We start from the raw sequence: 71079 nt of genomic DNA, 5'->3' as shown, positions 1-71079 counted from the left end.
TTGAGGGTTCGACTAAGTTTGTATGGTATTTTACGACTTATTGGTATATTTGGTTGAGGTCCCGGGGGCCTCGGGTGAGTTTCAGAGGGTTAACGGATCGAATTCGGACTTAGAAAAAAATCTGAAGGTTTCTGCCATCTGATGTAATCGCACCTGTGGAATTTCCATCGCAGGTACGAGCTCGTAAAAGTGAGCCTTCCATCGCAGATGCGTCCGGGCATGGTTGGGGCTTCGATCTCAGAAGCGGTAGGTAGCCGCAGAAGCGGCCCCGCACCTGCGGGCGTTTGATCGCAGAAGCGCAAGGGTACTTGGTGAGGCAGCTTCACAGAAGCAGACAGCTCCTCGCAGAAGCGTGTCCGCAGATGCGCACAAAATCCCGCAGAAGCGGAAACCCCTAGGCAGTACAAAAACAGAAGGGTTCCGAGCTTTTGCCCTTTTTGGGCATTTCATGCTCGGGCTGGGCGATTTTGAGTGAGGTTTTCACGAAAAATCTTGAGGTAAGTCACTTGTGATCATTTCTACTTCATAATATTGAATTATCATCGAATAATCCGACTAGATTACATGTTTTTGAAGTGTAAATCGGGGGTTTGAAAATAAGATTTGAAGATTTGGAGGTCAAGTTGAGGTCAGATTTTGATAAAATTGGTATGGTTAGACTCGTGGTTGAATGGGCTTCAGGATTTTGTAACTTCTGTCAGGTTCCGAGACGTGGGCCCCACAGGTAATTTTTGAGCTAAATTTCGGATTTTGATGGAAAATTAATATTTTCTTATGGAATTAATTCCAATAAATTTTATTGATTGAAAAGAATTATTTGTGGCTAGATTCGAGGCGTTTGGAGGCCAATTCACGAGGCAAAGATATTGCAGAATAAAGAATTACACGGTTTTAGGTAAGTAAAAGTTCTAAATTTGGTCCTGAGGGTATGAAACCCCGGAATATGTATTATTTGATTGGTTTTGAGGTGACGCACATGCTAGGTGACGGGTGTATAGGCGTGCACCGTAGGAATTATAACTTGGTCAATTCCATGGAATTGTGTAATTGAAAAATCTGTTGATATACATATATTTTTCCCGTATTAGAGAAATTAATTTATGAATCATGTTTAAATCATATATTTACACTGTTGGGACCCACAAAGATCGTGTACTTGTGAAATTATTTGCTAAATTATTATTTTGCACTCAGTCACAGTTTTATTTGCACATTTTTACCCCAGTCTCTCTTGTTCATTATTGATGCATCATATCATTGTTGTTGGGCTACTCATCATGATTTCTGAGAGCCCGAGAGACTGGAGAGGTTGATGACTAAATGAGGCCGAGGGCCTGATTGTGAGGATATTTATGGATCGGGCTGCACGCCGTAGCATGTTTCAATTGATTTATGCCATGATTGGCTTGATATAGCGCTTGGGCTGAAGGAGCCCCTCCGGAGTCTGTACATACCCCCAGTGAGAGCAGGTACCTACTGAGTGCGAGTGTCGGGCTGCACGCCTCAGTATGTTTCAATTGATTTATGCCATGATTGACTTGATATAGCGCTTGGGCTGAATGGGCCCCTCCTGAGCACAGGTACCTACTGAGTGCGAGTGCCGAGTGCCGAGTGATGAGTGACTGTGAGGAATGAGTGAATGTGAGGAAAGAGTGACTATGAGAAAAGAGTGACTGTGAGGTTGGAGTGAATGGGAGGATTGAGTGACTGTTACTCTGAGAGGATGCATTGATTTCATTATTTGCTGCATTTCACCTGTCATATATCACTATTTTGGAAATTTCGGAAAAAAATTATTTTCTGTTTCGGTCAAACTTGATATGAAATTTCAATGAAATCTTAAATGTTGAACTTGAAAGCATGCCTACCCTTTTATATGGGAAAGTACTGTATTTGGACTTAGCTGAGAAGCTCGTCACTACTTTCAGTTCTTTATTTATTATTGTTACTTAATGAGTTGGTTGTACTCATACTATACCCTGTACTTCGTGTGCAGATCCAGGTGATCCCGGATACAGTGGGTGTTGATTCTTTCACACAATCGATTTTCCGGAGATTCAGAGGTAGCTGCCATGTTTCGCAGACCTTGTCTCTCCTTCCCTATCCTTTTGTTTATTGTATTTGGTCTCATATTATTATAGACCACATTTTTCAGACTTGTGATATATAGATGCTCATGTACTCAGTGACACCGAGTTTTGGGAGTGTATTTATTTCCAATGTTGTGTGATTTACCCTTAAACTTAATTATTATATTTTCAGTATTTAAAATAAATTGTGGGTTATTGGTGTTATCGGCTTGCCTAGTATCGAGATAGATGCCATCACAACGAGTGAGATTTCGGGTCGTGACAATAGGGGAAAAAGCACTATACCTAGGAATCAACAACACGAAAACTTTGTTCTAAGTGAGCCCGATTCTAAGTGAGCCCTTTCCTTAGCAGGCTTGGGACCAAAAGAATGGTTAGGACAACAAACATCCATCTCGTTTGTCCTTTGGATACCCGTATAACCATCGTAAGGCTATTATACTTTTAGGAGGAATATTGATACCAACAATAAAAATTTTGGTCATGATAGTTTAGTTGAAGCAACGGAACATACACCAAGAACATCCTCTACAAGGAGGGTACAACAACATTACATCATACAATACAACATTTATCATTGCAAATGCTATATAACTAACTTAACTAATTGAATTATTCATGTTTGCATGTTCAATATCTAACAATTTTGAACTCACCTATTACGTTAATGTAATTACACTCGTTTTTCTATTTAAATGCATATTGGATCTATCATGACACCAATTGCTATTACACACAGTTTATTCTTATTAAATATATTTTTTTTTGTTAATAGACAAGCTTACATGTGCAACGCGCGTATCCTAAAGCTAGTATATTTAAAAATAATTAAACTTTAAAAGAATTTATTTCACCCTTGATGATATATTTTTTATAGCCATAAAACATCATGCAGTGTTTAACAAATTTCATAAATCTTTAAATGTTTCTTAAGCTTTTGCCCAATTAACAGTAATATATTATATATAGGGTGTGTTTGGTAGGAAGGAAAATATTTTTCATGAAAAATATTTTTCGAAATTAAGTGATAAAATCACTCATTTTCCCTTGTATGGTTGGTGAGTGAAAAAGAAAATTTCGAATTTTTTTTCTAGTGTTTGGTTAGAGAGTATAAAATATTTTTAGGAAAATAATTTTTTATGCTACTGTTCTTAACCCACATTCCCCAAAATCCTTATATTTTCTGTACTCCTCCTCCCCTCCCCCCTCTCCCCTCCCCTCCCGGACTCTATTTTCTTCAAGAATTTAAATTATTCTTTTAAAATTCACATAAACTCAAAAGAACTAATGTGTTACTTTACTTTTTCACACAAGAACAATGTTGAAATTTGAGCTCGATAAAAAAAAACTTTATTTTGTTGAAAAAGAAAGTATCCTTTTGCAACATGAAAAGAAATTACCCATTTTGTTGAATGAAAGAAAATATTTTTTCTACATCATGAAAGAAAATACCCAATTTGTTAAAATGAAAGAAAATACTTTTTCTAAATCATGAAAAGAAACTACTCATTTTGTTGAAAAAAATACTTTTTTCTATTTTAGGAAAAGAAAATACTTTTTTTTAGCAAATATACTACTAGGCTATGTGCCTAGTAGTCACTATATATAAATAAAATCCCAAAAGGGGTCCAAGTCTTACAAATTGAACAAATATAAGCTGAAAAGAGCATACTAATGCTACCTATTACAAATGTAAACTTAACTATATATATAGGCTAACTATTACAGACTCCAAAAATCTCCGCGTGATAAATTTGCATGCCAGTTGCAAAACTTCAAAGTAGCACCTACAAAACTTTCACCATGCGCCGATTTTTGCAATCCAAGGAACAAGGCATGAAAGAATACAACACTGCTACACCACAACAAAGAGGAGTTCATAACATCTGTAAAGTAGGAGCAGTCGCATGATACACGGCTCATCAAATAGAAGCATGAAAAGAAAATACTTAGTTTGTTAAAATGAAAGAAAATATTTTTTCTATATCATGAAAAGAAAGTACGCATTTTGTTAAAATAAAAAAAAAATACTTTTTATATATCATAAAAAAATACTCATTTTGTTAAAATGAAAGAAAATATTTTTTCTAAATCATGAAAAAAAAGTACTCGTTTTATTGAAATAAAACAAAATACTTTTACTACATCATGAAAAATATATACTCATCTTGTTGAAATAAAAAAAAAAGTACCCTATCTGCAACATGAAAAGAAAGTATTCTTAACTATAGTTCTATTTAGGGTGGGTGGTGAGTGAGGTTGGGTGGGTGGGTGGGTAGAGTAGTTTGGGGGTGGGTTGGTTGGATGGGGAATAGGGTAGAGAAGATTGAAAAAGAAATTTGGAAGGGAAAATATTTTTCTTCAATTAGAGAAAAATGAGTTCATAAGAAAAATATTTTTCAAAATATTTAAGTCAATCAAATATAAAAAAATTGAAAAATATTTTCCGTACCAAACACAACCATAATCCCACTTAATAATGATAGATATGATTTTACATAACCATCGAATATAATTTAATAAAATAATTTGATTTAGCTAAAAAAAAAACAACTCGAACGTAAATGCTTCATTTGCAATAAATTTTTACTACTACTTCTTTATTTGATTCGTTTTTATTTTCCCTTTTTGTTTTTGTTTCTTTTGTCCAAAGAAGGTAAAAGACAAGGTTTTCACATTGCAGATCAAGGTTTTCATATCTCATTAATCTTCTTCCAAGTTCAATCCCACCAGCCTCCCGATTTCCAAGACTCTTACCTATCATCTTTCTGATTATAGAGAGGTGATTTAGCTTGAATTTACGCCCAACTTGCTATTTTCTCCGAGGTCGGAGACAAGCGCTTTGGATCTGGAGATCAGGAAATGTTCTAAAATCTCCCTCAATTACGCTCTTGGGCTCTTGATTTTAGGTAACGCACGCCCCCCTTTCCTGCGTTTGTTTTAAGGTTTTAAACTTTTCTTCAATTCCTTTTCACCTTTACAACGCAGCAAAAAACTACCCAATTACCAACCCGAGTTAGAAATGTGTACTTAGAGTAGCATTTTAGTCACCTTGCTGTCTGCTTTTAAAAGATACCAAAATGTTATTGCTTAAAAGAAAAATTGCTATGTGTGATGCAGTCTCCTATTCTAATTCCTTCTGTTTTTGCTTGATGAACTGATGAATAATAGTCTAATGCTCTGCCTGATATCCATTGCAATACAAAAGATTAATTCATGAGTTCAAATTTTCAATATTTAGAATCCTAAAATGTAATTTCTGACCTGAATATAGTCAAAATTGGTACATCTTCAGTTAGTTTGGTTGATCTAAGTATTCGGAACTTTTGGTAACTGTTCTTCATGTTGGGATTTGATAGAGTTTGTTTGTTCATGATCCACTTTCTTGTTGTTTTTGCTGCTTAATATTAATTTCTGTATGATATCAAGTTCTATGTCCTCTTTTGTCTTTTAAGTTATGAAACAAAACAATGTAGTACTGGAAGTTAATGTTACCTATCAAAGCACAAGTGTTGAACTTGGAAGCTTTTCTAGCTAGGATACTGTCGATCAAGACGATAATATATGATTCAAGTTCAATGAAATTTTAGCAATGTGGCTTCACTCGCAACTTGGAAATTTGATTGCTGTGTGGTCAGAGGAGCTTATATGCTATGCATAGTTTCATGATATAACATAGATTAGATTTTTCCACAAATCATAGAGCATTGCAATGATAGATGTTGCAGAAGGCAGGTACTGGGACATCTAGAGATTGGAATAGTAAATGATTTCTTATGTGTTCACCAGTAAAATTTTGTGGTTAATATGGGTTATATATAAGCCAAAGTTGAGGTATTTAAGCAAGATTGGGTTGCTATAGTGGTAAGCACCCTCCACTTCCAACCAAGAGGTTGTGAGTTCGAGTCACCCCAAGAGCAAGGTGGGGAGTTCTTGGAGGGAGGCAACCGAGGGTCTATCGGAAACAGCCTCTCTATCCCAGGGTAGGGGTAAGGTCTGCGTACACACTACCCTCCTCAGACCCCACTAGTGGGATTATACTGGGTTGTTGTTGTTGTTGAGGTATTTAAGCAGGCAGGTTATAGGAGAAAGGCTGGTTGAATTTTGCTGTATAGAAGTAGCTGGTTAGAATCGTTAGAGTTGAAGATTCAGTGGCAACTGCAACAGGATATCGTTAAAAAGGCAGAGAAGAAGGGGAGAGGAGACTCTAGAACCTTGATTCTTCAGCATCACACATCACGGAGTTCGAAATGTTTCTTTTCCTGATAAGTGAAGGAGTTAAACAAATGCCGTAACTGTCTGACTGAAAGGGGAAATATAAATACGGTTGTAAGTTGTAATATAACTACAGGCTACATCATATTTGAGCGCGAATAGAGATTTAATTTCCTGACTGACAGTTGTAAGTTTTACATTGAAGTGTCTTTTTGACTATTATTTGCTTTTCTTTCAGGGTCTAAATATTTCTGACTAGATTTCCCTATTAAGTTCCTTGAGTAGAGACTGTCAGAAAAAAAGAGCAAAAATGACCCCCCCCCCTCCCCCCCAAGTGCAGAAAGTTTAATGTAGAGATTCCGATTTTTGTTAATAGCAAAAGCATAGCTCGTGAAATGTTAGTGGCTGTGTTTCTATGATTTTGTTTATTTTGTAGGGTTTACTTATTTAGTGAATCTAGTATCAATTTGATGTTGGAGTATGCATTTCTCATTTGATCTGGTTTATAATGACAAAGGTGCTCTTGGTCATCCATTAATTGTTATTTCGTTTCATCACTTGATCAAAAGACGAAGAGGAGGCACCACAAACCTTTTATTGCATCAAATCTTTTGACATTCTGCGAGTGGAGTTAACAGATGCTTCTTTACTTTGTAGACTTGGCGGAAGGCAACACTGATTAAGAGAGGAAAAATTTAAATATGGTAAGTTTGTTTACGATTATTATCAATACTGCTTGAATTTACAAGTACGATACTCATTTATTTTTTCTGCTGGGATTTTCAGTCGGCACTCTTCAATTTCCACTCCTTTCTGACGGTAGTGCTGCTAGGGATTTGTACATGCACTTATGTGAAGATGCATTTTCCTGCACTTCTTGAACAGAGAACTGGGTAAGTCTTCTCCATGAGTATATAAATATAATAACTTATAAGAAAGTATAAGTAGCTCTCTATAGCTGGGGGATAGGAATTTGGCCTTAGTGTCATGTCAATGTTACCTATGCTGAGCCTTAATAGTTCCTATATCAGTTTCTTCTTTATTTCCTCTTGTGGTAAAGGGTAAAAAAATGCTTCTTTTATTCCTTTATTATGTGGATGCCTGGTTTGAGAATGTCTTTTGCTGGTGCATTTTCTGAATGCACTCCGTATTTCTATTATTCTGTCATGGTCGGCATTTCATGTATGGTCTCACTTATAAGGCAGCAGGTAAGCCTTCTCTTTTACTGGGTACCATGTAAGCCTGCAACATGGTAAATTTTGTCGTTGGATGGGTTCCATTTGCTGCTAAAGACACATATTAGCCCTCTACACACCCTCCCTGTGGTCGGAACCTTCTCCCTTCTTTCTTGCTCCTTCTTCATTGCCCCCATCCATCATTTTTTTTGGGGGGGGGGGGTTGGTAGGGGCTTCACAGACGGGTTAGAGGAAATAGCTCATAAGAAGGAGGGTTCAGGAGAGAGGCACATTCCTTCTTATCAGAACTCTCCTGCAACATATCCCTCTTCATATTCTGTCTTTCATAAGGTTTAACCCCACAAATTGAAGGTTTTAGAATGGTCATGTACCTGAGGGGCTCAAGAATGATGATCTGTGTCACACCTACACATACACACATAACAAACATAAAAGAAGAAAAGAAAAGAGCCAAAATTAGGCATTTACAATCTGTTTCGTGCAATTATCCTCCTCCTGAGCTATGTATATCCACAATGACGAGCCATGTGACCCACCTTATGTACTACGCGACTATGAGGATTTAAGGGTTCCCGATGTAGTTCTATTGCTCTGGGGAAGTTGGTGGTTAAACCTGCATGTGTGGATGTTCTTTCACTCGAAAATATCTTTGTTAGGACAAAATATGGGAAACTCTGATCCAAAATGATCTCATTGAGGTTGAACATGATGCTAGTTGGGGGAGAAAAAGATTACATGGGCACTTTTAATTGGATCTACTCGTTTTACTTGGCTTTTAATGGACTTAATCATGTAATTTTAGCTGAGGACATCTCAGGCTTCGACTGCCTATCTAAAAAAAATTCAGGTTTCGAAGCTAACAAAAGTTCTGTAATATGTTCTCCATGTATCTCCCCCTTAATGTTGTAGCTTATTGCTTTATACTATATTTCTTTTACATCCTTACTAGATGGTAAACGTGGCAGGTTTCGAGGTTTCTTTTGGAAGGCTGCTAGAATAGGTAAGTTATCTCCTACCTCGCTGATGTACTTCTTTGAAGAATTTTCTGGACTAGTTTCCTCTTCTTTTTTTTAACAGAATTCCAAACTGTTTTGCTGGTTGTTAAAAATAATGCACGCATCTCTCTTAAACGATTACTGGCATGCATCCTATGAAATCGAACCATACAATAGGATGTTGATGAATTACTGAACCACTGCCGATATGAGGACACACAATTTAAATAGGGGCATCATACTTTTAATAAATACGAATAACACAATCCTGGTTAAGCATTATTGTTATATCATAAGTGCATCATCTTGAAAGGAAGTTATTCTTGTAGCTCTCTCTTGCTTGACCAATCCATAATATTTTGTAACATATGATCCTTTTTTCCCCCTCTTACCCCATTTTTAATGTAACTAGAAGCTTCATCTGCTTGTGTGATTGCATGTCACTTGTATTCCTATATCTTCATGGTGGTTCTTCTTCCGTTTGCTCTAACTTGTTTATTCTTCTATTTGGGGGTTCTCTTTTTGTTTAGAGAGTTCTCTGATTCTTTTAACACTTCAATTTATCTAAAGTCACGAAAATGGTGGAATTGTTTTTGCTCATCTCCTCGAAATTTCCCCTTCTACCTAAAGTATGATATTACATATAACCTAAAGCACATTAACTAGCGTATTAAAGAGAAAAGGATAAATAGCACAGAGATCAAGCAATAGAATATGGTGAATGTCCTTTTTCATCCTACCATAGCAAATTTAATCTTTTAATCCATTCATTCAACCAGCATGCATGAAATTTGACAAGTTGTCATACAATGCTTCAATGTGGACAGGTGAACGTTTGAGTCCATGGGTGGCTGTGGGCTGTTTGACGATGGGTGTTTCAATAATCTTCTTCTGACAGAACAAACTGTTTGAACTCAAGAAAGTACAATCTCAGCTAGGAGTAAATTATCAGTTGATTTTGCTTTTTCATCAAATGCTTTCTTTGATTAAAGGATGACACCAAGCTTGATGTGAGACCAATTCCTGCTTTCCTTGATCACTACCTGGATCGTGAACTGAGTTTTAGCGAGTAAAATCTTTGTACTGTGATGAGAAGGTTGGAATCTGTATTGTCTTTTTTAGCACTCAGAATTTTACTGTACGTGGTAATAGCTGAGTCTACAAATAGAAATCAAGAAGTCTGATGCGGTCATGTATTTGTTTGAATTGATTATCATATGTCCATTATTTGCGTGGTCTATCAGCTGCTCGAACATCATTGAAAAATTACTCCTGATCCACCTCTCCGTAAGAAAAGAAATTTTCTTTAGAATTAAAAAAAACAGAGTGAAGAAAAAAACCTCCACAATTATTAAGTATGAAAATATTTTGGTCGCCTTATTCCAAGCATTAATTGGTTAGTTTTCTAGCTGCGGCGACCACCGAGTCCAGGGATGCCACTAGAAACTCTCCAATTTAATAATCTGACTAGTTACTCTATGTTGTCTTTTTCATATTAAATGGTGGTCGGGTCAATTTGTAGGTATTTTTCCTATTTCAATAAGTACTTGCTAGCTCTTAATCAAAGTTGGGCAACTTTGTCAGTCAGATGTTACGTAGATGGGAAAAACTTGTAGAATTTTGTATTTGTTGAGATTTGAATTTTAGTCACATGATTTCCATCTTACTTTTTATGTAGTACACTTGTGCCTCTTCAGAACGGCAGGTCGGGACGTCGGGGGCTAGTCCTATTTTAGTAAAAATAGCATAGGCTAGTCAGTTTTCGGACTGGTAATTTAAAAATAGCCAACGTATGCAAAGTCATTGAAAAATAGTTACTATTTTGCTGCAACACGGACCGGTCCAGTATAATATATTGGAGATTGATGCACATGTGTATGAACTTCCAGCATATTATGCTGGAACTCCAACACGCGGAAAGTTCCAGCATAATATACTGGAGATTGGAACACTTGTGTATGAACTTCCGGCATATTATGCTGGACCGGTATATTATACTGGAACTCCAGTATATTATGCTAGAATATTTTCTGGATTTTGAATAGTGTTTTCGTTCAGATTTATCTTTACATGAAAAGTTGCTAAATTTCGATTACTTTTGAAACTGTGGCTATTTTTCAATTACCACTTGTAAATCTGACTATTTTTGAATTTCTCCCCCTATTTTATCAATCAAAGAGTTACAGCTTGTTTGGATGGTTGCTACGTATCGTTTCATAATGTATCGTATCGTATTGTATTGTATTGTACTGTATCGTTTGATGAACACAATGTTTGGATAGATTGTGTCGTTTGCCATCGTTTTATGATATCCCACACCAGCAATATGAAGAATAAACTTGCAATATTATAAATAAAAAATTATGATACGGTATATAAAAAGATAGGGTAAATGATAAAATAAAATTATTTAATAATAATGAAGGGTGAGATTGAGAGAAAAAAATAAGGTAACGACGCGACCACACCAGATCGGTCGTTACATAAAGTGGCACATTTCGTAATTATTTAACGACGAATTTAACGATACGATTCAATAAAATTTAAGTAACAATCAAAACAAACATCGTATTTAAAGTAACAATACGATACAATACAATAGGTAACAACCATCCAAACAAGCTGTTAGTAACAAGCTATCTTAAAGCAGTAATTTAAGCTTTAGTTTGGCCATAATTTTTTTTAATTTACTTTTTTCCAAAAAATATTTAAAAATATTATTTGGTTATAAAGAGTGACAAGTTTTTGGGCAGTTCTTGAAGATGAATTTTCAAGTTTCAAAATTAGACTAGTTTTTCAAGTTTTTCTACTTATAAAACTTCAACTTCTTTTCAATTAAAATGCATGTCCAAAAATAATTTGAACTTCCAAAAATTATTTTTCATCTTTTCTTCAAAAATTCTTTTTTAAGTTTCAATCAAATCTATATCCGAACGCTAGCTGATAGAATGTATGAGTCCACCAAACTGTATAGAGACCTGGTCCTATACCAGTTCCCACAGAAATAGCTAATGAACCAGTAAGTAAATGACATGAGGGATTTTTACGTGGAAAAATCCCTATTCAAGGGGATAAAAAATCACGACCTATACTGGTAGGATTTCAACTTCACTAATGAGCAATCTTTAGATTACAACCTATTGCAACCTAGGAATTAAATTCTTAATCCCTCACTAACTTGCAATACACCTATTACAAGCCACTTTACAATACACCTATTACAAAGACTTCAACTCATGACTAACTCTAGTCACGACACAAGCTCTACGGGTTTGTGGTTTTTGAGGTTCCTAATTTAAGCTTCTAGATAAGCAAAGTAGGAATTACAATAAATAGCAAATACAAAGATACAACTCAATTAAGGACATACAAAGGACTTGTTATGGAACTGGTCTGTAGTAGTGTTGCACTTTATTCTTGATGCACTTGTGACTTCAATGCTGGATAATCAGATCTTGAATGCTTTGGTGAATATCACAAGTGTTCAAGTGATGTTTTGTTGTAATGCTTCTTGTTAATATCCTTTGAATGACATCACTTAGATGATGTAAACACTTGGTTGGTAAAAAGCCATTCCCAATGGGAAGTGACTGCTGCACTGTTTCTGTACTGTAGCATTTACAGTGCAGGCAGTCACTTTCCAATTATAGAGTTGACTTCGTACTGCTGTCAGGGAAATTCAAAGGGATCAGATCTTTGAGTTGATTTTTTTCTGTCTGAAGTCATACAACACACACTAGCTTGAGTCTGTTGATAGAGATATATACCAAGTGTACATCGGGTCCTTTATCTGGTTCTTAACAATAAGTTTGTTAGATCATTAAAACATAACTCTAAGATACTTTAAACCCATCAATTTCCCCCTTTTTGATGATGACAAACTCTAAAAATTGACAACCATTTGCAGAGCACAATAAACCAGATAAAGTACCAGGAACTTCACAAGTTCCCCCGGACTCTATGCTTCCCCCTTAATCAGATCCCCCTGCTTCAAATTATCTTCCCCCTCTTGGCATCATGAAAAATACACAAGCAAGCAATCAACATAAAGAAGTCTAGCCTAGCTAACTCATGCCATATGTGTGCACACAACATGATAGGAAAAAAAAAGCAAAAAAAGACTAGCATTTAACAACAAAATAGAGTCTTCATTGATTTTTATAAAATATAAGCCTTTGCCATTACAGCAAAGGCAAGTTTGGACTGTTGAAAGCGGGAGCAGTACAGGTGAAATCCATCCACATCACAAAAAAGACAAAAACAACTACCACAAGTCATCAAAACAAAAGATAGAAACTTGGCACTGGTCACTGGAAGATTTTATTAGGGGACACTAGAGGAGGAAGGCTTGGAGGAGGCTACAAGAGTGTTGAGAACAAGGTCAATCCGAGCATTTGCGGACATTTGCTCTACGAGCAGTTTCTCTCTCAGGTTCTCCACCTGTTGCCTGAGCTTAGCATTTTCCTTAGACAGGCGAGCAACTTCTTCACTTGATGAACTGGAAGGTCCTGGTGTTGCTATAACCTGACTAAGCTGAGTCTCAAGAATAGCATTCCGTGCCTTCAGCTTTCTGATCTCCTCTGTGGCACTATTCTGGGCGTTGATTAGCTGTGAGATCGTCGAAGTGCTTCTCATTCCTCCAACCTTTTCAATACATTCACATTCCTCCAGTGTAGTTTTTGAGAAGGTTTGTTTCTTGGTCTCGATCTTGGGATTTCCTAAGAGTACATTAAAGAACTTGAAGACACGCGTAAGAAGAAAGCCTTACGGAAGTCCATGGTTCCCATCTTTGAAAGCTGCCGCTTTTTGTATATGTCCAATCATAATGGCAGGCAAGGTGATAGAACGGAACTCATCTAGTGCTTCCATTAAGTATAGATCATACATGGAAGTAATGGACCTTCTTTCAGCACGAAGGAGTAGAACCTTGCTAACCAACTCGAATGACAGTTGGTACCTCATCCTCATATACTTTGGCCACATAATCTTTGAACAGATGGCCCCACTGCTGAAATTCCACCATCTCAAGAATTTGTCTCATACCCGCTATTTCAGAAATCTCTGGGTCAAAAGTGCGACCCCACAGTACCTTTTGATGTCTCAACCTTTCTTGCCCAGTCCACTTACACTTTTCACCTTTTTGCAGAACCGGGTTCCCCAACAGTTTTCAACTTCCTTTTGCCAGACCTGCCAATGGACTTGCCCTTACCATTTGATTTTACCAGAATATCATCATCAGACACAGATTCTTCCTCCACAACTTGCTTAGACTTGACACTATCTTTCACACACTTTTTACTTGGTTTTTCAACAACTTCCTTTGAAGCACTCTCAACAGATTGTTTCTTTTTTTGAGATCTCTCAACCAGGGAACTTGGTTCCTCCTGAGCATCCTCATCCACCTCAACTATTGAAATATTTTTGTCACACACAATTTCCCCTTCCTTCATTAGCCTCTTCTTCTTCTTCTTCTTGCTACTCCTTCTGCTTTTCTTCAGGGCAGAGTCAAAAGCATCCTTCTTTTGCAACCTTGTGGTAGGTCGCTTAGAAGGGGGCTTAGGAGTGACCATGGGCTTTCTAATCTTGAAGCGAGCATTGAGAACCACATCATCCTGATCATCCTCATCACTAGGTCTCACAACAGGAGGGATAGACTCCAACGGCTCAGCGTCAAAGTGAGGAGAAGAAGCAGGGTCAAAGCTGACATAGGAAGATGATTCCTGACCTGTTTCCTCAGGGAGGGGATCAGGTTCATCAGCAGGGTTCCCAGTAGCTTCTTCAGGTGCAGGTGGTTCAAAGAGCACCATTGTTCCTTTTTCTCCTAAGAGCGGAGTCCCTTCCCCCTGAGACTCAGGCATAGTAGAAGGTTCTCCATTCACCAGTCCCTCAGCAGCAATGTCCAATATGTTTTCAGCGACCTCCTTTTCCTGAGACACCATGGGAGCAACAGTGTCCAAGACTGGAGAACTTATGTACTGATCAATATCTTCCTCAAAACACCTTTTTCTTATTGAGTTTCACCCTCTTTTTCATCCTTGTTCTGGTTTTTGATAGTATCAGGCAACAGAGAAAAAATAGTGTCGACTTTTGAGGCTTTGGAGTCCTCAACACTTAACAAAGGAATAGGGTCAGATGGAGTGGCAAGAGAGATAAGAGGTGAAAGGGAATCGGGTTTGGATATATCGGTGTCAGTAATGGTGGAAGAGAGGATTTTTGGTGGTGTTTCGAAGGTGGCAGATGAGTCGAAGATATTACCTTCCAAGGTGGGTAGGGTAGCTTGCTCTTCAGCCATGGTAGATAGTTGGATTGAAGATTCTAGAAGGATGGAGAGAGAGAAGGATGATCGCTCAAGGTTAGGAATGAAGGGGTTTTAAGGATGGAAAGGATAATTATGAGGGAAGAGAGAAACGGGTTATGAAACGGCGGTAGGTTTGTGGGATGATGCACCGTTGCAGAAGAAAGTGAAAAGATTTGAAAGAAAAAATATGATATACAAGGTCTGAAAAGGTAGATGACATGGTAGTTAATTTTGTTTCTTTTGAGATACGCATGAGAAAAATACAAGACTACTAACCCGTGGTACAAGAACTAGGTTCCTGACCGGTCTTTTTAAAAAGATTTTCAACTCTCTTTTGTTGCTCATGCATTGTTCCTTCAGCTTCTATAATCATCATGTGTGTCTACCTGCAACAGTATAAAAGTGAGTTAAGCTTGGCTAGAAAACACTTTAGCTAGATTTATATGAATGTAATTTTCATATCCATAGGGAAGGGAATCAGGTTCTCAATTTGGCTTGATTAACCCCGGTGCCATCCTGTTTCTCTCAAAATTTTCCCTGCTTAGAGCTTTGGTGAAGATGTCTGCAATTTGGTCTTCTGTACTACAGAACTTCATGCAAATAAGCCCCGTCTCCACGTTGTCTCTGAGAAAATGATATCTCACATCAATGTGCTTGGTTCTCTTATGTTGGACCGAGTTCTTTGCCATGTTGAGTGCACTGGTGTTGTCACATAACAGAGGTACACAGTCAGTGTATACCCCAAAATCCTCCAATTGTTGTTTGATCCACAAGAGCTGAGCACAGCAGGACGCTGCAGCAACATATTCTGCTTCAGCTGTTGAGAGAGCTACTGAATTTTGCTTCCTTGTACCCCATGAAATCAAACAGGATCCTAGGAAATGAGCCATTCCAGATGTGCTCTTCCTATCCACAAGGTAACCTGCATAGTCAGCGTCAGCATAACCAACAAGATTAAAGTTGTCACCTGAAGGGTAATACAGAACCAGGTCCTGTGTTCCCTTAAGATATCTCAGAATCCTTTTAGCAACTTTTAGATGAGATTCCTTGGAATTTTATTGAAACCTTGCATATAAACCCACACTGAATATAATATCTAGCCTGCTGGTAGTGAGGTAGAGGAGTGATCCAATAATGCCTCGATACATTGTTTGATTTACAGGAGAGCCAAATTCATCCATGTCTAGCTTAGCGAGAGTGGCAATGGGGGTGTCAATCACCTTTGATGCTTCCATATCAAACCTCTTCAAAAGCTCCTTGATATATTTCTGCTGACTAATACAAGTTCCCTTCTTGGATTGCTTCACTTGAAGACCCGAGAAAATGTTCAGCTCCCCCATCATGCTCATCTCAAACTCACTTCCCATGAGTTTTGCAAATTCCTCACAAAGTGAGTCAGCTGTTGCCCCAAAGATAATATCATCAACATATACCTGAACAATGAGCAGGTTCCTTCCTCGTTTCTTCATAAACAGAGTGTTGTCAATTTTTTCTATTGTAAATCCATTTTCTAAGAGAAACTTTGACAACCTTTCATACCAAGCTCGAGGAGCCTACTTCAAACCATACAGTGTCTTATCCAATTTGAACACATATTCAGGATGTTTATGACATTCAAAACCTGGAGGTTGCTTAACATAGACTTCTTCCTTTAGAAAACCATTCAGAAATGCACGTTTGACATCCATTTAGAACAAGGTGAATTCCATATGTGATGCAAAGGTAATGAGAATTCTGATGGCTTCCATACGAGCAACTGGAGCAAAAGTCTCATCATAATCAATCCCTTCCTCCTGATTGTAACCTTGGACAACTAGTCTTGTCTTGTTCCTTGTAGTGTTTCCATGCTCATCAAGCTTGTTTCTGAATACCCACTTGGTTCCTATGATGGTTCTATCTGAGGGTCTAGGTACCAGGTGCCATATTTTGTTCCTTTCAAATTGATGCATCTCCTCCTGCATAGCTGTGATCCAGTCTGCATCCTTCAAGTCTTCCTTAATATTTTTGGGTTCTATTTAGGAGAGGAAGGCTGAGAAGGCAAGTGAATTTCTGGCTTTTGATCTGGTTTGGACTCCAGAATCAATGGGGGTTATTATATTATCGAGAGGATGAGAGCTTTTGTGTTTTCAATTTGGAACCTGAATCTCATTAGTGGAGGAACTAGGTAATCATGAATGGTTCCCTTGAATTCCTCTTTCTGCTGCCTGTGGGGTACTTTGAACTGCATCAGCTACTCTTTCTTCAGCTTCAGTGGTTGTGATGTGTGTACCTAGTTCCTCTTGAGTTGGAGAGGAAGAGGTTGCATTGTCTTCATTTGCCTCCTTCATTTGACTCATCATATCTGCCTTTCCATTTGCCATTCGGTGATCTCTCCTAGAACCAGCAGTGGCTCACTGTCTTGATCATCCTTATTGCTTTTCTCACCAGATGGAAGTGTCTTGTTGAAGATTACATGAACACTTTCTTCCACACACTGAGTCCTTTTATTATAAACCTTGTAAGCTTTGCTTTGAGAGAAATACCCAAGAAAAATTCCTTCATCATTTTTGGCGTCAAATTTTCCAAGCTGATTCTTTCCATTGTTGAGAACATAGCATTTGCACCCAAACGTTCTTAGGCGAGTCAGCTTGGGCTTCCTTCCATTTAGCAGTTCATAGGGAGTTTTGTTCAAGAAGGATCTGATCATGTACCTGTTCACCAAGTAGCAGGCTGTATTTATGGCTTCTGCCCAGAAGTTTTTGGCTATTCCACTATCAATAAGCATTGTTCTAGCCATATCTTCAAGGGTTCTGTTCTTCCTTTCTACATCTCCATTTTGCTGTGGAGTTCTTGGAGCTGAGAAGTTGTGAGTGATGCCATTTTCACTGCAGAATTCATCAAACTTGGTATTGTCAAATTCTGTTTCATGATCGGATCTGATGCAAGCCACTTTTGATTCCATTTTCACTTGGATTTTCTTGACAAAGGCTACAAACACTCCGAAGGTCTCATCCTTGGTTCTGAGAAACAGTGTCCAAGTGAATCTTGAGTAGTCATCTACTATCATAAAAATATATCTTTTTCCTCCTCTGCTTGGCACTCTCATAGGACCACATAGATCCATATGAAGGACTTCAAGTGGCTTTGATGTGCTGACATCCTTCTTTGGCTTGAATGAGGATTTCACATGCTTTTCTCTAGCACATGCATCACACACTCTGTGCTCCTTGAATTTTGAATTTGGCAATCCACGAACTAGGTCCTTCTGTATCAGCTTGTTCAGAAGAGAGAAGTTTGCATGTCCCAGCCTTCTGTGCCATAACTCTGCATCATCATCAACTGCTTTCAAGCAACTCATATCACCACTTTATAGGGACTCGAAATCAGCAACGTAGATGTTCTTGTATCTTTTGGCCACTAGTACCACTTCACCAGTTACTAGATTAGTAACTGTGCACACCTTTGACAAGAACTCCACCTTGTTTCCTTTATCACAGATTTGAGAAACACTCAAGAGACTATACTTCAGACTATTTACATAGTACACGTTCTCAATTGAGTGTGAGAGAGACTTTCCAATTTTTCCAACACCAAGAATGTACCCCTTTTTCCCATTTTCAAAGGATACATTCCCTCCTTGCAGGGCTTTTGGTGAAAGAAAGTCCATGGTATTCCCAGTCATATGCTTAGAGCATCCACTGTCCATAATCCATTGTTGACTGCTTCCTTTCACTGTTTTCTGCACAGATAAATCAAAGGTTAGATTTAGGAACCCAAACAAGTTTGGGTCCCTTGTAATGAGAAAAGGGATGATTGAGAGCTCTTCTAGTCCATGCAGGCAATATGCGTTTTTTGTGAGTGGCACCTGGTCCTCTTCCAGTAGTTACTTTTTCAGCAAAAACTTTGTTTTTCTGAACAGACTGGACTCTGGCTTGGCAATTATCTTTGAAATGCCCATTGTTCCCACAGTGGATACAAAGCCAGTTATCAGGTACAATGACGTACTTGCTATGAGGGTTATAGGAAACTTTCTCCTTTTGGAACCCTATTCCCTGCCTGTTTCCACCATTATTAAAGTACATGGCAGTAATAGCATATGAGGACCAGGTCCACTTAAGAGATTTCTCAAGATCATTTTTTTACTTTCTCTAATTCTGCTTGAAGCTGCCTATTTTTCTCAAACTCAGCACACAGACTAGTTTTCACATTATTCAGCTCGTTTTCAAGTTTAATATGTGCCTCACTAGCTACTTCCTTCCCTTTCTCAGAATTTCCAGGCCTACATTCTGCTTTAAGTCCCTCAATTGTTTCCTCTAGGTCTACGATTACCACTAAGAGATCATCTCTTTATTGCTCAGTAATGGCAACTTTCTTCACTAAGGCATTCTTTTCTTTACTAAAGTTCTCTGTGATTTCTTTCAAGTCAACTACAACTACCATTAAATCATTTCTTTCATGTTCTACACTAGCAATTTTTTCTGTTAGAACCTCCTTCTCATTTTTTAGATTTTCTATAGTTTCCTTCAGGTCAACTACACAAACCACTAATTCATCTCTAGTCTTCTCAGCATCTCCTAACTCTATGGTCAAGGCATCGTTATCACTCACAAGACTATGATATGCATCAATCAAGACATTAGCTAATGACATGAGTTTCTTGGGAGAGTAGGATTTCAAATTTCTCTGAACATCCCTAAAGTTTACCTCATCATTGCCATCATCTTCATCATCGTCTGACTGAGCCATCAAAGCAAATATTGAGGCATATTCATTTGCTTCATTTTCAACTGCCATCATGGAACTATCACCTGCATCATTTTCTTCTTCTGATTTACTGGAGGAGTCTCCCCATGCTGCAAGAGCTTGCTTCACAACATTGTCAGCTACATTTTTCCTTTTGAAGCATTTTTCAGGAACCGGGTTCCTCTTGGCTGCTTTATCAGAGTTGTGCTTGAAATGCTCTTGCTTCAGAAGAGGACAGTCCTTGATGAAATGCCCTGGCTTTCCACACTTATGACAGAGGTCATAATTCTTTGGTTCGTTGGAACTGCCTCTCTTTGGTATACCTCCATTTCTTCGAACCATTTTCTGAAACCTTCTGGTAAGGTATGCCATGTCACTATCCTACTCACTCGAATCATTGTTTCTAGCTTTGAGTACCTGGTTCTTCTCCTTCTTTGGTTCTCTTCTTTCACTGTCCTTCTTTCTCTTCATCTCGTAGGTTTTCAGATTCCCAACTAGCTTGTCCATAGTCAATGTTTGTAGATCCTTGGCTTCAGTGATAACATTCACCTTACTTTCCCAGGAGCTGGGTAAAACTCTAAGAACTTTCCTCACGAGCTTGTTCCTAGGAATGATTTCTCCAAGAGAGTGTAGCTCATTTATAATGGAAGTGAATCGAGTATGCATGTCTTGAATGGATTCATCATCCTTCATTCTAAAGAGCTCATACTCAGTGGTGAGCATATCGATCTTGGACTGCTTTACTTGAGTAGTTCCTTCATGTGCCGTTTGTAAAGCTTCCCATATCTCCTTGGCAGATTGATATGCTGAAATCCTGTTATATTCACCAGGTCCTATACCACACACCAAAATTTTTTTGGCGCGAAAGTTCTTCTCTGCAGCTTTTCTGTCAGCGTCATTGTACTCCTTCCTGGTTTTCGGCACCATTACAGCAGGTTCTCCTACCTTCTTTGTTTGGACATATGGACCATCACAAATAACATCCCATAACTCGAAGTCTTCTGCCATTATGAAGTCATGCATTCGAGTCTTCCACCACCCATAGTATTGGCCGTTGAATCTTGGGGGCCTGTAAGTTGATTGTCCTTCCTCGAAGTTTGGTGGAGCAGCCATGGTGAGGATCCTCTCTAGGTGTTAACCTTTTAGAAAGAACCTTCTCTGATGCCAATTGATAAAATGTATGAGTTCACCAAACTGTATAGAGACCTGGTCCTATACCAGTTCTCACAGAAATAGCTAATGAACCAATAAATAAATGACACAAGAGATTTTTACGTGAAAAAATCCCTGCTCAAGGGGATAAAAAATCACGACCTATACTGGTAGGATTTCAACTTCACTACTGAGCAATCTTTAGATTACAACCTATTGCAACCTAGGAATTAAACTCTTAATCCCTCACTAACTTGCAATACACCTATTACAAGCCACTTTGCAATACACCTATTACAAAGACTTCAACTCATGACTAACTCTAGTCACGACACAAGCTCTACGGGCTTGTGATTTTTGAGGTTCCTAATTTAAGCTTCTAGATAAGCAAAGTAGGAATTAAAATAAATAGCAAATACAAAGATACAACTCAACTAAGGACATACAAAAAACTTGTTATGGAATTGGTCCGTAGTAGTGTTGCACTTTGTTCTTGATGCACTTGTGACTTCAATGCTGGATAATCAGATCTTGAATGCTTTGGTGAATATCACAAGTGTTCAAGTGATGTTTTGTTGTAATGCTTCTTGTTAATATCCTTTGAATGACATCACTTAGATGATGTAAACACTTGGTTGGTAAAAAACCCTTCCCAATGGGAAGTGACTGATGTACTGTTTCTGTACTGTAGCATTTACAGTGCAGGCAGTCACTTTTCAGTTGTAGAGTTGACTTCGTACTGCTGTCAGGGAAACTCAAAGGGATCAGGTTCTTGAGGTGATTCTTTTCTGTTTGAAGTCATACATCACACATTAGCTTGAGTCCGTTGATAGAGATATATACCAAGTGTACATCAGGTCCTTTATCTGGTTCTTAACAATAAATTTGTTAGATCATCAAAACATAATTCTAAAATACTTTAAACCCATAACTAGCAAAGTTTGACTTTGTTGTTGGAATTCTAGTGACAGGCTTCGCGAGGCCGTTTCGGTTTATTCATAGCTGAGCATTATTTGGGAAGTTAAAGCTATCGTCTTGCAACAATGACTCGTTTTTTGTAGGAAAAAAAGGGGTAAGAGAGATCTGATACATATACATAAATGAAAAAACATTAAATCCCGTACTAGTTTTTGATTAAACTACTCTCGGGGTACGTGCGTTGCGCGTATACCCCATATTAATGAGTATTAAACTTTAAAAATTAACATAAATATTATATTTAATACTAATGTGTTTGAAAGTATAAATTCCTAATAATAATAATAATAATTGGTGGTCTTATTTATCTAACTCAATAGGAAAAACTCAATGCACACCTTTAAAATAAAATTCCTAATTTGATGAACTTCGTAATTTCTTAAGAACTAAAATTAATAGAAGGAAAAGATAAAGTGAGATAGAAAAATCACGTACCATCTTTTAAAACTAAACTTCCTTAAAATATTTACGATGAAGAATGTGAATTAGTACCAAAAAAAATTCTACAATGATTATTTTTTATGAGACAAGGAGAATTATTTACCAGAATTAATGAAACTAATAAAATTCTGACCTGATGCAATGACAATAATTTCTAATATTTAATTCTTAAATAACACAATTTAAAATCATGTAATATATATATAATACATTCAATTAAAAGTCGGATTTACTTTTTTCCTACGAAATATGAGGAACTTGAGCTGACATAACAATTAGTAATCTAAATATAAAACATAGTGTAAACATTATCTTGAATTAATAAGATTTTTAGTTGGTATGATCAATTATAATGCCTAATCAATTTTCTGTTACGAAATACATAACCCTAACGACCAACACAAAAATTATAAATAATTAAATTTTAAATTGATAATCGTACGAGAGAAATTGTTAACAAAAAATCACAACTGATAGCTTTTTAATTTGCAATTATGTGTGAAGAATACACCACCGTCTATTATTGCATAACTTCAAGAATATCTTGAAGGTTAGAAAATTTACCTTGAACCACAAGCAAGTTTACCTCCTTGTAAGTGACACTATTTAGTGACACTGTCAAAAAGTTTATGATGAAGAATATGAAATATTCTCTTCTTTTTATATATAATGTTCAAGACCTCCTTATTTTTACATGATTTTAGTTTTAAAGTTAGATTAAGGAATTGTCCTTCTAGGACAATTTAGCTAGATAAAAGAATCCTAAACATAACATTACATTAACTGATGTGATACTATTTGTGTGAATCGACCTTTTTAATGAAAACAAGCTAAAGTTTTGTATTTCGACAATTATGATTTCTCACAAAACAATAATGTATTTTACCACAAACAAATACATGTGGTAAGTCTAATTTGAAATTAGATTAGGCACGTAGGACATTACACATTAAAACAAAAAGATGTAAGGAATTATAGTTTTGTTACATAATTTAAATAAGAAAAAATTTATATAAGGTAAATTTTAATGAATTTGAAAGTCCTAAATATTAAAAATTTCTACATATTTCAAATAAGGAAAGACTTAATAACCAAAATTTTAGTTGATTTTAATATCCTATGTATTAGGAAGATAACTTAAATTACGATTATATTTAATGTAAAATCTATTTTTAAAGGGTAAAAAAGGCGAACGACATTTCGTTAAGTGGCTTAGTGCTTTTAATATAGTACTAGTCTTAGGGTACGCGCGTTGCGCGTGTACCCTACTATCAGTGAGTACAAAATTTTAAAAATTACACAAATATTATTAAATAATATGTTTTAGCTACTAAATATAAATTATAATATAGTATAAGTTCCTGAAATAATGTATGCCAATTCTATTTAGTTAACTCGATAAAAGAAAAAATTTACGCCATATATAAATCACCAAATGCCGTATTTATAACTTTTCCATATGTGCTGAATAAACTGCCAGAGAGAAGCATAAGGTGTTGATGTATATTCTATGTTATTTACAATAATATTTCAACTCTTATATAACTTTTACGCTTCTCTAAGAAAATAATTTGAAAAGGCAAGCTCTAATATTGCAAGCCTGTAAGAGAAATTATTGAGTTTGAGGACAATTCAAGCTTATCAAACCCATGATGGTTATGAAAGAGTCCTAATTGATGTAGGGTTCGATTAAAAATTTGATTAATATTCATTTTTCTTCTTGTAAGGTTTTACTTTAGTATGAGGATGGAGGGTAGTGGCAAAAAGCCGAGAGCTAGAGAATTTAATTCCTTGTGATTTTTGGATTTGCCTCCAACTTACCATAGTTGTGCGATTATATATTTTTTTAGATTAATTAGTAGAATATACTTGAGGTAAAGAAATTAATTTATAGAAGATTGTAACAATAATCTCTTCATCTACTCTAAAATTAGGTACTCGAACTTGATGTATTACGTTAAGTGTCTTATCATAAGAATTTTTAAGATGTGATAGTTTAATTAATGAGTATGGTTATGCTGAAAAATTGAAGAAATTATACCTAATAATATCTATTAAAATGAGTTTATATTTTTCACACATAATGTTATATGATTGAAGAGTAAAAACGCTGTGTGACTTAAAATTGGCTGTTTGAGCTATTAATTTTTTTATTTTGGTTCATCCCACTTTTGTTTTGGGGGTAAATGCATTGAGAAAGAAGCATGAAATTTTACCTTAAAGTACAACATTTCTCAAATAATATGATTGTGTGTTTTTCTTCAAAATCGATATGTATATAACAAACTATTTGATTTTACCTTAACCAATTTATTTTTATTTTTATAAATACTGTTTTTGATGTAATAAATTCTTTATTTTTTCTTCTTTGTGGTCATGATTAATATATTAGTTTTTTTTGTCTAAATATATTCATATTTATTATTATCAGTGTTGGTGACTTACCTCAGTAAAACTTTCGTTGCCTTCAACTTATTCATAATCTGGTGTGGCAATATAAATAAATGCCATATCTATTTTTCGTTTCTTAGTTTGTCTTTTATGTCCTCTTTGATAACTCTTGAAACCAATAGTCAAATAATTTTTATTTTTTTTATTGATATTCTAGTTTTTCTCTGCTTGCTTTCCAATAAATGATTATCAATTTCCTGTTACAAACAGATGCTTACTATCTTTTTTCAGCAATGATTACTATTCCGAAAATTAATGATAGACACTAAATTTTAAAAATAGAAAAAATATACAATTTAATAACCAAGCTTTTAAATAAATATTTACTGTTTGAAATTTTGATTAAAATACAAAGGACAAATGATACGAAAATTGTTGTGGAGTTTCCTCGTAGGAAAAAAAAACTTTCCTTATACTTTTAATAGTTAGTATATAGCTTAGTTGATGAGTTGAGACTATTTTGTTTTTTCTTCTCTTTGTAACGAACTTTAAACTCCTTATAATTTTAAATATTAAAACTTCTTACTTAATTCAAATAAGGAAGATTTAAAAAAATAGTTATAAGGAAAATAATTAAATGACTATTCCTAATTAGTAGAAAATTTATTAAATGCTACTCCTAAATATTAGAAAAATTAATTGAATGACTATTTTGTCCAATGAGAACTCTATTTTAAAAGGGTAAAAAAGACGAACGACATTTCACTAAGGGCCTTCGTGCTTTTAATATAGTATAGATAAATAAATAAATATAGATATAGATAAGAGAATGCGGATATAACTACTTAAAAGAGTACTAGTAAATTGGTTATTTTGCCCTATATTTTCTTAATTTGCCGACATAGAATTGCTACAAGTAAAGTGAAATAAGAGAGAGAAATCTATTGTTTGAAACTACAAGAAACATAATTGTGATACACCTAATCCTCAACCACTAAACTGTGATTTTGGATTGTGTTAAGGGAATTCAAAACATAATATATAGAGATAAAAAATAAATTTTGCCTTATATATATACAAAGTAATTTTTCCTTCCGCCCCTAAATCCGTATGTAACTATACTTCAATATACTTATTTTATCTTACTGATAGATTATATACAAATATATATACTATTATACTCCAAAGAAAAACTTTAATGGAAAACTGGAAGGGAACCACTATAATAAATGATGCTGATTATATATACAATAAATGCTTAGGGGTCCATGAAGTCACCATTAGCCACCTATCAATTAATGAGGAAGATAAGTAGCTCAACTCCCAGAAATCTGTAACCAAATGGTGAAACCATCAAATCCTACACAACATTTCATTTATGTTTTTATTATTTATTTTTTGGGAAGCAATGAACGCTGCATTTATGATTTTATACGGCGTGATCGTGTTTGATGTGTATACCAGCTTGAATGCTAGAGCGATCTACACCACAATTTCTTTTTTGGTTAAAAGTGGTCTTTGATATGTCATCTTTTCTTATAATGATGTTGTCCAGTCCGATTCAGTTTGTATGCATTTCGACTATTTCACTTGGTACCGCTGACCTTCGAGCAACACCAATATTCAATAACTGTCTAACACGATTTAGACAAAATGACGACAAAATGACTCAGTCTCTCATGGTTTTCACCCATTTTATTTAGTGTAAGTTTTTGTTTTCTCACTAGTCAGTCAAGTTAATTTATATCTAGTCTTCCTCTCAATTTCAACTCATCAGTCAGTCAAATACACCTATCACGGTCAATTGCTTTTATTACATTTCTTTCAAAGACTTGATTTTTCTAACATCCCCATCTTCCTCTTATTTTCTTTCTTGAACTTGGCTATAAGAGGAAATTAGTTACCTTGAAAGTGGGGGTTAAATCTTCTGCTTTCCATTCCTTTTCTCCCACTAATTACAAGTGCAAGGAAGAAACTGATGGAGGGGAAGGCAAAAGCAACAGCAATGGAGCCAAACAATGATGTAATTCTTTCTGAACACAGACTGAAGCAGGAATCAATAGTAAAAGAAGAGATTCAAGTGCAATGCAACGACACAATTACTGAACAAGAGAATTACAAAATTGAACTGATGAGAGCTGTTGTTGAAAAGAAAGATCCTTCTTCCAAGGTATTACTATACTATTTCCCGCAGCATTGCAGCATTTCTCTCTCTTTCTACTATCCTTGTTAGCTTTCTTTTTTCCTATTGGAGAAAAAGATCAAGACTTTTTATCAAAACTAAAAGGATTTTGTTGCTTGTTTCCAGGAAGTAGATGAATATGCATTAAGAAGGTTTCTTCGAGCTCGAGATCTTGACGTAGAAAAAGCATCAGCAATGTTCTTGAAATACCTTAAATGGAGGCAAAGCTTTGTACCAAAAGGATCCATTTCAGTGTGTGAGATACCAAACGAGATAGCACAGAACAAGATGTTCATGCAAGGCGTAGACAAACAAGGACGTCCTATTGCTGTAGTTTTTGGTGGCAGGCATATTCAAAATAAAATAGGAGGTGTTGAAGAGTTCAAACGTACGACTTTCCTTGTACCTTTTTATCTAATTTCACTTGGCCTACTGCCTCGTGGTCAGTGAAGATGGCTTTTGAACCAGTCAATTTCTCACACTCAAAGTTTTTCTTTGATTCCTCAGGTTTTATAGTCTTCGCTCTAGACAAACTGTGCGCAAGGTACAGTAATTTAAACAATACTAGTAGCTTTGTTTCTTTCCTTTTTCCTTTCCAAAATCAGTTGAAAACATCAGCAACAAACTCCACCAATGGCGGAGCCAGGATTTTCATTAAGGGGAGTCAAAATATAAAGAAATAAACTAACCAAGAAGTCAAGGGGTGTCATTATATAGTATATATTTTAAAAACAAATTACCGAGCTATACAGTGTAATTTTCTGGCGAAGGGTGTCGGTTGACACCCCTTTGGTGTATGTGGCTCCGCCACTGAACTCCACCATGGAAGACCTGTTTTCCAAAAAACAAATTATTGAGTACTAGAATATTACTATTCAAAAAGAGTGGAATAGTTATTGAGAATGAAAAAACACATCATAAATAATGGGGTTTTATTGATGAATCAGGACCTCACCAGGAAGAGAGAAGTTCGTGATAATCGGAGATCTCCAAGGTTTTGGCTACTCAAACAGTGATGTTCGTGCCTATCTTGCGGCTCTATCTATCGTACAGGTTTAGTTAACTTCATTCTTTCCTAGGAATAGAAGCTTACCCTATTCTAGTCCTTAATCTAAAAGACATCCATTTTGCAGGATTGTTACCCAGAAAGACTCGGAAAAGTACTTCTTGTTAATGCCCCCTACTTATTTTGCACATTATGGAAGATGTTGTATCCTTTCATAGACAATAACACCAAGAAAAAAGTGAGGTTCTAATCTTTCTATTTTGCATAAAAGGTAGATAAACCAATGCTAGAGCTCAGTCATGCGCATGACTGTTGACTATAACTTGTATCACATCATCTTCACCAAACTAATTTCCATATTCACAGATCATGTTTGTGGAAAGCAAACGACTTAGAGCAACCTTACTTCAAGATATCGATGAAAGCCAGCTTCCGGAGGCTTATGGAGGCAAAATGCCATTAGTTCCTATACAGGACGCCTAAGCAAGTAATTGCACTATGCCTTTAGCTCACTCGAGAAGTTTCAACCTGATCGAGTTGACAATGCTCTCTTCTAATAGCTGTGAGGGGGAAAAAATAGCTATGAGGAACAATATTGCAAATATACATTCTACATTTATATGCGTTTTTAAATATTCAGCTTCTACATAAAAAGTATGTATTGTTGTCCACCTGATCTTCTAGTTCATTGGCTTTCTTTTGATGTTTTCAACTTCCACTCCATCAAACATTTTGACAAGACAAACTGGATAGCTGCCATCTTCGGTGGATGCGCTCATTCACTAAAAGGCGGATAGGGCACTGAGCTCTTGATCTCAATTCTGCAACAAGTGGAAAAGAGTTATAACTGAGTTCAATCAAATCGTTTTTATATTTTGCAGCGGTTAAATGCATTACCTTTTTATTTTTTTTTGGCTATTCTGTTGAGGTAAGATACACCCACTGTATAGCTCATGACATTTCCATAGATGAGTTACTTGCAAATATAGTCATACTACTACAGTTAAAGTTGAGCATACTTGAAGAGAAACTGCATTGAGCATGAGCCCAGTGGCTGCAGAAGCAAGAGAACCTTAAAAGCAGCTACCTCCTAGCATTTTGTGTGTGTTTCCTTTAGCCTGCAACATCTCTAATTCCATGCTCACCCTCAGAGCCTTCTCTTGTACAGGTGAAGGGCAAAAGTCTAAGGTTAAATTAGCACATAGAGATTTGGGCAACTTCTTGACCTGATTAATGAGTATTCTTTAAGTAAGCCAAACAGTACCACTTTATACTAACAACGCGTTATAGTGAAAATTCACCAGAGAAACATCTTTTTAGTTGTTATACACCTAAATTAATATACAAAAATGTCCCCATTCTAACAGTTTAAATCTTTAGATAAGGCAGTTCATATAATAAAACATTAATCGTACTACACACAGGTCTTGGCTTCAAGTTCCATCACCACCCAACACAGAAAATATTTCCATGTGCATAGCTCAAGAAAAAGAATCACAGCAGCACATGAGATGACATGCAGTAAACCTGAAATAAATAAATTAAAGTATTTCCTTTCTATTAGTTTAAACTTTCAAATGCGGCATTCACACAATTCAACAGTAGTCCTATGGTATTCAATAGAAAGAGGCAGGGCAATTGTAATTATATTGCCTATTAAATACTTGAATTGGTAGGGAGTTTGATCATATACTTCCGGAATTTGATTTCCAATGTAAAAGAAGAGAACTACCACAAACATGTCCAGCAATGCAGAACCATCTTTTATCTGAGAAACTTACAACGCCTTCACTGCATCATCGGAAAACTTGCATTCTGTAAACAAATGCAATAAATTCTCTGATAATCAATTAAAGTAAAGGAAAATATTGTTTATGCTTTTCTCTTTTTCCCCTTTTAATGGGATGAGGGTGGGGTTCATACAATATCTTTGACAAAAGATAACAATTTTTTTTTTTTTTGAGAAGGTAAAGTATCCAGTCTATTAAAAAACACTTCAGCACAAATTTTGTGCTGGAAGCCAAAATAGGCAATTACAATATGGAAAAGCAAAAATATAGTCCTTGTTCTTCTTACAAGGAACTCAAAACATCTAGGATTGAATCAGGATCCTCTACATATTCTGATTTACACCAAAAGCAAAAAAGAAGAATACACTTCATCTTAATCTTTTGTAGAGAGTTGGTTGTATCTTCAAAGCATCTCAGGTTCCTTTCTTTCCAAATTGTCCACCAAATAGTTGCTGGGACAATTTTCCATCTGTTTTTGTCTGTGGTAAACTCTATCTCTGTGTTCCAGCATAATAAAAGCTCAGAGGTTCTCCCTGGCATTACCCATCTAGCACCTCTGAGATTAATGAACAGATCCCATAATTGGCTGGTCACTCTACAATAAAGAAACAGATGGCTGATTGTCTCAGCATCATTCCCACACAAATAACATCTTGAAACAATTGGTATACCCCTCTTCCTTAGATTATCCCGAGTGAGGACAGACTCCCTAATTACCAACCAGGTGAAACATGCCACTTTATAAGGTACTTTTACTTTCCATATGTGTTTCCAAGGCCATAAACTGAGTTGAGATCCTTCCCGGTTCAAATCTTTGTATGCTGAGCTGACTGAATACATCCCATTACTATGTTTTTGCCATCTGAGTGTATCTTCACCCTCCTGTAGTCCACTACATTGTTCTAGTGTTCTATAAAACTCAATCATTCTAGGCACCTCCCAATCCTGTAGGAATCTTCTGAATGTCAGATTCCAACCCTGTGTAGACCATAGTTCCTTCATTGTAACCCCATGTTGTTGATTCAAAGTATAGATGTTAGGATATAGTTGTTTTAGACTTCCAATTCCCAACCAATTGTCCTCCCAAAATAATGCTTTCTTTTCATCTTTCACAATAAGACTCAGCTTATCTTTCAAGTTTGGCCACAAATTCCTTATGGATCTCCAGAGACAGACTCCATAAGGAGTATGAACTCCTTTAGTCATCCAAAATTCTTCCTTTTCATATTTTTCCCTAATCACCTTGCTCCATAGTGCTTGCTCCTCCTTTGAAAACCTCCATAGCCACTTCATCAATAGACTTTTGTTTTGCCTTCTTAAATTCCTAACTCCCAGTCCTCCTCCTTGTTTACTGATAGTCAGGGTCTTCCATTTAACTAAATGGATCCCTTTTTTATCTTTGTTTCCTTGGCACAGAAATTGTTTTCTCAAAACTTCCAATCTCTTCTCTACACTTGCTGGTAAGGGGAATAAAGACATCATATAGGTAGGAAGTGCATCCAGAACACAATTGATGAGCACCAATTTACCTCCCAGAGACAGATAATTGGATTTCCATCTTGCAAGCTTTTTCTCACACCTTTCCAAAACATCATTCCAAATGTCTTTGGACTTGCTTTTTGCTCCCAGAGGCATACCCAGGTAAATGGTTGGAGTAGTTCCAGCTTGCCCACCCAAAATATCCACCAACAGTTGTATCCTAGGTACCTCATTTACTGGAAATATTTGGCTTTTCCTCCAATTGATGTGGAGTCCAGATATAGCTTCAAACAGTACCAGGATAACCCTTAAATGTCTTAATTGACTCTCCTCTGCATCACAAAAAATCAAGGTATCATCTGCATACTGAAGGTGAGTAATTTCCAGCCTGTTTGTTTGAATATTAGCCACATTGAAACCATTAATCCAGCCATTCCCATGAGCATTCTTCAGCATGTTGTTCAATCCTTCCATAGCTAGTATAAAAAGAAAAGGAGACAAAGGGTTACCTTGTCTCAATCCTCTTTGGGAGGGGAAAAATCCTTCAGGAGATCCATTTATCAAAATTGAGAACCTGACAGTGCTAATACAGAACTTCATCCAATTGATCCATTTCCTTCCGAACCCCATTTTCTGTAAGATCCCTAGTAGAAATTCCCAATTTACATGATCATAAGCCTTTTCAATATCTAACTTACACATTATGCCAGGTTTTTTCTCCTTTAACCTAGAATCCAAGCATTCATTAGCTATCAAAACGCCATCTGTAATTTGTCTGCCTCTGATGAATGCCATTTGATGCGAGTCAACTAGTTTGTGCATCACCTTTTTAAGTCTTTCAGTGAGAATTTTGGAGATCATCTTATAGATGCTGCCGATTAAACTAATAGGTCTAAAGTCCCTTAATTCCCTGGCACCATTCTTTTTTGGAATCAAAGCTACATGTGGCATTGAAGCTTTTTTCAAACATCTCTTGAGAGTGAAAATTCTGGATAGTAGCCACAACAGCTAACTTAACTACCTCCCAATACTTGATAAAAAAAACCATTGAATACCTATCTGGACCGGGAGCTTTGTCGATTGCACATAGCTTTAAACATTCAAAGATCTCTTTCTCATCAAAGGGACTTTGCAATGCTTGTTGTTCTTCTTCAGTGATAGTACAACAATTATGCATACTGCAAGTGGGTCTCCAGTTTTCAGTTTCAGAGTAAAGTTTGGTGTAGAAATTTGTGATCTCCCTTTTGATAGCTTCTGGTTCTTCAATAGTCTCCCCTTCCACCAACAACTGATCAATGTTGTTATTCCTTCTATGAGCGTTGGCCATTCTTTGGAAAAATTTTGTATTCCTGTCACCCTGCTTGAGCCATAGAGTCCTGGATCTTTGTCTCCACGCTATTTCTTCCCTTTTAGCATTTTCTTCAAATTCCATGAAAAGATTTGCCCTTTTGATCTTTTGCTCTTCATTCAGACCTCTTAGCTGTTGGATTGCATCCAATTCGGATATTTGATGCAGTATTAAGTTTTTCCTTATCTCCACATTGCCATAATTGCTTTGACTCCATTCTTTCAATCTACCTTTGAGTGCTTTGAGCTTACATGCAAGAATATAGTCGGGTCTGCCTTCAAAAATAAAAGAAGTCCACCAGTTTCTAACTCTATCAGTGAAGCCTTCGGTCTCTAACCACCAATTCTCAAACTTAAAATATGATTTCTTTTGTTCCCATTTACCACATTGTAACACTAGTGGTGTGTGGTCAGAGCAAATTTTGGGTAAAATTTCTTGTTTGATGTTCGTAAAACAATCATTCCATTCTGCAGTTACAAGGAACCTATCAATTCTGGATGAGATCTCGTGATTGTCCCCACAAGTCCATGTATAAACTCCCCCTATCAGTTGAAGATCCACTAGTTCCATGTCTTCAATAAAATCAGATAATAAAATCAGAGAAATCTGTCATCGCTCTAGTGTTTCTTGTGCAATTCCTTTTTTCAAAAGGGAATCTAACTATGTTAAAATCACCTCCTACCACCCAAGGACCAATGAAAAGACCCCTCACAGCTCCAATTTCCCACCAAACTTTTTGTCTCTCTTTGTTGCAATTTGGAGCATAAACCCCAGTGAAATCCAAATGTAATTTTGAGTTTGAGATTCAAATCTACATGTTATAGAGTAGGATCCAGTAGTAACCACCTCCCCCTTCCAAATCTTGCTATCCCACATCATTAGAATACCCCCTAGTTCCACTAGCCTCCAATTGCCCATACTTTACACCCCTATTTCCCCACAGTTGCTTGATAATCTCCTCTATGTCCCCTTCAATTTTTGTTTCCTGGAAACAGAAAACATCAGCTTTCCACTTTTGAACCAAACTATTTACAATCCTTCTTTTTTGAATGCAGTTCAATCCCCTCACATTCCAAGATATGATTTTTACTTTCATTGATCCACCATTGAAACTTCTTTTCCCCTATTCCTTCCTCCAGTGCTCTTGAACTTCATATCAAACACTAAACCTTTAAGTTCTTGAGTGCCTTTCTTTTTATGAGTTGCCATAATCAAAGGTTCTGCTGCTTGCCTTTTTGCTTGTCTGCAACTATCTATCTTCATGAATAAGGCCAGAGCCTCTTTCTCGCATCCATGGAAATTGGCCCCATATTGTTTGCTCAATTTAAGCACATTCTGATGGACCCATAAAGATGCATCCATTTCCCCCTCTATTTCCTCCTCCTGAAGCTGTATCTTCAAAGGTTCTACCTCCTCAATTGGCCAATTGTTTGACTCTGAAGGCATGAGCATCTGCATGTCTCCATTGTCCCCTGGAAAGTCAATCTGTGAATTTTCCCCTTCTGTGTTTGTCATGGCATCTACGTAATTATCTACTTCTTCCTGAACCACCATTTGATTTTGTTCTTGAAAATGGGAAGGAGAATCTACCCATATTTCGTTGTCGATGTTTCCAGAACTACGTGGAGACTCCAACATAGCAAAGTTAATGGCTTCAACTTCAATTGCAACTGGATCCAAAATATCAGATGTGCCAATATTGACTTGGGCTTGATTAAAGATTTGGGCTTCAGTAAATAAAACTGAGCCCACCTCATTAAATAAAACTGAGTCCTTCTGATCATTATGTTTTGCCCTATCTCTAAGAGTTTTGGGCTGCTTAGTCGGCCCAATACCTAAACCCTTATTATTAACTCCCCCCTTATTACTGCCAGATGCCCCCTCCCCCTTATCCACCTTTACTTTCACATTGGGCACATCTTTTGAGGAGCCCACGTGCTCTCTCCCTTTTATACCACAACTACCCCTTCTAACCTCTGAGACATAGGGCTCTATTGCCTTGTTGTCTTTGACCCTTCCTGTATCTTCTTCACCTCCAGGAAGAACCCTCGTCGGCGATTCACACCAGATGGGTATGATAAAGATTAACCCATTTTCTACAATCGTCACTTCCTTCGGGACATCTGCACCATTTCCTTTAACTTTAATTCTCGCCCATTTTAAATGGTTCTTCAGCTTTGTCTCTTCCTCTGTTTCCAGCCAACCTCCACATTTGTCTCCAATGGCTTTGAAAACTTTTTCTGTCCAGAAGTGCAGAGGAAGACCCATTGCTCTGATCCAGATCTCCTTTTTTTGTTGATTGTCTGAGCAACAACCGGCGACCGGTGACCACCAATCCAGATGAAATTTTGCTCGCTTCCATCTCCACTCTCCTATCAAGATTTGTTCCGCCATATATTTTGTTGGAAATTCAAAGAGAAAGTGACAACCCCCCATCTCGTAAATGTTAACACCGAACGAGTTTTTCCATGTGCTCACTGACCATCTTCTGATATCCGCTAGTGTTGGCTTTTCGTCCAGGTCTTCCTTGAAATTTCCAACCACACATCTTCCCAGCAGTCCATTCTCAGCCATAGCATCTCCTCCAGATAAGAAGATTCTGTTGTTGCTGGTTTTAATCAAGACTGCATTGGATTCTCTAGTTTGCCATTTACTGGTTCTTACAGAAGCTGCCAAGGGAGAATTGGGATCTGAGACTCTGGGAGCATTTGTAATAAAAGATGTTTTGTTTTCATTTATGAAGCGACTTATCTTAAATGCAATATCCTTCCACCCTGCATTAAATGTAATTTCTGGAATAATAATTACAGATCTTCTTTCTCCCTGTACAAACAATACTTATAAATCTTCCAAACTTGTTGGTTTTCCTTGCGCAGAAGAAGTTTGATTGTTCTTCCTTTAGTTTCCATCTTCTTACATAGTGATCAGCATCTCTTGACGCTTCTTGTAGCACGAAACACAACCACTCCATAGTCTTCCTGCTGAACGTCGTTCTACGCATCAAATTGCGGCTCCTTTCCACCCATTCAAACCAGACTTCAGCCCTTGAAATGAGTCTGGTGATATCGTAGGACTTAAAGCCCAGAGCAAAGTAAATCCTGTCTAGACCCATAAAAACAGCAACTGTTAATTAAGACAGAAAAAAACTGAGATGCCGCCGGAGGACAGAAATACTATTGGTTATTGCCGGAAAAGAGAAAGTCTTTTCTAGCCTCGTAGAATGTGCCTGGGAGCATTTTTATACCAAGAAGATTAATTTTACCTATCGCATGCTACCATAGAGTGGGATGAGTCATAAAAAAAAAGATAACAAATATTTGACTTCTCACATACAATAAGATGAAGCATAACTGATATTACCATTAATTTACCCTAGTTCTCTCTCTCTCTCTCTCTCTCCCTCACACACACAAAAAAAAAATATATATATATATATATCGTGTGCTTTGTGCTTTTTTTTTTTTTTTTTTTTTTGTGTGTGTGTATAAGGTTAAATGCAATCTAAAGTGAAGCTTAAGAAGATTGGACTATTAGAGAAGCTATTACAGAAGTTTACGTCACAATCCAAAATGTTTGACTACCCTTGACACCTAAAAAATTGCAGGTGGAAATTAGATTCAACAGTCACATGTCTTGCAACTTTCTTCTCTTGAAGAAACGATTACATGAATGTGCCCTTTTTTCATAAGTAGATTTTTTCATGTATCTACTGGAAGTTTTCTCTGGAACAACAAAAGCCACTATCCTCCCCCGTCCAAGAAATTCATAAGGTCAAGAGTACTGCACTGCCTGCAATGAAGCTTTTCGTCCACTATATATATAAATTATGTGAACTACTGATTACTTAAGGCTACTTTTTATTTGATAACAAACTCGAGACTGCAATTTTCTCAAGGTAATTTAACTTTTTCCATATTCAATTTGTCTAAGTTGCCAATCTAATCCAGTTTCCATCCAAAGAGAAAGATTTAAGCAATTACACAATAACAAGATATATCCAGTTTCCATCCAAAGAGAAAGATTCAAACAATTCTGTAGAGACATGATATTCATGAAAGAGAGTGTTCATTCCTCAAAGACCAGAAAATAAACTTAAGAACTCACCTGGATGTAATATTCAGTGAGTTCTTCCATAGACAGGGATGTCTTATAACAAAGCTTGGAGCTGCAGCATATGGAAATAAGCCATTTTGGCACTGATTGTAACCTGATGAGCTTTAAGCCTTTACATAACGAATACTTCAGGATGTCATCATCTAAGTGGTGCTAGTACAAAGAGTGCACACAGCAGATAGGATGCTAGAAACAGGCAAGATAAGAGGCACACGCTTTGAGACATCCACTATAAGTTGTCTACGTCACATCAATTACCAAACTCAATTGTTACGTCAAAGAATCACTACCAGTAATCCCCACAACTACAATAACCATCTACAAAGTGATGAAAGCGGATTCTGTCCCTCACAATGATCTCCCTATTCAACACCTTTGCTACCACTTTCATCCAAGAATGGCAATCTAGACAAGTCCGAAGATTTTTTGAAACTTGAATGCGAGTTCCAGGACTAGATTTTAAGATCCCATAGGCTAATGCCAATTTTTCACTATGGTAACTCAAATTTTCCTCCTTTTCCTCGTCAGAAATGTCCATCAAAACCAACTCAGTCGTGGAACTAAATCCTTCCAATTTGGTTCGATGAATCAATTCCTTCAAAGTTTTATATATTAGTTCGGCTTCAGGGTGTGATCGATCACCTGCCTTGAACTGGTGAACAACATTACCCACTTCAACCCAACTTTTCCCACTACTTTTTCGAACACCTTTCCGTTTCATCACATATCTAACTTTCTCGGCATTATCCCATTTATTAGTAGAACAATAAATGTTTGACAGTAAAACATAATCTCCGCTGCCAAGATGAGATATTTTTGTGCTAGCAAGTTCACCCATCTCAGAGTTTTTGTGAATTCTACAAGCACTGAGAAATGTCCTCCATATGATTATATCAGGTTCTATTGGCATTTCCTTGATCATTGTATAAGCTTCATCAAGCAGTCCAGCTCTGCCTAGCAGATCAACCATTGCTCCATAATGCTCAAGTTGCGGTTCCATCAAATACATACTTTTCATAAGATCAAAATACTTCCAACCCTCTTCAACCAACCCACAATGACTACATGCTGTTAGAAGTCCAATAAAAGTAATACTATCAGGTGAAACATTTTCTGGCCCCATCTGTGAGAATACCCCAATTGCGTCTAAAGCAAGACCATGGATTGCTAATCCATTAATCAGCGCATTCCAGACAGAAACATTCATGTGATCAACACTATCAAAAATTCCTCTAGCTATCTCGATTCTACCACATTTCGAGTACATATCTATCAAAGCAGAAGAAAGAATGTAATTTAGCTCAATCTTTTTCTCAATCATTAAGTGGTGTACCCACTTAGCATGATCAATGGCTCCAAGTCTTGCACATGCAGTAATAACAGACGCAAAACTATATCCATCTGGTTCAACATTAGACCTCAGCATCTTTCTGAAGACACTTAGTGCTTCCTTAAACATGTCATTTTTGACATAACCTCCAATCAGTGAGTTCCAAGTAACCAAATCCCCGAGGGGAACTTCATTAAATATCGTCTTGGCAACATCAACTGCCCCCATCTTCATAAAACTAGCAATCATTAAATTAGCAGAGACGGCATCAAAATAACTGGTAGGAATTTCATCGAGCAGCTGACGAGCAAGAATGAATTTATCACAAGACACATATGTCACTACCATCAAAGAAATAAGAGATGGATACATTCCATAACCAAGCTTAATAATATTAGCATGTATACCAGCTATAGTTCTCAAATTTGGTGACTTCTTACATCCTTCAAGAATACATAACAGCCTGTGATAATCTGCAAGAAGGAGAAAGTCACCTTTAAGCAGAAAATTTAGATTTTAGTACAAAAATAGTCAGTTACCAAAAGGAAGGAAAAAAGACAAGCTTTCCTATTCATATTTTCGAATCAAACTCGTGAGATTAGTAGTAAAAAGGGATGGAAGAGATCTGTAAATTTAAAAAACCAACAAAATTTACCGCATATGTGAGTAAAACAACAACAACAACCCAACAATAGTACGCAGACCTTATTACTACTCCGGAGAAGTAAAGAGGTTATTTCCGATATGACACTCGGATCAAGAAGACGAAAAGAGACAGTAGATCAGTAACAGAAACAGAAGCCAATAAGATAATACCAGCAATGAAAGAACCAGAAAATAGAAGAAAAAGCAATAACAACAAACAGTAACAATGGCACGGTACTACGAACACGAGGAAGTGGTATGGACACAACATGAACCACTAGCAGTCCAAGACAAAACACTATCAGACTAGTCTCAAACCCAGAACGAAGTAGAAAAATACCCAACTATCTCCTAACCTTTAACCCTAATGCTCGACCTTCACACTTTACTATCAAGGGCCATGTCCTCGTAAATCTGAAGCTGTGACATGTCCTGCCTGGTCAATACTTCTTAGGCCGCCCCTGCCTCTCCTCATACCCGTCAAAGCCAGCCGCTCACACCTCCTTACCGCCGCACGTGCCCGAACCATCTATCATATGTGAGTATACATAAAAATAGTTTGTATGCAGATTATTCATATAGTTAACCCAACTAGTTTGGAATTGATACGTGTGTATACGTATAAATAGTTTGTACTTCAGTGGATTTTATTCTCAAAGAAACACACAAAAGAACCAATTTTTGTGATTAGAATATTAGAAAGTCAGTAAATATCTATGGAAACTATCAACATGTAAGAGAGAAGGGTGGTAAAAACCTTGTGAATAATGAGATTCTGGTGGAGAAAAAGAGAGATGTGCCCCTGTGCTAAAGGTAGAGCTGAGATTCTGACGCCACATTGGAAATGAGGAATAATAATAACAATAATAATGTAGTAGTATCCTCCGACTGCGGGCAATTCTCAACATCCTTCAAATTCCCTTCTAATTTTTTTGGCTTATGACTGCATTTTCATGTGCAGAAGGAAATCTCCATTGATGAATTGAAGAGTTTCGAGAATGGCACTACTGGTGTTGGTCCATTTTCGGTAATCATTATTGGGCCGAAGAATAGTGGTCCGTACGGAAGTTCTAAAAGAGGCCCATTCTATTTGGGTTTGAGTGTGAAGCTATCAGTAGCCTTCAACATTTGCAAAACTAGACAACATATGCCAGTGTATTTTACACACTTACTAGTTATAGCAAGTTAATTAGTACTCCCCCCCACCCCCCCACCCCAAAAAAAAAAAAGCCTAAGACAAGAATTCACATTACTATAAATATTTACGTATAGTTGAAATTTCGTAATGTAATAGTATTAAAAATTATATTATATTGTTAACGTATAAAACTTAAAACCAATGAGAATTTTGAAGGCGCCAACTATCTTAGACATTAAGGGGTCGTTTTGGTACATGGGATAAGAATAATAATCCCAGGATAAAATTTGGGATTAACTTTATCCCATATTTAGTTTGGGATATTAACTAATTCCGAGATAACTTTTATACTAAAATGGCGAGATTAATTATCCCCATAGAAGGTGGGATAACTAATCCTATGTGATATCCCACCATTATACCAAATAACCCCTAAGAATTAAACAATGAGAGGAACAACATTTAGGGGATTAGAGAATTTGCCTCTCGTTGAACTAGTAAAGTAACGAGAAAAGTAGTTTATGAAACATTTGCCTTTTTAGAAATTATTTGTATTGCATGACTTTTTTTTAGGCAACTCTTTAAATATTGTCCTCGTTAGTTCACGAAGCTAAATATCATTTTTAAAAGATGATGGATGAGTTTTATTTTTATAGACAAATGTAGCATATTAAATAACGAGGACAAAATCTAAAACGTGGGCTCACACTAAACTAATGTGCTTTTGTACTCACATTTCAAAATTTCGAAAATGAAAAACAATTAGGGCCAAATTACAAAACTGGTCAGTCCGTTGAAACTAATTACATTCGCTAGACGAATAGTATATAAAATATATATTTTTATATATAATAAATATATATAGAAAAAATATACTATATTTTTATATTTTTTAGAGCGGCTAAAAATATTCCTTTCTAAAAAAAAATTAATACTGATACTAGTAGAAAAGCAGCACGTAAGAGTAATGGGCCATATTTATTTTCGGGTACTGGGTTATTTTGGTCCTTATTCTTGACCCATCAAGAAATGGGCACCATATTAGAAGTTGATACCGCCTCCGAAATCTAAAGGCTGGCTTAATTCACAAGCCAGCATTTTTTTTTGCAGAAATAGTCCCTTTTTTTCCTCTCTCAGCTCAGCGCGAGTTTTCTTTTTCCTTGTCCCAATACAACTCGTCTCTCTCCTGTGCATTCCAACCAGTGCATCCCCGGCTGCCCTAAATTCACCGTCGCCTTAACGCAGGTTTTGTTTTTTTCTTCTCATCATTGTAACTTCCTGTAATGTTTTCCCCCTTCTTTTACATGTTTTACTGTAGTAAATCTTTTATTTAGCTTTAGGTTGTAAAAATCCCATATATTGAGGAGGAAAAGAAATTGCTATCATGAATCTACTCAATGATTTTTGGTGAATGATGGAAAATTTAACTGCCTGCCGCTATGCAGTTCTAGTATTATTCTGAAGAAAGTAGGATACTTTGTTTATTTTTGTATTTGGTGTTATTAGTTGTTCATATAATTTAAGAGACAAAATTGCAGTTTTTAGTATATAGATTAAGGGGCCGTGTCTATTTGGTTCACGTAATACCCTAATTTTAACATTTACGTATAAAAATGGTATCTTTTTCTTTTTTCCTTTCGACTATTTCCACGTGGTAACCTTCTATCTCTCACCAACACATGTACCGGGTTACTATGTCCATCAAGGCTTGGACAATTGGGAAGAAAACACTGTCTGTTTTCGTATAAAAATGTGATTTTTTCTTTGAAGTTGTTAACTTTTGGGTGAAAAAAATTTATGTGTCTTGCAGATGTTAGGCTTTTAACGGCTAAAGCCTGTTTTTTTTTTTTGGTTGTTGTTGATAGAAATAGAACTCATCAATTGACATCAAATCTCTAATATCATAATTAGAAGAAAAAAAGTAGGACAAAAACACATGCCCTCTAGGAAGTAGGTAGCTAAAGAAAATGCAATTTTGCCGTATGAGAAATGTATCAAGTATGATATTCTAGTTTTCTTTCTCATTGGAGACTAACGGAAGTTTCTTTTTATTATTTTCTTTATGAGTACATGTACGCATAGAGAAGTAGTAGCAAGTATAGCAAAGTTCATGTTTTTAACCTCTTTTAACTGTAGATGTACATCTGTTTTACGCAGTTTTTCTTGTTAATATTTTGTTTTTACATAGAAATTTTATTCAAGATGGTTGATCTTATTGTAGGTTACTTGATTCAAAGTTTGTTAGTGTTGCTACACCAGATCGTAACTTATATTCCTGATTTCCATAATGGTAAGTACAATTCACTTAGCTCCAATATTTCCACCGGATCGTGTCTAATTCGCTTTATCTGATTTTCTGACCACATGCTTAACTTAAATGGATGGTTTGTTAGAATCTCCCCTGGGTGAACTTTATCTTATTTTGAAGCTGATTACTTGACTTATTTGACTCAGTTTTTCTTTCTTTCTCTATATACATTGGCTAGAATCTGGCATTTTTGCAGCCTACCTATATATGTCTGCCACTTCCTTCTTCGGAATGGTAACGGAAAGTCTAGAAAGTCTTCTTTTGGAGATGAATCTGAATTTAATTGGTGTATACATATTACATAGGCTGATTTATGGGCGTCTGTTGCTTTTATAGGACTAAAGAAGAACCAGGAACACTCGCCCCACCCCCCCCCCCCCCAAAAAAAATAAAAATAAATTAGGATCCATATCCGAGACGAGATAGTGTTGAAGAAACACACTATATTTGTCATATGGATGGAGACTATAGAGGGTTGTGCAATGAAACAGAGCTCCAAATTATTTAGTTGGAGGCTTCATTATCAAAGTGGGAAAACGCTTGACAAGAAAGATAAACAAAAACATGCATACAACAAAAGTTATATATTAATGGGGGTGGGGGAGGGGAGAGATAGAGAACTCTCTCCTTTTTATGCTACCAGATGTCTTCACAAAACCTTTATCTTAGTGCCTTGAGATGGAAAACAATGAGAACGAAGATGGAAACTTTTAAGTGCTTGGCGTATGATTAGTAACAGATCAACATGCTTAATTGCTTGACATATACAAGTAACTTGGTATAACATAGTAAATTAGAATGTTGGGATGACAAAACATGTTACTTCAGGTCCTTTAGATGCCGATACTGATTGTACGAAAATAATTGAGATGGGCGGGATGCAAGGTGAGGGACAGGAAAAGTAACGACTGTTGGAGATGGAAGAGGGGAAAAAGGCAGATAGACCGATGTATGGTGAAAGGTGGCTGTGGGTTTTTTTCAATTGAAATTTTTTGTATTTGTCTTAACATTCTATGCTTCTGTGTTAGCCGAGGGTCTATCGGAAACAACCTCTCTACTCTTCCAGAGTAGGGGTAAGGTCTGCGTACACACTACCCTCCCCAGACCCCACTTGTGGGATTCCACTGGGTTGTTGTTGTTGTATTCTATGCTTCTGTCAGTATTACCAAATTCCCTTATTAGCTTTCGGAAATTACTCAGAATACTCAGCTATTAATGGGCACAGAGGATAGCTAAGCCATTGAAAATACCTACCAAAGCAAAAGACAAGTATGAAGTATTGTGACCAGTAATGGTATAGTTGAGTGACAAGATGAGTGTCAGAGAATATGAAAGTTAATATGGATGTGTGACTATATAATATTAGATAAAATTAGAAATAATCACATCTGACATAGGATGCTAGTAACACACATAAATGATAAATAAGAAAAGGTCAGCTGAGATGATTTGGCCATATCCTACAAAGAGTTTCAAATTCAGCAGTCAGAGACTTGTGACCCCCGGTGACGGGAAGTTCTTAAAACGGTCCATGTAGACCTAAAATCACATAAAGTGGTATTGTCTCAAAAAACTATAATCTTTTGGAATTCATGTAGATTTAGCTAAGAACACAATGGAAGTAATTACCTACTAGTTGGAATTATGTTGTTGCTAGTTTTGCATTAGGTTAGATGATTGTTAGGATTCCTTTTAGTTTGATAAAAGATTTTTTTGTCATTGTACGGATCTCTAGTTTTAGAGAATTCTTTATTTATTTTAAAAGACAAATTACTGCGTATCGGAATGATATAAGCCCAAATAGAGCAAAGTTGTTATGGCAGATTCATATAGCGGAGTGCAACTGGTGTGGAATTTAGGTGTAGTTATTGTTGTATGGATTCATGCTGGGAGCAACATAGTATGTTTTAGTATAGTACGAGCCCACAGAAACTGAAGATATACATTGAAATAAATGATAGATATTCATTCCCCACCCCCCGCCGCCCAAAAGAGAAGAAAGAATGTCCCTAGGTTATAGAAAAGAACATGCTGAAATGTGTAGATTTAAGGGGAAGCTTTTGAGACGAAGCAATTATGTTTATCTTCTACATAAAAATGGCGAATATCTTTTATTTCAATAGAAGACGGATGCATTTGAATGTATATAAAGTTGATATTCTGATTAGAATTTCTCAACTCCTTACGCAAGGTTTTGCGCTTGAGCTTTTTGTATTGCATACCTCAATACGCCTATGCTGTTTCAATAATACTTAACTTATCTTGATTTAAAAAAAAATAAATTGTATGCACTTGAATGGTTCATGCTAATGCAAATAACATGTCTATTTTTTAATTTCTTTTATAACTATAACACATAACTAATCTATCGTCCATCTCCTGTGAATGGAACTCTGAAATAGCATCAGCTGTTTTTTTTTCCAAATAAGCTCCTTTTTAGCCTTTAAAATCTTCCAGAAAACGACATAGATTGTCAATATTTGGAGTTCCTTGGGAAACAAAATGGAAAGCTTAGAGACATCTTCCAGTCCATACGCAGCCGTAGATTTTTCCCATGAATGTCCTTTGTAGGTTAACTATAGTAAAAGTATATTTTATACAAAAGGTCGCTTGTTACTTTAACACCTCTCATGTCTTCTCATTGCAGGCTGCAAGAATCCTTGCAAACTTGCTTGTTATGGGTTCTGGAATAATGGTAAGGGCCTTTGCCCAGGCATATCGTCAAGCTCTCGCAAGTAAGTTTCATTGACATACACAGATCTATTCTTTTGGATAGAAAATAATCTTTTTTTTACATACTATTTGTTTTTTTTTTTTGGGGGGGTGGCTCAAGTTGCTTTTCTATGGTTCTTATCTTTGAGGCACAAGCACAATTTTAATTGAGGGAGAAGCGTAAATGTGAATCTTCCGCCATGTAATGTTGCAAACAAAACCTATTTTGATTCCTTCAAGTTACAATGCCCATAGATTGCAAAAGAATAAATAGAGTATGTGATAGGTTAATTATCCCATTAGATTAATGTGCTTGAAGCTTGGCATTAATATCCCTTGCAATCTTGTGGATTGGTAATCGAACCGTGCTTGGTTAATGGTAGATGCGTCAAAAAATGGTGTTGCTCAAGAAGCAGTACAGAATATTAAAAGAGCAAGCAAAAATATGACCGAGTCAGAGGCTAGGCAAATTCTTGGGGTTGCAGAGCATTCATCATGGGAAGACGTGTTGCAGGTTTGTCTTTGGTGATTTTGATTCATCATTTACCCCATGGTAATGTTTTTGTGCATCGACACTTGAAAGTGCTTAATTTGTTTCTTCATCTTGTCTGCAGAGATATGACAACTTGTTTGAGAGGAATGCTAAGAATGGAAGTTTTTATCTTCAATCAAAGGTTCATAGAGCCAAAGAATGTTTAGAATCACTTCACCAGAATAAAGCACAGGGCCCAAACTAGTTGTTCTTCCTTTGAAGTTCTCGCCGCATTGCTGCTGAGAAATTTTGAGCAGAAGAGAATTGTGCCCGACCACCAGATGTTTTCCTACAATGTTACATATGTATTTGATCCTCAATTTTGGCCCTAGGGAGAGAAGCATTTTAATTAATTACTGGTGTAGTTTGCATCACTCTGCCTTTTCTGTCATTTTGCTTAGAAAGCACTCGCCATGTTTCGTGCGCTTGTGTGGTACCTGCAGATTTGAAGGAAGAGTAATTATGAAATTGAAAATCTAGAGTGACATCTCTTATTTCTTACGAAATGAAATAAATTGTGTGTAACTTTGCTGTCATATCTAATTTCTTCAGGCTGGAAAGTGGGAACGTTAATATTAGTCTTTCCTCTGTTGGTCTGGGTATGAGCTCTGTCTAATACAGTTGAATTAAGACATAGGTGTTAAATCTAATTTTTTTCATATGGTTAGTGACATCATATGTGTAAATAGATAATAATTTTTTTGAAAGCCTAACTTGACAAATTGTAAGGATCAGTCCTCCAAGTCTGATACCCTTAGATTTCTCTAACTTTGATGTATGAACGGAATGTTCCATTCTCAACTTGAACTGGAAATGTGGTCACATCCTCTACAACGAATAACTGTTTATATTTATTTCACTGTTTTTGAAAAACAAAAGTTTGAAGAACTTAGTTTTTTCTTTCTAAAGGAGTTAAATATGCTTAAACTCTCCCTAAACTATCAAGTTTTTATCAGTTTCTTACTTAAGCTATTCGGTGTCTCCAAAATGCTCATGAACTATATTGCCCTTCATATTTAAAACCCCTATTGTATTCTTAGATGTGAGTCCAGTACACGCTCTTAATTGTCTAAAAAATATGTCATGTAGCACTACACGTGGCTATTTAATTCATCCTAAAACCCGCATTAACTATCATTTTTTTGTCAGTTACCTACTTAAATTATCTGGTATCCTCAAAGCCCCCCGAACTATATTCCCCTATATATTAAAATCTCATGTTGGACTTTTAAAGGTACGTCTGTCTAACTATATTAACTAATGGTTTGTACAAAGTTTTTATATAGTTTATTCATTATGTATTACTCTCGAATGATTGATTAATTCTAGGAGTTTTGGCCAAAATAATATCTATTGTACTGTATTAATTTTAGGTTTAATTGGGATTGTGCTTTACTAGACTCCAATTGATAACTTCTTATTTATATTCACTTTGTAGCACATTTAAAATATAAATAAAGGCATATAGTGTTGTATTTCTTTAAAGTCATCTTATATTACATAAAAAATATTACACAAAATAAAATTTCGCAAATAAAAAACTAATTGCCTAGCAATTATATTCTCTAATTTCAGATTACATAAAGAAGATTCAAGAGATTCAACTTTATTTTTTATAAGGTGTTGAGTTTAATAAGAAGGTTTAAATTGGTATTCTTTCAATAATATGTGTAAGACATGAAAGAAGACTAAAACAAGAAAGAGAATAAATAATTTCAGAGAAAACAAGAGAGGGAGAAATTTTTTCAGAGTAAACCCATATGGAGAATCGAAGAAAAAAGGTTAAAAAATGAAGAAGGTGAAAAACAAAGAAGAAAGGTGAAAAAATAAGGAAGAAAGATGGATATAACTAAAATAAGGAGAATATTTATTAAAAAAATAAATTTAAAAGAGGGTTAGGCTAATTAGCCATTATTTTTTGTTAGGTGGGCTATTGTGATGGCTTTTTTCAGCTACCACGCGCTCGCAAGCAAGTATCTACACATGTTATGCTAGGTCAGCGACGATGAGGTTTTAATACGAATGACAATATAGTTCGGGGGGTTTGGGGACACGAAATAATTTAAATAGAAAACTGACAAAAATATGATAGTTTAAGGGATTTTAGGATATTAACTCTAAAAATAAAAAATAAAAACATTCAAAAATTCAAAAACTACAAAAAAATATGGGTCTGTTCGACTATTTAACTTTTTTCTTATTGCTTCGTTTTTCTTTTCCGGCTTAATTACGCTGATTGATGGAAATGCCGTAAAGTTTGACAAGGGAGGAATTAACTGGGCGCCGAATGAGTAATAGATATTTGCGGCTTTTTGTTTATCAAGTTGAAATCACCTAAACTCTAATCTTAGCGTGTGGACCAGGGATTGACCAATCAGTTCCATTTTATTTGGGTTTTTTCTGTGTTCCAATTTATGTCATGGATTTTAAGAAAAAAATAATATTTTTTGAATTTGTAGTCCGAAACAAATCAAAAAAAGATTTAAAGTATCTGCGTGGTTATAAAAGGTTCTCATTAAGGGTAAAATTGGAAGTTTAAGCTAAATTATTTCTAAATTTAGAAAGAAGTCATTCTTTTTGGAACGAGCCAAAAAAGAAATAGGTTCACATAAATTGGAACGGAGAAAACACTGTTTTACCAAAGTTAGTTTGGGATGATATATACATGGGATCTGGAATTTGAGGTTTAAAATGCCTAAATATTGGATGCCTGCAATAATTGAATGCCAGTTTTGCGAATGTTATATTTACTAGTAACTTGTGTTGATATGTGATGAATTAAGCTGCGGAATCCGTCCAAGTTTTAATGGGTTTGGGCAAGAGTGATTTTGGTGATGGGTTGATTTGGGTAACAGCCCAAATAGACCCATGTATCAACCCAAACTTGACCCCTGAAATGTATAATTTTAATTTGGAGAGAAAATCAACCAGCACTATAATTGAGAAATGCAAAGAACAGGGTTAAAGCTTGTGTTTATATTCTTTTTTGTTGTTTATCAACTAGAAATCTGTCTTTTTACATGCATAAGTTGTTCTTTTTACTATTACTAATGGTTATTAGTAATTAAAAGTTATTTCTGATAGATTTAATTTATTTTTTATGATCACAAATTACTGAACATCGGTTCTAAATAAATTAACTAATGCATACCTCATTCATATAATAAATGAAACACCATAGTCCATATTTTTGATAGTTTCTATTTTGGGATTGTTACACAAATAGCCGATCGGATTCATTGTTTACTTTTTCTAGTCGGTATAAATAGATTATACATTGATTATACACAACTATACACATATTATATATGAATTTTACATATATCATACATATGTCGGCTATTTTTAGTTTAAGAAATTTGGTGGGTGACTAGTTGGGTTAATTCTTCTTCTATTTTAATATTTAAGAATTATAATTTTATCATTTCTATACTATGTTAGCATAATATCTTACCAGAGTTATTTTTTGTTTAATTAAATATATATGAATGACTAGAAAAATATCTGGTAAGAGGTGAGACTCGAAAATGATCAAAAGTGGATTTAGGATTTTAATTCTTTAACTAGAGGTAACTATTCTTTCATCTTTAATTAGAGGTTTCGGGTTCGAACGGTTGTTAATGGAGTTGACTTTGTTAGGGACAGTGGCGGAGCCACCTTACATGACCCCTTTGCGAAAAAAATATATTGTGTAGGTAGGTAAAAAATAATATATGTATATATACTATGTATTGACTCCCCTTAATTTTTTGGTATGTTTACTTTTATATATTTTGACACCCCTTAAAGAAAATTCTGACTCCGCCACTAGTTAGGGAGCACTTTACCCCAATATGAGACTTTCCGACGCGAATCCGGCCGATTTAGTCGGGCCCCAATGCGAGTACTTTACCCCTAATATGGTATTTTGCGACGCGAATCCGGCCTATTTGAAAGAGGAAAAGTCAACCATTCATGAACGGTCAAACCTAATCGTGGTAGTACGTGTTTTGCCCAGTTGAAAATAGATGACTGTCTGTTTGTATTTTTGCAAGTTGACATCGTCAATAAAAGCCGAATTCCATGACTTGTAAATTCATTCCTTTCACATTCCGTTCTCTTTGTTCATACAATAATAATATACAGCAATTATATAGAGAATACAGAACTTAAAGATTTTAATGCCCAAAAGTATAACTGTATAAATATAAGCAAGCAAAAGCACACGCCATATACTCATTCCAATGTAAGCTTTTTTGCACTAAAATATATATACCATGTTCGCTGCGTTTTCTAGTAAAGCTAGCTTTTGATGATGCATGCACGTGGTGAGTTCGAACTATATCTTCTCTTCTTCTCTAATACAAAAACAGAAGACCTGATATTTTAAGGATATATAAATATTAAATTTTATGCACTAATTAAAAAAAGGTACAAAATATTTACACAATCAAATTCCATAATATAATTAACAATATATCTCTATGATAAGTATTAGCTTGTAACTTCGTAAAAATAAAAAATAATACGCTATCACAAGCTTTAATGCATCTGGTTTAGGCAATAATGAAGTTCAAATGTACCATCCAATTGCACTATTAAGCAAAGTATTAACTTTAAGTGTTTCACACTTGCACAAAAGTTTTTAACTTTCCCCCTCCTCCTCTTTCTTAGAATTCAACATTTATGATATGTTTTGCATCTTGTTCGCCCACTCTTCATTCAGGACGATTCGAACCAGGGGAGGATCTTCCACCTTGTGAACTTAAACACACTTTAGTCAAATTGTGACTTTGAACTGTCTTACACTGATAATAGAAATAAATAACTTACTTGTTAACTGTTGATGCATACTAAATACGTACTTCAACAACAACAACAAACCCAGTGGAATTCCACAAGTGGGGTCTGGGGAGGGTAGAATATATGCAGACCTTACACCTGCCTTTAAAAGGCAGAGAGGTTGTTTCTGGTATACCCTCGGCTCAGGGAGAAATAAGGGAAGGGAAAACAACAAGCAAACCAATCTGACGACCAAAGCGAAAATACAAAAGTAACACTAAGTAATGCAAATAGAAAACCGAAACAAGGCAGCAATAAGCAATAACAACAATCTAGGGATCATATAAAGAAGAACCCGAAGGACACTAAGAGATGTATCAAAGTTACTGTGACAAACAAGGATAACACTCGGCTACCTAACCCTCTACCTTTATTCTCAACCTCTACACCTTCTTATCTATGGTCATGTCCTCAGTCAGTTAGAGCAACGCCATATCTCACCTAATCACCCCACCCTCATACTTTTTCGGCCTGCCTCTACCTCTCTGTTGGCCCTCCAACACCAGCCTCTCATACTTCCTCACCGTAGCATCAGTGCCTCTCCTCTTAACATACCCGAACCATCTAAGTCTCGCCTCCCACATCTTATCCTCCACAGGGACCACGCCAACCTTGTCTCGTATAACTTTATTTCTAATTATATCCAAATTGCTATGCCCGCACATCCATCTCAACATCCTCATATCAGTCACATTCATCTTCTGTACATGAAAGTTCTTTATTGGTCAACACTCTGCCCCATATAGCATAGTCGGTCTGACCACCGCTCTATAGAACTTACCTTAAGTTTTGGCGGCACATTCTTATCACACAGAACACCAGAAGCAAGCCTCAATTTCATCCATCCCGCCCCAATACGATGTGTGACATCCTCGTCGATATCCCAATTTCCTTATATAACAGACCCAAGGTACTTGAAACTTTTTCTCCAAGGAATGATTTGTGAATCAAGTTGCACGTCTTCGTCCACAACCTGAGCCGCGCTACTGAACTTGCACTCCAAGTATTCTATTTTCGTCCTGCTCAACTTAAAACCTTTAGACTCTAGGGTCTTCCTACAAATCTCTAACCCCTCGTTAACACTACCTCGCGTCTCGTCAATCAGTGCAATTTCATCTGCAAATAAAATGCACCATGGTACCTCCCCTTGAATGTGACGCGTCAGCGCGTCGATTTCCAGGGCAAACAGAAATGGGCCAAGGGCTGATGACCCTTGATGCAACCCCATCACAACCGGAAAGTGTTCGGAGTCTCCTCTCAGTATCCTCACCCGAGTCTTAGCTCCATTATACATATCTTGAATAGCCCTAATGTATGCAATAGGGACGCCGCTAACCTCCAAACATCTCCAGAACACCTCCCTCGACAATTTATCGTAAGCCTTATGTAAGTCGATGAACACCATATGTAAATCTTTCTTTCTCTCCCTATATTGCTCCATTAATATTGTAACAAGGTGAATGACTTCTGTAGTTGAATACCCCGGCATAAATCCGAATTGGTTCTCTGAGATAGACTCGCTCTTCCTCACCCTTCGCTCCACCACACTCTCCCATACTTTTATAGTATGACTCAGTAGCTTGATACCCCAATAGTTGTTGCAATTTTGGATATCACCCTTGTTCTTATATAATGGGATCACCGTACTCTATCTCCACTTCTCATGGAATTCTTCATCCTAAAAATGACATTAAATAACCCAGTTAGCCATTCCAAGCCTGCCCTACCCATGCTCTTCCAAAATTCCATCGGAATTTTTTCTGGCACGGTCGCTCTTCCCCTGCTCATCTTACGCATAACCATCTCTACCTCCTCAACTTTTATACGCCTACAATACCCAAAGTCCTGACGACTCTCGGATTGTTCTAAGTCACCCAACACAATATTCTTATCCCCCTCTTTATTCAAGAGTTTATGGAAGTAAGTTTTCTATCTCTGACGAATAAGTGCCTCGTCCAACAATATAATGTCGTCCTCATCCTTGATACGCTTCACTTGGTCCAGATCACCGGATTTCCTCTCACGCACCTTGGCTAGCCTGTACAGCTTCTTATCCCCTTCCCTGCCTCCAAGTTCTTCATACATGAGTTCAAACGCGGTAGTCTTAGCTGCAGTTACTGCTAACTTCGCTTCCTTCTTAGCCACCTTATACCTCTCCATGTTCGTCTTCTTCTCCTCCTCGTCCCTGCTCTCCAAAAGCTTCAAATATACCGCTTTCTTGGCTTTCACTTTACATTGGACCTCAGTAGTTTACCACCAATCCCCTTTGCAGCCACCAGGGGGCCCTTTGAGACCCCCAATACCTAGCTAGAAGCCTCCCTAATTCAATTCGCCGTCACGGTCCACATACCACTCGCGTCTCCACAACTCCTCCATGGCCCCATAGCCAGCAACTTATCTCCCAACTCCAGAGCTCTGTCTTTAGTCAAAGCTCCCCATTTGATCCTAGGTAGACCCTGCACAACCTTCTTTATGTGCTTCTTCATAATATTCAAATCCATGACCAGGAGCTTATGCTGGATCATGAGGCTCTCACTCGGAATGACCTTGCAGTCCGCGCACAGACCTCGATCGGATTTTCTGAAGAGTAGAAAGTCAATCTGGATCTTAGCTACCGAACTCTGGAAAGTAACCAAGTGCTCCTTCTTCTTCGGGAGACTAGAGTTAGCTATCACCAAATCAAATGCCTTTGCAAAATCCAGCAGCGAAATCCCTCCTCCATTCCTAACTCCAAAACCAAAGCCTTTATGCATGTCATAATAACCCCCAGATGCCGCCCCAATGTGACCATTGAAATTTTCTCCTATAAAAAGCTTCTCAGTATGCGGTATGCCACGCACAACCTCATCCATGCCCTTCCAGAAGCGCCTTTTAACCTCCTCGGTCAAGCCCATTTGGGGTGCGTACACACTAGTCACGTTTAAAGTATGATAATATATCATATTATTGTTTTCCTTGTTGTTATGTTATCTATAGTTTTTTATTTAGGGGTGAGAAGGGGGAAGAAGAGTTAAGCGCATTAAACCACGTGAAATTTATTTACTAATACGTACATAACTATAGTTCCTCTTCAACTGGCAACTGAATTTATTAATAGAACAATGCAGTATGCAGTGATTGCAAGACAAACGAAAAAGAACAGCCACTTGATTATTTTTTACTTTTAAAAGCCACTTTCAAAACCAAAATCTTGGAACTAAGAAAAAACTTACGCCGATTGTAACAACATCTTCAAAAAACCTTCATGTTGTCGAAAGAATTACTTTGGATCGTCCTCCAAATTATTACAACTTTCAATAGGTCCTGAGCTTGAAGAATTCCCAAAATGAGATGAAAATCTGAGAATATTTTCGTCGACTTGCTGATAATTACTTGGTTCTTGTTGTACATGAGATGCTTGTTGTACCAAAGATGTCATCGACAAAGATTCCGAAATGAAAGTACTTGACAATGGCGGATCTAACCATGAGTTTGCTGTTTCAGCCGTATTCAGTGCTTCACCGTCGAACCCTGCATAGGTGTGAAAAAAATACATAAAATCAAATATATAGTTCAGAATTCACTAATTTTAAATTTTGGACCCGCCACTAATATATACCTGATGTGTGATAAAATCTTGATGAGTCAGCATTATTATTGCCACTGCGAAGCAGCTGGGCGTAGTGATCAACATTTATAGGGTAATGTTGTAATTGAGAGAAAGGCTTGAAATTACAAGTTGGGAGAAAATTAGCAGCTGGAATTAATTGCTCTTGAGGAGTAGTAGTAAGGTAACCAAATTCAGTTTTAGCTAAAACCCTTTCGGGAAAATTGAGCTTAGCTTTGTTTCCTTTAAATCTAAGAGCAGCTTCATCATAAGCAATAGCAGCAGCCTCAGCAGTTTCAAAAGTGCCAAGCCAAACTCGAGCAGCTTTTTTTGGGTCACGGATTTCGGCTGCGTATTTTCCCCATGGTCTTTGCCTCACTCCTCTGTAGAGTCTTCTTCTTTCAATATTCCCTTCACATATATAATAAAACACGTATAACAAAAAAGATAAAAATTTGAAAGAGATGCTTAGGTTATTTCACATTTGAAAACCCATAAGTGACAAGCTTCCGCTTGAAAAAGCTAAAAAGTCTTAGCGACAAATAAATTCAGTAGCTAAACAGAGAAATATGTTGCTAATCCTATTTAGCGATGTATTAGCGATAGATTATCAAAAAATTCTATTAGCTACGAGCGACAGATTAGCGATAAAGTTCGTAGCAAATTCTAGTTTTTCTAGTTGTGATATCTTACTCCATCATATAAAAACTTTCTACAATAAGTAATTAACTCGACATTTGTATATCAAGCCTGATATAGTAATCTACAAAATAGAGTGAGAACCTGCAGCTACGTTACAAGTTACAACAAATTAAATTAATGATGGTGTAAAAACTCTTTACCGTGTTAGCGTATATACCTATCATCTTATAAATTAATTAGTCATCTTCAGGAAAAAAACCCTAATAAAATTTGGTTGATAATGAAGATCATCAACAACAAGTTGCAAATTAATATACTTTATTTTTCTGTCTTTAACAAAAAGGGGCTAAAAGAGAAGTTTGTTTCATAGTTTTGCATGACATAATAATCTGATATTCATTAAGAACTTGTTAATATATGATATACCATCAAATCTCTTTATAACAACCTCGATCGTCTGTTCTAATATTTTTGGCTGCTATAGTGAAGTGATGTTATAGAGAGCATATATATTATAACATAACATGAAAAATAGTTTCAAGGAAAGCTTGGCCATTTGTTATAGTGAAGTGCCGTTACAAATGATGATTGTTATAAAGAATTCTGACCGTATATATACCTTGTTGTGGATTGGGCTGAGGTTGGTTTTGCAGAGAGCGATGACTTAGGGTAGTTAATGGAGGAGTAGAAGTGTTGCCAATAACTTGAGAGAGGACAGCAACCATAGTAGACATGTCTTGCTGAGATCGAGCTGCTGAGTACATATTAGGAAATATCTCATCTTTTTGCTCCTTCGATTCAATGGATGAAAAGGGCCTCTTTCCATTTATTGGATCCACTTTTGCTACCTTAATTTTCTTTTTTTATGAATTTCTTCAAGAAAAGCTATGATTATATTCACACACAGTAGCTAATTAGGAGCTCTAACTTTGTAGTAATTACTACTGAAAGGAAAACACATGAAGAAGTTGAAAACAAAGAAAAGTGAAGATAAAAGAATGCGGATATATAGGAATAAGAATAAGAGAATAAAGAGGAGGAAATGCTAGGGTTTACAATTGTAGCTTTATAGACTGTGAACTACGTATCTAGAATGAGTGTAGATTTTAGAATATGTATTGGTCATACTAATTTGTCGTTACTGCTTATTTTACTATATATAATTTTATATATTATAATTTGAGGTAACGGTAAAATTGTCTTCGTATGACGTATAAGTCATAGGTTCGAGCCGTGAAAGCAACCATTAATATTTGCATTAGGGTAAGTTGTCTACCTTATATCCATTGTGATGCGGCCCTTTCGCAGACCCTGCATGAACGCATCATACCTTGTACACCGGACTGCGGTCTTTTGTATAACTTTTCATGGAAGAAATGAAAAAATTCGCGAACTACGTACAAACAATGGCAATAAATGTTTCTCATCGATAAAAACAAGGAGTTAATAAAGAAAATAAGAATTAAGAAGAAAACAAATTAACTTGTAAGACGCCTTTTAGTGAACAAAATCGTGAAATCTTTCGGGTCGAAAAACTTGCCGCTTTGTTCTTTAGTTATTATCTTTCTTTCTTTTGCTTCATTTTCCTACTAATTCTATATTGAATATGCTTCATCTATCATCCTCCTCTTTATACAAGAAGATAAAATTGCATCCTTTTTCCCGGAAAAAACAAAAGAAAAGGAAAGAGAGATAAAGAAATAATTTCTTTAAAGAGTTGCTTGCATATTTCATGCCACAAGTGTCTTCCTTTCTCCTTAACTATTGTGCAAAGGAGAAGAATAAGTAAAAGAGAAATTCCTAAATGACATGACAAATAATATTGTTCACTTATTGTTGAAATCACAATGTAAATTCTTAATTCACTCGTTATGTAGTTGGTACATATATCCCGTGTTTTAAAAGGCGTGGGCGTAAGGCGGGGCGTTTTACATATGGCTCAGGCGTAAGCCCCATAGGTATTTAATTTTTAATATTTTATAAAATAATATAATGACAGTTAATATTTATAAACAGGTAAAATTGAATAAAAATTGAAGAAAACTATATATATGTGTGTTCCATCCCCACAAAAAACTAATCAAAACAATCTATTATACGTTACTTACAAGCACAAGTAATTTGAGTCTAAAAGAATAAAGTTTTCTATATGGAGGAACAAAAAGGATGATTAACCTGCAATTTGAACTTTGAATTTGCTGCTATAAAGAAAAATGTAGTTCTCTTTGTATTTGTAAAAAAAAAAAAAAAATTCGTTGCTTTTGGGAGATATTAGCGAACTAGCGGACAAGATAAAAAATTGAAAAAACCATGAATTAGGGCTTAAATCAATAAAAAAGGTCTTTACTTTTAAATTTAATACTTTTGAATTCTTTTTTAAACCTTTTGCGTAATTACCAAACTGACTTTTGAGAATTTGGGTATTATATGAAAGACTAATTCAACAAATTTTGTTTTAATTTGAAAAAGTCTCTGGGGCTTACTCCTTACTAAAAAACGCGTCCCGAACGCCCGGGCGTACGCCCCAAATTGCAGGGCGTATGCCTCTTGAGACTTTCGCCCCACACCATCGCCCCGGGGCATTTTTGGTACGCCTCGCCCCGGGGCTCGCCCAAAAACGCTTTTTTAAAACAGAGCATATATCTCATTCTCCAAATAATAACAATGCCTCAATTACACACAAGTTGAGGTAGTATGAATCATTGTTGATCATATATTTCATTTGAATTTATATCTCAGGCAAACATTATATATATAAAAATAAAACTAAAAATAGAAAGTATTAGAAATTTTTTACATTTTCTATTGACATAAAAAATTATATAGGATCTAAAGACTCCTAGATTGTCAAAGTAATATAATAACCTATAAATTTTTTATGATTGTTTAGAAATTCATTCGTTAGATGTTCATCCTCATGATACTTCAAATATGCCTACCAGAAAAACACATTTTCTCCTTGAGTTTTGGGCGGGTGGGGGTGGGGGTTCCGCTGAATGATTTCAAAAAGAAAGTTGAGGGTAAACAATGAAAAATTGACTACAATAGTGAAGCAGTGATAGCTCTATTATTGATGCTGCAGCAGCAGGTCAAGTCAATACTTGTTCTAACAAATCATACGGGAAAATAAGATAGTGAAAGAAATAATAAAAGGTGGAGGACTTGGTCAGTAGACATAAATACCTCATCTTATAGATTTTTTTGTTATTGTCACCATCAACCCTGGAGGAACTGAACTTCATATCCACTCCTTTTTTTTTATTCTCTTCTTTTATTTGAAATAAATTTGAAAACGAAACTCTTACTCAAATAATTACCACCCAAAAAAAAAAAATCTTACTTAAACATACGTCCATGCATGTATTGTCGCTTATCTTATTAAATTTTGTAAATCTGTTGCCCAATAATTTTTTCTTTATGGAAAAATTTAACATAGAGATAAGCATGATAAGACAATATAACTTCCCATTTTTTTCTTCAAATTTTCCGAGCTTTTATATATACCCGGATATACTTAACCCCACTGGGAATTTTTTGGTGTGTGTACGCACGCGCCTATGCTTATGTGTGTTAAGGCAGGTGAAGGAGGAGAACCTGAAATTGCTGTATAGAAAAACAAGTTGCTATCTAGTATCTCTTGTTCAAATAAAACCACATTTGGTGGTTAAAGTTTTAACATGAGAACCTTATTAACAAGTTCATGGATAACATTTAAAAGGGAATAAAAAGAAATAAAAAGTTGAAGGTTGAAGTGACATGATTACATGGTTCAACAATTTTACTTTGAATTTGAGAATAAGACAAGCTAAAATAGAACGTTGATTGTGTCAAAGAAAAGACTAGTATAGCTTGGAATAACATATAGTCAAACGGAAGAAATAATTTTACTCATATATATCAAACTGACGTTGCTTCTTCGGTCCGATCAAGGAATCCCTTATATATGATGCAAAACGCTCTGATTCTATCATTTTTCAATGACAATTTTTGTCGTCTCAATAATCCAAATGGTTGAAAATGACACAAATATAGAAGCACTCTATTCAAGCAAGCACTTTTACGATCTAACCCCAGCATTTTCCAGTGGCTAGCTCCTTAAACAAAAGAGCAGCTGGTATACCAAACAACCCGCGTTCATACAGGGTCCGGAGGAAAGACTGCACCTTTAAGGGCTAACTCCTTAAATGCCCTAGCTCCTTAAATATTTGGGATTAAATAGCAAAATAATGTGTGGATACTCACAAAATGAAGTAATTGCAGAGTCCTCTCATCCTAACGAGATTGAATTTACTCGATCAGTACAATAGTGAACTTCCATATGAAAATTTTACCGACAAAATCAACAAAAACATGATTATAAAGAAACGTAATAAATTATACAAGCTTCTGGGCAATATGAAAAAAAAAAGACGTAATCAGACACCCTAAAGTAAAACTATTGGCAACGTGGGAAAAAAGCTCGAAAATGGCAATTATAACGGAGCAATGCACGAATCAATATTTGTATGTACAATTCTTGTATGATCATAAAGTTGGCTGGATCCTTTTGAGCCGCATGTATTCCAAAAACTGGGAAGGTAATTCAGCTAAAAGTGATTGAAGGACCGAGGCATCTCCACCTGCAAATGAATGCAAAGGAATCAGGTCACATACAGCGAAAGCCTACTCACACGAGTATCATTTTTGGAAGAGGACGTTTGATTTATCCTCTTCAATAAGAAAGAGCTCGTTGTTAAGCGACAATGACCTACTTTGTACATCCCGGAATGGAACAAATTGGACTATGTCACGCACTGCAACATGTCCACGTGTTGATTCAAGCCTCTCTTTATCAGCATCTAAAATCTGTGAACATACAATATGGGACCATTAGTCGATTTAATACCATGATATGCTACAGGTGGAGAAAGAGTAAATACACACCTCCATTTCCTTGTAATCAGCTCCTCCAACCCCAACAATAAGAATTGACAATGGCAAATCCGCAGCATGAACAAGGGCATCCATTGTTTCTTGCAGATCTGTTATCACTCCATCCTGGAATTTGTGTAATAATATAATTCAGCATCGAAATAAACATATGAAATTCTGTCACAAATGTCCATGATAAAATTCAGCCTCGACAAAAATCAGATTGAAGAGCTTCACTCTTAAGTGAAATTCAAGTTTAAGGTTTTCCACACCATTGTAATGCATTTCAGTGAAATTTTTCCGTGTAAATACATATATATGTCTAGATACCAGTACCATTTGCCTAGCTTAACTTAGCAAGGCTTGATGGTAAATCAGGTTAATTGCTACCAAGCAAAGTTCATACTTCAGATGTTTGAGAAGAGATCAGTTGGCTAGAACTCTAATCAGTGAAAGCCAACAAGATAGCACATAATGGTTAACATTTAACTTTATCTAAAAACCACGATCATCAGGAAATAAGATGAGAATACAGTGGTCATCCGAATTGAAAAAGAGAGAGTTTACGCTTGCAAACTGAGATGTACCGTGATTATTAACAAAATGAAATACTTCCGCTCGCCCTTCATCAAAGACTTATTTGCTATATCTGCAGCTGACGTAATCACTGGTCCGAATATAGTTGGTCCTGCAAGCGAAACATTAAAAAGGGCACTCATGTATGCCGTCATGATACCCTGGATTCCTTGCACCTAGAATAAAAAAATACTGATTAATAAAATGTGATGAAATAAACAGAAATAAGGGAATTCACAACATTAAGATATAACAAATTTGGCACATGTAATGATCTTCTGCGTACCTCACAGTAGTCACTGCTGCCATTTAGATTGAAGCAATGAGACACAGGGCCATCAATTGGCCGTGCTCCGAACCCCCAGGCAGGATAATGTTGGTCTTTATCGTAAAAATGCAAGACCTCTCCAACTTCCAAGATTGCCTGAAATTTGAGTTCTGATTCAATGAAGCCAATCATATGAAGGATAAATATAAGATCATTATGCACATGACCATTTTCTCACTTTCTGATAAGCATTTGGCCGTCCTGAAGGATCGATATAATGCAATGAATCAGGTAAGCGTGGATTCCCATTAGAAGCTGACAAACACAACTCATGTGAGAAACAAATGCATGCTGAGATGCCAAACAAAAATAGCCGAGAGAAACAAATAAATATAAGCCGATTAACGGAATTGACATAATAGATGCATATCATTTGTAGGTGGCAATCAAACTTTGTCATACTATTATATCTAATCGAAGCAGTTCTAACTGTAATGACACTAAAGCTTGCTTATGAAGGCGGAGTTAAAATGTAACAAATTAGCTAAACTCAAGGAGATATTGTACAGTCATACATACAATCACAGTCTACAGAATTGTGAGCATTCCAAGGGTAGAAATTTCAAATCTGGTATAAGGTAGCAGGACCCGGGAGAAGAGTTGAGGTGCGTGCAAGCTGGCTAGGACACCACTGTCATTAAGAAAAAAGAATAGGAACTTCAAACCCGTAAGGTGGCTCAATCTAGACACCCCCCCCCCCCTGATACCAAAAATAAAGACGGGGTCAGAGATCCTTCATGATAATCATCACATTGGTGAAGGCAAAACAATATCGCCATGCATAGCTACAGAAACATAACTCTTGCTCAAACCTGATACCGTGAAGGAGAAAGAGTTAAAATCATATGCATAGGTACACCAACACATACCAGTAAAGTCGATGGCCACCATGAAGTTAAGTTCATAGCCGCATGCCAAGTAATCGAGGAATGTATGCTGGGTTTTCTCGAAGAAGATATCCACAAAAAGCTGACTCTTTAGGACCTGGCAAAATCAGTGATCTCGATGACCAAATGCAAAAAGTTTAAAGCAGAAGTATCATTTCCTGCACTACTTGGACATTTTACTTTTGACTAAGATGTTTTTTAGTAGAATATTTTGTTGAACAAGATTCGGTATGTCCAATCTTCATGGTTCATTTGAGGAGATATGGTTATGTATGCCCTTCCGTAATGTATTTACGTTTTGGATGCAAATGTATGACATAGGGATCAAGGCCTAACACACCACCACTCGGGTGGCCTTTCAGATAATAAAAAAGTATATTTTCCTGACAATAGATATTTTTACCTTGTTTTGCGAATTTGGTCCCACAGTAGCTGGTATGAAAAGATTTGCGGACGAACCAGTCGAGTGCAACATTTCTAAATCTGCTAGTGATTTCTGAACCTTTCTGACAATTGGCATAGGAGAAAGACTGTCAGCTTCCAGTCTGTAAAGGTCAGAAATGATGGAAAGACGAACGAAAGATCATTTACCCAATTAAATCGTGCTTTCCGTTTGTATTGAAATCATAACACTCAATAGTCAGTGGACTGTCCTGCATTTGTTCAAATGTTATGGATATCATAATCCAGTTTTCAAGCATACTTGGAAGAATGACAATTGTACAGGCCCTCAATTTTAAAGCTAGACAGGATTACTATTAGACAAGAAAAGGTTGGTTGTACTCCACATAATCCCATCACCATAAATATGCTAATAGAATCAGAAAATACAACAACATAAAAAAAACCAGTATTATCCACAAGTGGAGTTTGGGGAGGGTAGTGTGTACACAGACCTTACCCCTACCTTCGGAAAGGTAGAGAGGCTGTATCCAATAGACCCCTGGCTCAAGAAAAGAAGAAAAGGGAAGCAGTAGCAAATAGAATCAGAAATCCCATGTTAAATTAAAGAGCAAATACATGGAAATTATTCTTAGTGAAAGCACATGATCTGCCTAAATTTAGTACTACAAATTGCATGGGCATCCCTCAACTCATCGGTGTGTAAATGATAACTAGCTACACTTAAAAGCCGAGTTATCTACCATGAGTTAGCAATCCAAAGAAAATATGGCTAAAGACTACATCAAAAGTATTTCTTTTTCACAAATTTCAAAATTCATACAGAAAATTCTAGCAATTTCACACTTGCTCATACTGACATCTGATTCACATGGAATAGCACATGGTCCCAAAAAGAGGCACACTAGCTCAGAGAAAAATCTGATTCATAGGTTTTCCTGTTCCTCCCTTCCAAGGTTCTACATTTTAGGGGATGGTCTCAGAGATTTGCCAAGGAAGCACATGGAAGAACATTTCTTTTACCTTACTTCCAACTTGTTGAATATTCACTGAAACTGGTTTCCAATTTGGATTGTGATCATCTTTTATAACTTCTGTTTTGCAAATTGGAACCACCATTCCACTCTCAGTAAATTTGGATATCACCAAAAACGGATCCTGCCACAAGCAGTAAGATTTTGTATTTATATCCATTACACATTTCAAAACGACAAAAGATAAAAGTACTCTAATGAGTTCTTACACTTTTTGAAAACAAATCCTTGGACACTAATTCTGAACATCTCAGTTTCAACTCTACAGTAGTCTTTGAGGCAACACTTTCTTCAGCACAAACAGTAAGCTTCCCAGAAGTTTGGGTCTGCGCTGGACCAGAAGATTGTTCTTCTCGTATCAGGTCTAAGGTGAGGGACTTGTTCGACTTTGTAACAATCTACAAGGAAATCCAACATCATTGGATTAATATAAAAAAACTACCTTCATAAATACCACTATACTGATCCTGAAATCATTAATTGGAAAAAAGAATAGCTGTGTGCAAGAACATAAACAGGAGAAACAGATCAAACAGGTTTAAGCAGGCATCAAATGTGGTTATTATCTTGCTGATAACATTTATAAACTTGGAAAAAAATCAAGCAGAATACGTTGACCGTCACGCAAATCCACAATGTTTTTAACTGCCAACCAACACACAAGCCGATAAAAATAGGACCAGAGTAGCAACATTATTCTAACCCTGAGTAACAGATATGATAAAAATGAACTCTGAACAATATATTCTCAAGCATCCAGTGCTGGATTATGCATAACTGAGTTACACAAAGTATAGAGCCTTAAATGTGAAATACATCTTCTCTTTGCACTTCAGTTCACATCCAAATTATACCCCAATATTGATCCATGCCCTTGTCTCTTACACCATAAGTAAGAAAACTATGCTCACATTATAATTTCAAAAGCAAAATATTGTATTGGGAAGTGTTCGCACCTCAGATAATGTGCAACTAGCCTCACCAAGAAAGTGCTGCTCCTCCAGTTTAATCATCTGTAAAAGTTATGCAGATTTCGACGTATTAACCTTGAGCCATGATTATATATGTTTGTATCCTTTAATATTTTATGAAAAATTAAAATGTTTTAATCTTTTAGCATAGTCAGAAAATGATGGACCAAATAAGTGAATCGCAAGGCACATGACGTGTACTCATCAGGTAAGATATGAAAGTTATTATCCAACAGCCTGCATAGATTCCAATGTAGCAGAATGAAGAAAATGGAAGCAGAACCGGAAATGGTCAACTTTGAATGTTTATCTTACGACTGATCTACTGCAAGTCCAAGTACAACAACAACATATCCAGTATAATCCCACATAGTGGAGTCTGGGGAGGGTAGTGTGTACGCAGACCTTACCCCTACCTTGTGGAGGTAGAGAGGCTGTTTCCAATAGACCCTCGGCTCAGGAAAGCATAAGCACCACAATAATAGAAAGAAAAACAAGACGGGACAACACCGAGAAGCCATGTAAAAGCAACATAAATAACAAAATAGTAAGATGATCGAAATGCAAAAAAAAGACAGGTAGTCAAAGAAACCTAATACCAACCAAATGCAAGTGTACGTACTAATACTACCGGATCTACTGCAAGTCCAAGTGAATCAGGACAAGTTCATAGCTAATTTTAGGTTCAGCAGATACAAGGAATAACATAAAATACCATATGCAGGACTTTGAAACCAAATACTAATGGGAATCCTAGAAAAGAAGAGCACATTTAGATGTACAAGAAAATTAACGAATATTCCAAACCATAGTACCTGGGATGCTAAAAAAGTAGCAGTCTATAAGTTGAAAGATATACCTAGCAGAGTGACTGTATGAACTTGAAATTGTCTGACAAATCTTATCTAGAAGTCCTTAAAAATCTAGAGAAGTGCCCGTTTGGCCAAACTTCCAAAATCCATCATTTTCAAAAGCATTTTTTGTCAAGCGGAGTTCCGGAAAAACGTACTTTCATATCGTACCAGTTTGCGTTTGGCCAAATCATCCGAGAAGTGCTTTTGTTAGTATTATGGAAGCATTTTGTGTTAGGCTAATCTTTTCAAAGGCGCTTTTGAGCGGCAGAAAGACAGCTTCTTTCCCATGGTAGAAATACAGCTTCTATTACTTCTTCTTTCTTTTTTGATAAGGTAAATTTTATTAAGCAAACAGCACCAGGATGGTACTGCAGAACAACTTTTATTACTTCTCAAAAGCACTGATTCTTTCCAAGAGTTTGGCCTAACACCTTAATTCTCCTAATAAGAACTTTTTAAATTTAAAATATTTAAGCGTAAGACTCCTAGAAGCTTGGAGGAACAGACCAAAAGTTCAGTTCCATCCACAACAGCAGCATATCTTCACTAGAGTTTCTTGAAAGTTTGGTAACATACCCATGCTACAATGATCACGACCAATTACACCTGATGCTTTCAGTTAAATGATCTAACTACAAACTGCGGCAACACTTCAAGAATAAAAGTTCTTGAAGGAGCACTTTTGCGACATACATGCAGGCCACATAGTTGATATGTTGATATCAAAATCTAGCGCATTGGTGATAGATATTAGATGAATCACCCTAGGGAATCCATGAGAAAGAAAAAAAAACGAAATAGTATAGATACGACGTGATAGAGCAGGTATCACATTACATAGTCAAAATCAAAATTAGTAAACCAGCAGTCCCTCTAATCATCAATTTCATCATTCTCAAATCTTCTCATAATCTGCCCCACAGTTAGGTGATAATCAAATAGTTATAAATGCTTCAGAACTAAAGTTGAATTCTATATGACGGGCATAAGACTATTTGATTAATTGCCATGGGAGCAATCGGAAACTCTAAGTATCATACTCAGAAATCCTAAAAAATAACACATATATACCTTGACATCTTGATTGTGAAAATGAGTGTCAACATCATAGACACGAAACCTGAGATAAAGGGAATCTTGTAAGACAGAAAAGCGGTATCTAATTGATAAAAACCAGGATCTAAGGTGTCAAAGACTCACACCAAATTCTGCACCGTCTCAAAATGATAGGCAATAGTATACTTCGTAATCCACTTGGGATTCAATGAGTTCAGAATTACTTCAGTACGGGCAAGCTCTTGCAACGAACCATCTCTTCCTTTTGAATAAATGACAACCATAGGATCACTCTGTAAACAATACAAGATTCAGAGGAGAGCATGATGACTTGGTAAAGTCAAAAACATCTTTGCGTCAAGAAATGGACAATGATGCTAGCAAACAGAACGGATTGTAAATTAACAAGGGGACCATCCATAGAACTAAGACAATGACCATATATTAGGAAAAAAAGGGAGAGAGAGGGAGGGGAGACAACAACCAACATACAAAAGAATAGAATCCTAAAAGTTTTAGAAGAAAAATACACAAAATGTGTCCCTTAATTGTATAGTGTAATGAAATAATATACTTCTTAGTTAGGTGGACACTAGTTCGTAGAAATACGCAAATCATAAACCCCAAAGTCAGTAAGTTTCTAAAATGCCAGTTTAGAAAGGGAAGTCCATTAAAAGAAAACTTGTGATATCTGTGGTATTACGAAAGACAATAACTTTCCATCATAAAGTCTGTAGTGAGTCTGATAATGAGGGATTTTCCACTAAACCATATTTCAAAAGCTAGCCATAGAAATAGATGGAAGATATCAGATAATAGCAAGGAGCAGCATATACTATACATTCATCAATATGTATGATTGATACCACAGTTCTGAAGTGTAGTTCCATCAACCTTTCACCACACTAGTTTGTCTCTAGAAGCTAGTGCTATATGTAAAATAAGTGAATGATCTTCTAGGTGTACATCTAAGTATTAACACTGATCCTGATAATAACAACAACAACAACCCAGTATAATCCCACTAGTGGGGTCTGGGGAGGGCAGTGTGTACGCAGACCTTACCCCTACCCTGGGATAGAGAGGTTGTTTCCAATAGACCTCGGCTCCCTCCCTCCAAGAACTCCCCACCTTGCTCTTGTGATGACTCGAACTCACAACCTCTTGGTTGGAAGTGGAGGGTGCTCACCACTAGAGCAACCCACTCTTGTCTAAATATTCAGTGTATTACTCCAATTATTCAGTGTATTACAAACACTGATCCTGATAATGACTTCTCTAATGAAATGAAAAACATTCTGAGTGCAAATATTCAGTGTATTACTCCAATAATGGAAATGAAGTAACATAAATTGCAGAAAAATTGAAAACAGTAAATATCGTGAAGCAGTGTTACCATGAATCACATCACATGAAAGTCAGTGTTTGTCATTCACATTACTGAACTCTAACGAATAAGGAACAAACCTTGGAAAGCACATCGCGATCATGCAAACTGGTAGCAGATAGAGACAACTGCACGTCAATAGAATAGTTTAAACCAAAAAGTACTGAGAAAGGAAAATTTCAATATTCATAGCACAGGTTAATCATCAATGCTTAAGTTTTTTCATGGGCTAATAGCAAGAACTAGAACGGTTAAGTAGTTTGCCAACAGTGATGGAGTTGCAAAAAGATCAATAAGAAGCTCATACAATTTGGAAAAATTCAAATGATATAGATTACTTCAAAGTAACAGCATCAGTGTATGTATGTCATAAGAAACCAAAAGTTGGAGATTTTGTCATCAATCTGAAACACAGCACATACTTTATCTTCCTTCTTCAACAACAACAACATACCCAGTATAATCCCACAAGTGGGGTCTGGGGAGGGTAATGTGTACGCAAACCTTACCCCTACCTGGAGAGGTAGAGAGACTGTTTCCGATAGACCCTCGGCTCAAGATAAGGTGTTAAGGAAGAAACATAGAACAACAACCTGCTATAAAAAAACAGGACATCTCGGTGCACAAAGCATCCCGCGTTCACGCAGGGTTCGGCGAAGGGCCGATGCGGGCAGCAAGCATCAGTGGTTGATTCCACAGCTCGAATCAGTGACCTACAGGTCATACGGAGACAACATGACCGTTGCTCCAAGGCTAAACTAATGCTATAGCCGATTATATTAAACTAATGGTGCAAAAATGATGTACGCAGTCAATACATATAATTTAAATCCTTTTACAAATAGGGTACAATTCAACCAATAATTGTAGAAAAATTGCTCAAAAAGGGAAAACAACCAAAGTAAAAAACATATTATAATTCTAGAAATAATACTAAAAACAAGTTTTGCTTACTCTAAAAACTCTTTCATCAAATCTACCAGGGGAAATCTGCAGAGCATTATATCCACCATCATTAAAAGCCCAAGTTCTACATACAGTGAGTCCCATCTTAGCACCAGCTTGTAAAATTCCTCTAATTCTTGATCTTTAATATAATCCACAGCATGATCCATTAACCAATAAGAATTCCAACCATTTATATAAAAAACTTTACCATCAACAAAGAACTGAGTCCCATTTCTCTCCACAAAACTTAACTCTATTTCTTTGTTGTAACTGAACCACAATAAGTCTCCAAATGACAAATAAAGAAAAGTGACAAATAATGCTAAACCAATGACCGGATAAATTAGGCCACCATTTCTTGCGAGTTTTCTGCTCATAGATGATTTAACCATTTGCATGAAATCCAACTTGAGAAAATGCTGGGATCTCAGAGCACTGTAAAATATTATTAAGCCAACGGTAGGGCAGTAATAATTTTATGCAACTTAGCAGCCTTTAAATTTGTGTTGCGATGAATGTGCGGGCACGCTAGGTTGGATAAGATTAGGAATGAGGATATTCGGGAGAAAGTAGGTGTGGCCCTTTTGGAGGATAAGATGAGTGAAGCAAGACATAGATGGTTCGCCATGTGAGAAGGAGAAGCCTAGATGCCCCAGTGAGGAGGTGTGAACGGTTGGCGTTGGCAGGTAGGAGAAGAGGTAGAGGGCGACCTAAGAAGTATTGGGGAGAGGTGATCAGGCAGGACATGGTGCTACTTCAGCTTACCGGGGACATGGCCCTTGACAGGAAGATATGGAGGTCCAAGATTAAGGTAGAAGGGTAATAGGTCGTAGTGTGTTTTCCCGATCTGTTCCAAGTTTATTAGGGCTATCTGACTAGTACATTGTCTTCGATTCTTAGAGTGTTAGTACTAGGGTTATTTTTAGTACTATCTTCTGCTTCGGTTTTCTAGTACCATGTCATGTTACTACTTGTTGCTATTGATTTTACTATTGCTATTGCTATTGCTTTCTTCCATTTTTTTTTCCTGGTTCATACATTGGCGGTATCATTTTCCTGGCCTTGTTGATATTTACTTGTTTCCATTCTTCCTCTCGAGCCGAGGGTCTTTCGGAAACGGCATCTCTACCTCCCAGGGTAGGGGTAAGGTCTGTGTACACATTACCCTCCCTAAACCCCACTTGTGGGATTCCACTGGTTGTTGTTGTTGTAGCAGCCTTCAAATTTGTATTTGGCCTATCGTCCGCTGGACCATCTTTAGAGAATTGTGAGGATGCAAAAGATATCAAACTACCAAAATTGATTTAGCAACAGCTCGAATCCTTAAAAAACACCTCTAGCAAGAAGTCTAATCTTTTGGATTTAAATGAATAGCTATATCCATACTCGAAATAGGTGACCTTTTTAGTTTATAGAAGCATAAGTTAAATGTTTTGAGATGACTCCATTTGTAGTTCATAGCACTTTTAAGGTAATATCTACATCCTAGCTTAAGAACCAAAACTAAATAGGTCAACTTTACCTGCAGTCAAACTTAATTGATTTAAGTCCTGTTAATTAAAGCATATGTGGCGTTCATACTGTACTTTAATCACATAAATAGACGGAATACCCTTATTTAGCTGCAGCATACTATCACGCATCCTAAAGTCAACTAACATTTCCTCTTCTGACTTCTCCCTCATACAATTTTCTCTTTCTTCACTGACTGAGATATTGAAACATGGATAATGTACACTTACGTTATTTGCATTACATTCTCCGAAACCTTGTAAGACCAGTGGATGACCAAAACATGAAAATGGGCAAGACGAGGTGTAGCCATATCAAAGATCACATGCATCAGTAGGTAGGCAAACTATGGTAATATACATTGATCGATCAATATCAATCAACTACACCTCAACCAGAAACTAGTTGGAACCGGCTATACAAATCCTCTATAGGATACTGCCTAATTCAAAACTAAGGCAAACTACATGAGCAGATTTTTAATCAAGTACTCTTATGCTCTCTATTCTGTTCACACACACCCCACAACCCACCCCCGCACTCAATTACCATCTACTTGGAAATGAACAAATTACTTTCCAATCTTTGCTGTGATTTGTATCCTCTCTAACCAATATACTTCAGTTTAGTGACATAATACAGTTTGTTCTGTTGTGGACAAGCATACAATCCCTTAACATAGATATAGAACAAACTCAACTAGAAAAGTCAAAATGTTGAGGGAAACGCTAATCCAGCTGGCGGTTCAGCAATCACACAATAAGGCACTTTCTAAAATCTTCTGCCCGAAGTCAATTCCAATTCAACTTGCAAGTCCAATCTGATAAATGTCAAGAAACAGTACTATATCCTCACCAAACACGAACTCCCCATCAAGGATCTTAATCAACCACAATCATCCAACTAAACTCTAAAAATATCACAGTAAAATGTTGAGGACAGATCTAATCAGGCTGCCAGTTCAGAAAGGGAATAATAAGGTAGTTTCGAATTCTTCTCACAGTCAAAGCCAAGTCAACGATATATAAATCCGCACCATTAGTGGGGGAAAAAAAAGTAGAAACTTGTCATCTGATAATGCATAGTATAGGAAAATGTGAAAAACAGAGAGAGTGAAGAACCTCAACATGCGAGTAGAGGCCGTCGTAACCGCGAGACTTGAGGAGAGCATCAACGGCTTCATTATGACCGTTGTTTGGATTAGCCACGTAAGCACCGGTACCGCCAGCTGCCGAATGTCCACCGCTCTCGTCGGAACAGCAATTTCCCATGGCAGCTACAATTTCAAGAGAAACAAATCCAAATATCTACTGCGAGTGTACTCGCGCGCGGAAACTTCAGCTGCTAGCTTACTAGGAACAGCTTACTATATGTATGTACTAGTGTAATGGGCGTTGAATATGGAAATTTGGAATAGAGAGAGAAATGGAAGAAGGGACAGCAGAAATTGAGATGACCCACCTTTGTGGGCCACCTACTGCCGCGTTACTCCAATAATAATCAAATTAAAAAGCGCATTTATTCCAATTATCTTATAAGAATGCCAACTTGGCTTTCGTTTATTGATTTATGGTAGTTGCCTCTGCAAAATTTGATAATTTCGTGCATCTTTTTTAATATTCTACTGACTCCAAATCTATATGTGAAATTATACTGAATTTATTATTATTATTATTATTATTACTATTGTTGTTATTTATTCCGACTCCAAATCACTGACTGGTAAGTGTGAAAATGGAATGTAAAATTTACAAGCAAAAAGAAGCCAAAACTATATGTGCAGTAGTTCATAATGTCGACCATTTTTATTCTACCTGCTCCGAAATAGTGACAGATCTACCATACTAATGATAGATAACAACATGCTCGTCAGTTTCAGTTCAATTTATACATACATGTTGAAATTACTTATGTTAAAGTTCGAATCTATTATCACGTAGTAATGAAATTATAATATTCTAAAATTATTAACTCGAAAATAATTGGTGAAATTCAAAAATAGCCAAATTTACGAGTGGTAATTGAAAAATAGCTACAGTTTCAAAAATAATCGAAATTTAGTCATTTTTCATGTAAAGATAAATTTGAACTAAAACATTGTTC

The 71079-nt window shown here is 36.4% G+C and overlaps 6 protein-coding genes across 14 annotated transcripts; 2 read left to right on the top strand and 4 right to left on the bottom strand.

Annotated features, from left to right (window-relative positions):
- Positions 1 to 26050: 26050 nt before the first annotated feature.
- LOC107807823 (uncharacterized) lies at positions 26051 to 28378 on the top strand. 2 transcript variants are annotated; one of them, XM_016632264.2, is made up of 6 exons: positions 26051 to 26648; positions 26787 to 27048; positions 27168 to 27204; positions 27608 to 27713; positions 27794 to 27904; positions 28033 to 28378. In XM_016632264.2, exons 1-6 carry the CDS (start codon positions 26457 to 26459, stop codon positions 28147 to 28149), a joined length of 825 nt encoding a protein of 274 aa, XP_016487750.1. In that variant the 5' UTR covers positions 26051 to 26456; the 3' UTR covers positions 28150 to 28378. The 2 variants fall into 2 exon arrangements, with proteins under 2 accessions (XP_016487750.1, XP_016487751.1); XM_016632265.2 differs by having other exon boundaries at positions 26052 to 26648; positions 27794 to 27937; positions 28033 to 28299.
- LOC107807822 (pentatricopeptide repeat-containing protein At5g50990) lies at positions 27214 to 39377 on the bottom strand. 6 transcript variants are annotated; one of them, XM_016632261.2, is made up of 5 exons: positions 39129 to 39377; positions 36388 to 38199; positions 28564 to 29481; positions 28339 to 28487; positions 27214 to 27491 (listed from the first exon to the last, which is right to left on the bottom strand). In XM_016632261.2, exons 1-2 carry the CDS (start codon positions 39277 to 39279, stop codon positions 36683 to 36685), a joined length of 1668 nt encoding a protein of 555 aa, XP_016487747.2. In that variant the 5' UTR covers positions 39280 to 39377; the 3' UTR covers positions 27214 to 27491; positions 28339 to 28487; positions 28564 to 29481; positions 36388 to 36682. The 6 variants fall into 6 exon arrangements, with proteins under 6 accessions (XP_016487747.2, XP_016487742.2, XP_075099640.1 ...); XM_016632256.2 differs by having other exon boundaries at positions 28564 to 28892; XM_075243539.1 differs by lacking the exons at positions 27214 to 27491; positions 28339 to 28487 and adding an exon at positions 38728 to 38900 and having other exon boundaries at positions 28565 to 28892; positions 39129 to 39268.
- Positions 39378 to 40579: 1202 nt separating this feature from the next.
- On the top strand, positions 40580 to 45529 carry LOC107799719 (mitochondrial import inner membrane translocase subunit PAM16 like 2). Its single transcript, XM_016622859.2, has 5 exons — positions 40580 to 40754; positions 41731 to 41799; positions 44465 to 44552; positions 44913 to 45043; positions 45144 to 45529. Exons 2-5 carry the CDS (start codon positions 41797 to 41799, stop codon positions 45264 to 45266), a joined length of 345 nt encoding a protein of 114 aa, XP_016478345.1. The 5' UTR covers positions 40580 to 40754; positions 41731 to 41796; the 3' UTR covers positions 45267 to 45529.
- A 3838-nt stretch (positions 45530 to 49367) lies between these two features.
- Positions 49368 to 55015, bottom strand: LOC107799717 (ethylene-responsive transcription factor ERF113-like). Of its 2 annotated transcripts, XM_075243488.1 has the most exons (4): positions 54730 to 55015; positions 53481 to 53879; positions 53095 to 53392; positions 49368 to 49418 (listed from the first exon to the last, which is right to left on the bottom strand). In XM_075243488.1, the coding sequence occupies exons 1-3, from the start codon at positions 54872 to 54874 to the stop codon at positions 53142 to 53144; spliced, it is 795 nt and encodes a 264-aa protein (XP_075099589.1). In that variant the 5' UTR covers positions 54875 to 55015; the 3' UTR covers positions 49368 to 49418; positions 53095 to 53141. The 2 variants fall into 2 exon arrangements, with proteins under 2 accessions (XP_075099589.1, XP_016478342.1); XM_016622856.2 differs by lacking the exon at positions 49368 to 49418 and having other exon boundaries at positions 53000 to 53392.
- On the bottom strand, positions 52207 to 52776 carry LOC107799714 (uncharacterized). The gene has a single exon (XM_016622854.1). The coding sequence runs from the start codon at positions 52774 to 52776 to the stop codon at positions 52207 to 52209; it is 570 nt and encodes a 189-aa protein (XP_016478340.1).
- A 3383-nt stretch (positions 55016 to 58398) lies between the features above and the next one.
- On the bottom strand, positions 58399 to 70385 carry LOC107799718 (protein BONZAI 1-like). Of its 2 annotated transcripts, XM_016622857.2 has the most exons (16): positions 70098 to 70385; positions 66597 to 66644; positions 65274 to 65422; positions 65145 to 65193; positions 63205 to 63261; positions 62458 to 62646; positions 62238 to 62372; positions 61404 to 61465; positions 61216 to 61318; positions 60795 to 60909; positions 60104 to 60180; positions 59884 to 60021; positions 59609 to 59773; positions 59034 to 59147; positions 58862 to 58955; positions 58399 to 58729 (listed from the first exon to the last, which is right to left on the bottom strand). In XM_016622857.2, the coding sequence occupies exons 1-16, from the start codon at positions 70245 to 70247 to the stop codon at positions 58635 to 58637; spliced, it is 1740 nt and encodes a 579-aa protein (XP_016478343.1). In that variant the 5' UTR covers positions 70248 to 70385; the 3' UTR covers positions 58399 to 58634. The 2 variants fall into 2 exon arrangements, with proteins under 2 accessions (XP_016478343.1, XP_016478344.1); XM_016622858.2 differs by lacking the exon at positions 66597 to 66644.
- Between the last annotated feature and the right edge of the window lie 694 nt (positions 70386 to 71079).

This window comes from Nicotiana tabacum, chromosome 22 (assembly GCF_000715075.1).
Source record: "Nicotiana tabacum cultivar K326 chromosome 22, ASM71507v2, whole genome shotgun sequence".
Classification (NCBI taxonomy): Eukaryota; Viridiplantae; Streptophyta; class Magnoliopsida; order Solanales; family Solanaceae; genus Nicotiana; species Nicotiana tabacum.
The sequence above is the reverse complement of the archived record's forward strand: the minus strand, read 5'-3'. Positions and strand labels throughout refer to the sequence as shown.

Bases quoted from the DNA above. Each gene is read 5' to 3' on its own strand.
- LOC107799717 (XM_075243488.1), bottom strand. From the start codon at position 54,874: ATGTACTCAGCAGCTCGATCTCAGCAAGACATGTCTACTATGGTTGCT. The intron at 53,880-54,729 runs GTATATATACGG...ATATATGTGAAG, and splicing joins TCAGCCCAATCCACAACAAG to GGAATATTGAAAGAAGAAGA. The intron at 53,393-53,480 runs GTATATATTAGT...ACACCTATGCAG, and splicing joins AAGATTTTATCACACATCAG to GGTTCGACGGTGAAGCACTG.
- LOC107799718 (XM_016622857.2), bottom strand. From the start codon at position 70,247: ATGGGAAATTGCTGTTCCGACGAGAGCGGTGGACATTCGGCAGCTGGC. The intron at 59,774-59,883 runs GTACGCAGAAGA...TTTTTATTCTAG, and splicing joins GCAGCAGTGACTACTGTGAG to GTGCAAGGAATCCAGGGTAT. The intron at 58,730-58,861 runs GTAGGTCATTGT...ATTCATTTGCAG, and splicing joins TCCATTCCGGGATGTACAAA to GTGGAGATGCCTCGGTCCTT.
- LOC107807822 (XM_016632261.2), bottom strand. From the start codon at position 39,279: ATGTTGAGAATTGCCCGCAGTCGGAGGATACTACTACATTATTATTGT. The intron at 38,200-39,128 runs GTTTTTACCACC...TCCTTCTTGCAG, and splicing joins AGAATCTCATTATTCACAAG to ATTATCACAGGCTGTTATGT.
- LOC107799719 (XM_016622859.2), top strand. The intron at 44,553-44,912 runs GTAAGTTTCATT...GGTTAATGGTAG, and splicing joins ATATCGTCAAGCTCTCGCAA to ATGCGTCAAAAAATGGTGTT. The intron at 45,044-45,143 runs GTTTGTCTTTGG...TCTTGTCTGCAG, and splicing joins CATGGGAAGACGTGTTGCAG to AGATATGACAACTTGTTTGA.
- LOC107807823 (XM_016632264.2), top strand. From the start codon at position 26,457: ATGGAGGGGAAGGCAAAAGCAACAGCAATGGAGCCAAACAATGATGTA. The intron at 27,049-27,167 runs GTACGACTTTCC...TTGATTCCTCAG, and splicing joins AGGTGTTGAAGAGTTCAAAC to GTTTTATAGTCTTCGCTCTA. The intron at 27,714-27,793 runs GTTTAGTTAACT...TCCATTTTGCAG, and splicing joins CGGCTCTATCTATCGTACAG to GATTGTTACCCAGAAAGACT.
- LOC107799714 (XM_016622854.1), bottom strand. From the start codon at position 52,776: ATGGGCTTGACCGAGGAGGTTAAAAGGCGCTTCTGGAAGGGCATGGAT.